The following is a 72,089-nucleotide window of genomic DNA, read 5'->3' on the forward strand; positions in this document are numbered from 1 at the left end:
CCTGTCTTCTTATAGTTTTACTAATTGTAAGTAAACTTAAAAAATATATCATTTTGTTTTGCATACTTTTCAGATTTATAAAAAGTGGAATTATGTTATGTGTCTTGCTTATCTTTGGTCAACATTATGACCATTTTATTGTGTGTATATAAAATTCAACTATTTTATAATATTTCAATATATTATATATAGCAATTGTTTATGTATTCTACTGTTAACGACTATTAGCATTTTTAGTTTAGTTTAGCTCTGTTTGTTCTCTTATTACAAACAACACTGCTACAAATATCCTTGTATAAATCTCTTGCTATATATGCACAAGTCTTCTGGGGTTTTTTTTTTTTTAAATGACAAGTGTGCCCTTTGCGTGGCTGACTGCATGCCCTGGGCTGATGGTAATCTTAGCATGTCTCTCCCTTCTTACATAATTATAAGTGAAAAAATGTTGAAGCTTCTCTTTAGTATTTGTGAAAGGCACACATCTGCAGTGCAATCCACTCATGGTACTTAGTGAGTGGGCAGGGGGCTTACAGCACCACTGGGGGAGATGATGTTACTCAGTGCCATCTTGTAATTTACCATCTTGTTGGGAAGTCCTGTAAAACTGAAAAGAGCTTAATGTCTAAGCATCTAATTGTTAGAAAATAATTTAATAAAATAATTAAAACCTATGAGCTTGAAACGATTAAATATCAAAATGCTGACACTGTGTGCATGTACAAAATAAGCTGAGGTAGAATGAAATATTATTTTCATAGTCTTACTTTCTTTTTGGTTTAACTTTAAAAGTAAATCTCACTGATTAACAGATGACTTTTGCATTTAATCTAGAAAATTTTTACTGAATGGAAAAGCAATTTACAAGAAACTTTACAAAGAAATGTCATATTGATAATAATGTTTTCAAAATTGGATTTTTTTCTTTAATTGATCTTTTCAATGCTAACTCAGACTTATTTCCACCTAGATTGCTTGATTATCCACTTTGCCCTCAAGTCTTTAATTAAAAGGTTAGAAATTGGGATTCCTCTTTTCTTGGGTTGATTATAAGAAAACTACTTGGTTTTCTTCTGCCATAATGCCAATGCCAAATGAATTTCCCAAATGCTTTGCTGTGTTTCAGAATATATTTGGTTTATGGTTTCCAGATTTAGCAAAAACAAAAATAAAAGCAAAAAATAAGACACCCAGTTAAATTTGAATATCATATAAACAATAAATAATTTTTCAGTATAAGTGTGTCCCAAATTACTTGTTCTTAATCTGAAATTCAAATTTCAGATACAGGGAGCTCTGTATTTTATCTGGTAACTCTAATTTGGTGAAACATAAAGTTGAATTGAGAAGAAAAATTATAGCTTTGGGGAACAGGAAGCATCCACATGAGGGCAAGTTGAAAGATGGGATTGATTTGGGGTGGAGAGATAAGGGTTGTTGGGTTCTGGTTTAGATTTGACAGGCAGAAAACAGACAAATACCTGATAGGGATAAGATGCTCATGCTGACAACCTGCTCATTATTATTGGAAACTGGGGCAATGCGTGTTACAAATATAAAAATATACCCCTCTAGCTCTAGTCCTAGACAATCTAATCAGCATAGCCCAGAGCTCCAGCTTGTCTGGAAAAATTTTAGAACAGAAAAGCCTCTATTTATTTGAGGTTAGATAAAATGAATAAAAAATCCCAGAACACTAAAATAAGAGAGAACTACCTCTATAAATAGATAGTAAGAGGACCACTTGTTTTGCCTGAGTTCAGAGGCCTCTAAGAGGCTCTACTATTGTCAAAATTGTGTTTTTCTTTTCCTTCTGTTCACTTTCTTTCTCTCAGGGCCATAATTGATGCCTGAAATCCCATTACCTTGGCTTAAATTTTTGATCAATTTTAAAATGCCAATACCCCAAGTGCTCTATTTTGTTCAAGGCAATGGTGAGCCAAGTTGGTGGGTTATCATCACTCAACCCTTACTGCACATCAGAATTCCCCAGGGAGTTTAAAAAAAAAAACAAAACACACCAATGTCCTTGCTTCATCTTCAGAGATTGATTCAGCTTTTTGGGGTAGGGCCCAGTGTCAGGTATTTTTTAAGAAGTTCACCAGGTGAATTTTATATGCAGCCAGGGTTGAGCATCAGTTTGTTGCAGCATGGGTTGGAGTACCTGTGGGCAGCAGGTAGAAGGCAGTTGTTCAGTGGTGTCAAAGGACCTAGTAGGATTGAGCTGAGGGATGCTCCAGGTGAACACACCCACAAAACAGGTTTGGTTGCTGTATCACCAACCATAAGGAGATACTTGGGTGTTTTCTGCTCAAGAAATGTTTTATTTTAGTTGAAGTTGTCCTTATACCTCGGTCAGGTCTGGACTGAAAGGGTAGCCCATTTCTGAGATGGTGAGGCCCTGTGCCCCCTTCAAACGTGCTTAGAAAGACCCATTTTTAATGAAAGAGCCTACTGAGCACCCAGGTATTTTTGTGTATGTCTTTCAGGTGGATGTAAGACTCAAAGGCAGTGTTGAAGGTTTCACTGTAAGTTTGGTTCCTCAGGGAACATGTGTTCTATTTCATTAGATGAATTCTTTGTGGACTAGGGCAAAGATTTTGAGAAGACTTTGACCCTTGTGAATAAAGGAGTGGGGGCTTTTACTTAAACATTACTAATAATTTGTCATAGTATGAGGGACTTTCCTTGTTAGATCCTTTTTTATGGCTAATCACATCATTTTATTATTAATTTTAAAAAATGTTAAATCAACCTGCATCTCTGCAATAAACACAGCTTGATCATGATATATGATGTTTGATTTATCATGTATGATCGCACTCATGAAAAACAGATGCAAAATCCATAAGCAACATAGCAACAAACGTATATAAATATATATAGCATCTATTTTTCATGAGTGTGATTGCCTTGTAATTTCCTGAAAAGAAAAGAGATTGAGGTTATCAAATGTGGCTTTATTAGTTTCACAATTGTCAATATTCAATCCTCTTGAAGCTTGAAATAGATTTTTTTCTTTTGCTTTTTCAACAAATCTAAGAAGGTATTACTCTGCACATGCACAGTGAGTATAATTACATGAAATTCATCATAAGTTGTGAAAAAAATACACATCCATAGAGACAATGGAAATTTTGATAAAGGTAGGGAATTTCGGGTTAAACTAATGGAGGTTAAATCTTGTAGATGTCCCTTGAAACAAATATCAGAATGAAATGTATGATCTGACACAATATAGAATTTTGCTGAATGTGTTTTAACCTTATTATACAAATAAAACATATTAACTAGATAAAATGGAAAATACAGAAAACTATAAAGAATCTAAGGTTGCTCATAATCACAAAAGCTGTCATAATCATAGTTAACATATTGATCACTTTCTTTCAGTCTGTTTCCATCCATTTGAATGTAATTGGGATATTTCTGTATAGTTTGTATATAATTTTATATTTTAATCTTTTCATTGTATATTTTATTGATTTTTCTATGCAATTAAAAACTCTTTGAAAATATAGAGATTGAATATTATCCCTTCATATTGGCTCTATTATTAGGCATTTATGTTATTTCTAAATTTTCACTATTATAAGTAACTTTGTATTACACCCTCTTTATCAGTATTACATTTAAATAGGTTTTGAAAGAAACTTGATCAAATTTTATTATGGGACCAGATTTATCCTAAATACTTGCTACTCAAAGTGTGATCTGTGGAACAACAGCTATAGCTTCCCTTGGAAGCAGGTTAGAAATGCAGATTTCCGGGCCCCATGCAGCTCTACTAAATCAGAATCTGCATTTTAACAAAGTGGCCAAGTGATTCCTGTGCCATTCAAGTTGTGGGAGCACCGTCTTAGAGTCTGTTTCATGCAGACCCTGGGGATTGGTTCACCGAGAGGCTCGGATTACCCTGATTGGTTCACTGAGAGGAGGCTCAGAGCACCCTGATTGGTGGTAAGGAGGCCACTCTCAGCCTGGTGTCCCGTGTCGTCCCCCCGCCCCCCCGCAGCCGCTTCAGCTTTCCATCCTTACTCTCTGTAAACAGGAACTTCTCAATTCTGTTTACAAATTCGAATTACCTAGAAAGTTTCTTAAAAATATTCATATTTGGACCCCACCTGAGACTTATTAAATAAAAATCTCTTGGGAGAGGGGAGAGGTTTTAAAAGGCCCTATAGGTGTCTAATGATCAGTCAGGGTTGCAGTGGTTGTAGATGAACAAAGTGAAGAGAGGAAAATAGATGCCCAGTGGTAGAAGACAATTGTTTCTCATCAACCGTCCCTGCTGTCAGAAGCTATAATCTTCTGTGCCGTCAGGACCAAATCTGCAGAGTGGTGGAGAAAGACAGTGAAGGCAGGAAACGAGGTTTGTCTGGCTAGTGTGTGGAGATTGAAGGAGTAACTTTAACTGAATTTCCAGTAAAGGTATCATATTCCAAAGGACTCAGAGCCAAATTTAAAAGCCCAAACGACCAAATGACCGGCTGTGTACTTTGTTTTGTAAGTGAAAGGCAGACAGGTTGAAGGGACTGTTGCCATTTAAGGCAGGCCTTCCAAGAAGGGCTGGGTGTAGGTAAAACAATCAAATGAATTTTTTTTTTGTCTGGAAATAATCTCCACATAACTAATTTTATTTGCAATGAATAACATTTCAGGGTCTTTTAATATTTATCGGATTATTTGGAAAGCCAAAATATATCTTGATAATTCCAATTTAATTACAAATTATGAAATAAAACAACTGGATGCATAGTTGTATCTCAAGCCATGGAATTTTCAACACCATTGCATTCTTTTGAAGAGGGTTTGAAATTTTGGTGTTGGCTGTTCCTCAGTTTGTGTTTGCTTTGGCCTCTGTTCACACTAAGGCTTTGTGAAATGCCTAAAGTGTTGTTGTGTTTTTTCTAATGGCAAAATCTGTTTGATTTTAGCTATAGCAAGATTAAGAAGAATTTACATTGTTAATCTTCATAACTATCAATATGATATCCTTTAATTCTATTCAAGCCAATTATTTGTTTTTATTTTTAAGATATATCTCATACTCCTCAAAAAGATAAGGGATCGTTTTCAATAAAACCAAACACATACACACAAATGCACACGCAATTATCAATACTTTATTTTTTAATTACCCACTACAGTCTGCAACTCACAAACTTATTTCAGCTTTGCCTATCCTTTCGTTTGGCATTGTTTTGAAGAATAAAAACAATGAAACAAGAAAAAGATATTCAAGAAAAAAATATACGTTCAACTTATAACCTTTCTCTTTTCCATAATTTCATAAATTTAGGATATCCTTGTTAGCAAATTGTGTCTAAATTATACGTGTTCTTTTCTTGGATTATCATGGAAGTTAGTTCTTTACTTACCCACCTCCTTCCTTCCCCTCAGTTCTTTTAGGCTGCTGTAACAAAATACCATAGGCTGGGTGGCTTACAAACAAATTTATTTCTCACAATTCTGGAGGCTGGGTTGTCTGAGATCAAGGTTCTGGCAGATTCAGTTTCCTGAGAGAGAATTTCCTGGTTCATAGACAGTGATCACATAGAATGTGATGACACATTTTCTGTGTCATCACACAGTGGAAGGGGCAAGGAATCTCCTTGGGGCCTCTTTTATAAGGGCACCAGTGACCCAACCACTGCTTTCATGGCCTAATTGCCTCACAAAGGCCCAACTTTCTCATACTATCACACTGGGGATTAGGTTCCAACATGTGAATTTTGGGGAGACACAAACACTCAGTTTATGGCATCCTCTTATTTTAAGTTCTGTATCCATGAAATGTTGCATTTAGTCTGTATACAACTAACAAATCTAACCTTCTAAAAACTTGCAAGGAAATTCAGAAATTGTTATTAATGATAGGGCGCCTGATGCAGACTGGATGTGTGCATTTGCTTCACTGGGAATTAGCCTAGAAATCACTAGTGAGATTTTAATGTGGAATGTACTCCTTTTCAGCCAAAAAAATTCTTCAAGTCTATGGTCAATGATTAAAAAAAAACACAGTATTTTCCATTCATTTAAAGAAAACTGCCCATATTTCCAAATTTACTGGTTATGGCCAATAGTAGGCCAATAGTTTTGGCCAATAGTTGTACAGGTTACACTTGAAATTAACCAGGAGTAACTCAAATGAAGAGTTTTACTTTCACTTTCTGAGGGACTTGCATGAACCATCCTGCTTCTCTATTAAAATCAGCAGAGTGAAATTAGCTACCTTGACACTGTATTTTTCTTACCCTGGTCTGAGACTTTGTGTACCCTAGGTTCACAGGGTGGTGTTTTTTTCCTCTAAAACTGTTGAGAAGAAGGTATTCTTCTTTATTATTAATAAAATTCTTTTTTCTTATAAGTGTGCAGAGAAATGTTATTTCTAGCTCTTCCAGAACGCCTCTCTTCAAAGTTGTATCAGATTCTCTAAATAACCTCATGAAATCCAATTGAATAGTGTGTTGTTCACATTTTATTATTTTGAATGTGTCATTTGCCCTTCTATATGTCAAAATAAATGCCAACCTGTGATCCTTGTTTATCATAATCCAGGAAGATAAGAAAAGGCCAAAAGGATCTTCTTGAATTACCAGAAATTTTCTGTAGATTTGCCAGGTTTAGAACCCATAGCTCTTTCCACGACTAAAAAATCTTTGGATTAAGCAATTGTAAAAATGATCCTGACCTTTATTTTTATAAACAATATTATGGGCATTAAAAAGTCATCTAGATTATGAGAAAATGACAAAATAAATACCGAGATGGCAAAAATGATTAGATAATCCAACTGAACCAAAGTTATCCAAGACAAACTAACGTGATCAGAATAATTTGAGCCTCAACCAAGAAAATGGGGCCATTTTAGAAAAATTGCATGGATCTCTAAGATGATTTTGGTTTATAACTCTATTTTCAATGAACAGTTCTATGCTTTAAAAACAAACAGCTGTACAAACTAAAGTTGAAGATCTGTATATTTCCATGCCTAAATACATGATTCTTTTCTGTATTTCTTTATTTTAATGCTATTTTCTAATCTACCACATCCTTTTGTTTGTTACAAAGTTAGCCTCATGAGGCCAGTGAAATAAACATCAAAATGTGTTTTTCATTTCCCCCAACTACAATCTTCATTGTTTTCCTCCTTACATTTTAATTTTACATTTAGTTCTCAAAAAAGGAACAATAATACCAGATGGCACAAGTCTGATGCCATTCTCTGCCTCTTTACGTAAAGTCAAGTGTTTGGCAACATAAGTTATTCATGCCAAAGATGAATTGGAGTCCCATAGATGGGGCAGCCCTAGACAAGTTCATAGAGTAGGTGAAGTGATCTGTGATCCCCTTCTACTTTTTATAATAGTAACTCTTTCTTCCTTAGCCTCTTCTAGGCCCAATCCTGTAAACAAATTTTTGTAGGAGTTCTAAAGTACTCGTTGAAGATGCTAACTGATAATGAAGATGCTAGCTACTGTTAAGGGTTGGTTATTAATAGTATCCATTTAGTCTCCACTGTCTGTAGACTCCTGGATTGAAGCCTAAATCACTGGGGAGTAGTCCAGGCCACACCCCCTCTGTGGATCCTCAGAGAGGTAACCTATATGGGGGGAGTCAACTTGCACCCCTTCAGTTGTGAAACACAGTGTCACTTCCCTCATGGAGCCCATGCCGCAGTAAAGCAAACTATGAATGAAAACTTCCCACCACCAATGAAAAAGGCACTAGGAATTTTGAGCTTCCTGAGCTTTATGGGCTTTTCCATGGTGATTTAAATAACTATTAAACCTTTTAATTTGCTGCCTAGATAGTGGGATGAGGAAGTTTTGATGATGAAAGCTGGATGGACTTACAGATCAGGAAAACTATAAAACTATAATAGTTTTAATTTAGGTAACTAATATGACATATAAATAAATTATCTTGTTGCTTACTGTACCTATAGTAATCAATTTTACTCTCATTACAACTTGCATTACTACGGGCTAAAGCATAGTCATATCTATGAACCTAGTCTTGTCATTGTCTTAATTTTTTGTATTAAAATGTTAATTTGAACTCTTTAATACCGAAAGATTATTAAGGATAAAGTAGCATTAGCGTAAGATAAAAACTCTTGGTCAGTTCCACTATGATATCAAAATCTAATCACATAAACTTAGATTATTTTCTTTTCTGCTCTTACAGATGTGTAGAAATGAAATCAAACTTATAGATAAATGAGCTATAGACCTGATATGTAGGTGTTACTCAGAGCTGTCACTGTTGGATTGACTGCTCTAAGGAAATTTTTAGACCTAGTGTAAAACACGAGGACAAAGCAGAATCCCAGACTTCAGTCCTGGAATAAAGCCAGCAGCAGGTCTGACCCGAGCTGGGAATATCACCTTAAAATCCAGCCATGGCTGGTCCAGAGTGCACACTGGGCTACATCTGTAAGAAGGCATCAAATCCAAGAATGGAGGAGATACATGTGTATCCTGCATTTCTTGGACTGGAGGGGATTTGGTTGCCAAAGAACCAATAGGGCCTAATGAGGCAGACTCATCTATTCTTTGACTGCAGAGCGTGATCGCCACAGAATGGGTGAGAGGGAAGCCCTGTAGCTGGGTGGAGACTTCACATGATTCTGAGTGACTTCATGATTAATTCTGTTCTGGTATCAGTCTCCTTTCTTGTCTGTGGCCACATTGTTTGCTGGGCAGTAGGTGTCCATATGAGAAGCAGAGGGGCTTGTATGTGCTGAATGGAGGGAGACAGCATAATGTGCTGCTTGAAAAGCTTGGAGACAAACTTCCCAGGTTCGAATACTGACACTATGCCTTGGCTAGTTTTTTATTTCAGGCAAATTACTTTATCTATTGAAAGCTTCAATTTTCTTATCTGTGTAATGGGGATACTAACAGCACCGATCTTAAAAGGTTGGTTGTTTCGAGAACTAAATAAGCATATCCATGTGTGAGCATTTAACTTGCTGCCAGGCAGCTCTATGTATTTTAAACACTCAGCATTATTAGACAAAGCCTTCTGGAATTCTCTCAGGTGAAAGAAATCACTGCCAGTAAATAGATCAGGAATCTTATAATCTAGCACTTCTTTTCTCCCCATATAGTGACATATCTTCTACAGCAAAAGGAAATGGCAAAGAGGTAAGCAGGAAGAGTTAGATTACTAAAGGACCCAATTATTCTCAAGCATAAAGTTAGTATGTCTGAATAAATGGCTCTGAAGAGAAGAGACTGTTTAAAATGCTATTCTAAGGTAGGACTAACAATTGGCAATTTGGTGTTGACACATAAGCGGCTCATAATTCGATGACTAATCTGAAAGAGACAAGATGGAAAATATGGGCAGAGTAAGACTATGTAACTGGGTAGGAGGGGCACTTTCTCAAGGAATGAGACTATTTGGGTCTGTTTCAGCTCTGAAGCTGAAAAGTCCCTGCAGTTTAGGTAAATCTACTTTCTTACTCTCTTGAACTCCTTATTTCTATATTATAGATAAATTGGTAAGGCCAAAGCAATGGCTATAAGAAGCAATCATGTTGAGCCTAGATGCTGCTATCAGTTGGTGGGGGGAACCTGGAGCACTTCTTACAATGCTTCTGGGGCTGCATTCAACCATGGGGGTGATACTGTCATGATTTATTAGTAATGTTTGCCAGGCAGAGAAGAGCAAGTGCCTAGAAACATACTGGGAAAGTGGTGTCCTTTGTATCATATACCTGAATTCAAATGGTAGCTTTTCCACTTATTTATGAAGTACTTATTACTTTGAGTGATATATTTAAGATATCTAGTCTTATGATAACTCTTCTAGAAAACTGGAATAATTGCTGTACATTTCTTCTTTGATTGTGAGTATGAGTGAAATAACAAGGGCACCAAGCCCTTGGTGCATATTAGTTACTCAGCCCATGTTAGGTCCATGAAATCCCCCAAAAGAGCCTCCAGATTCACAAAGAGCCTTCAAATATGAGCAGCTGTAGGCCGGCTCTGACAATGGTCCACCCAAGACTCAGTTCTGCACCCAAGAGTGGCTCAGGACGTATGTGGTAACAGCACTGGGGATGTGCTGTGGCAATATTCTCTCCCTTTCCAAACATTCTACTTAGATAGCAAGAGAATCTATTAGCAGCATCTGGCCAAGGTGTCCCATCCCTTAAATTGGCATGCATTTTTCTTCCCAGAATGACCAGAAGAGTCCTTTAGTGACAATGATGAATTATGATGGATTATGCAACATGACAATAGGAGAACTTATTTACCAGAATGCCTCTCAGGGTGAGTATTACTAGGAGGGTTTAATGAACAGTAAGACCACTGCCCCATCCCCTTGACATGCTCCAGTGGGAGAAGAAATTTGTCATGAACTGTCTTCTGGAGGTAGGGTGGTGATTGAGTTCTCTGGACACTGCAGTGAGGGGAATCCTAGAAGAATGAGGCAGGTGGAATTGTTAGCCCATTGAACAAACATGTTGTGGGGAAAAGACACAGAAGGAGAGCAGCAGGTGTATTGCAAAAGAGGGAGAACTAACATGCCTGAGGATATTTGAGAACAGAGATAAAACTACATTTTAATATTTAATATTTCTCTACCCCAAGTCATTCCAAACACTCTACCATTCCCCAAGATGCCTTGTCCTCTGTCTGGAATGCTTTTCCTCCCTTTCCATCCCTGGCACATTTCTACTCATCTTTTTTGAGTCACCAGCCTTTTGTAACCTCCACAAACCACACTGCTCTCCGGTATGTTTGGCTGCTCCCTCTTCTATACTGCATGCGCCTTGGTCAGGCATTGATGAAATATTCATCTGAATGTCTCCCCAAATGAACTGTGAGGGTCTTGGGGCAGAGACCGAACCTTATTCACTTTTATACCACCTCCCTTCACCAGCACAGTACCTGGCGTCAGTGATTAAAGCAGTGATCTGCATAGAATTATTGAAATGATGAGAAATTATAAAAAATAGTTCATGCTGTTTAATGGCTGCCAAACTTATCTAATTCATTCGGTCTTCTTCAATTTGAGTTATAACAGCTGATGTGGGTTTGCTCTCTCTCTCCCTTCCTTCTCAGCCTTTTGGAAGAACTTTTTTTGGAGGGAGGAAAAGCTGTCCCTTCCTTCTTTCCTTCCTTCCTTCCTTCCTTCCTTCCTTCCTTCCTTCCTTCCTTCCTTCCTTCCTTCCTTCCTTCCTTCCTTCCTTCCTTTCTTCCCTCCTCCCTACCTCCCACCCTCTTCCTTTCTCCCTCCCTTCCTTCCCTTCCCTCCTTCCTTCCATTCTTCAAACAGTATATCAGTTTCTATAATGTGCCAGGCACTGTGCTAGGCATAGAAAATAGAGGTATGAGAGATGCCATCCTTGCCTTAAGGAAGATAATATGTCAGTGAGAATTCAAAAAAAAGGTAAGCACACAAATTAGTCTTCTCTGCTGAAGGCAAGCTACAATCAGTTGTTTGAGCACATGGGGGAGGCACAGAGGGAATCAAGGGAAGACATCCTAGAGGGGGTAATGATTGAAGTTTTAGAAAAAGAATAAAAGTTATCAGGCAACAAAAGGATGATAAAGATAACTTAGCCATAGGTAACACCACTTACAAAGATAGAGAGGGAAGAGAGAGCACATCTCCTTTGGAGAAATAACAAGATTACTAGTGTGACTGTAGTGAGAAGTGCAAGCTGCCCACAGAGAGGGAGGAAGAAGAAGAGGGGGCAGGGGACACAAACACATCCTAAAGAACTTTTGTGCTAGCAAATCTATCTGCCCTTCAGCCTGAAGGTTTTAGGGGGTCATTAAAGATGGTAAGCAGGGGAGAGGTATGATTATAGCTGAATTATGCAAGAGCACTTTGACTCCTGGATGAGTATGAAATGGTGAGGTGGGAGATTAGAGGCAGAGAGACAAGTAGGGAGGCTGTTTTCAATAATCCAGGTAAGAAAATCAGGATAGTCTGGATGAAGCAACACCATACAGCGGCAAGGAGTGTTTTAGGGAGTCATTCAAATGTATTTTCAGCAAGCTGGAGATATTCAATAGAGCTATTAAAAGAATTAAAAATAGTAAAGCTAGAGGCATTCTACTGGGGAGAGAGAAAATAGTCATAGTAAATGTAATAATAAATAAGAAGGGGAGGATTTCAGCAATTACCAAAAATATGATGATCAAAGGGAGTTGTCAAGAGCATCAAATGCAACTGGACATTCTAGAATGGTAGGGACTCTAGAAAATGTCCTTTGGGATTCCTTGCTATCTCCTCCAGCACTCTGATAGCCGTGGGTGTTTCTTCAAGTTTCAGAGATCATGATCATGTGGCAACTAAGGTTTTCTTATTCTCAGGCCCTTTTTCAGGTCTTATAATGCTCACCGAATGAAGGATAAGCTTCCTTAAATGTCACACTATGACTCCATGCTAAAAAGGGAGTCCATTATTTCCTCCTGCTCTCAGACCTCCCTGCCTTCGTATTTCTCCTTCCCATTTTGCAGCGTGCAGCCTTTTGGGTCTACAAATTAGTATCTTCATTGATTCTTTTCCCTCTTCCTCTATGAACGTTAATCCATATTTTACTGCTTCTTTCTTAGGACCCCTTCCGTTCCTTTAGTCTACAGCTGTTATCACATTTCAACCCAGGTGCGTCAAACTTTTTGTGGCACTGGGTAGGACATAGCCAAATAAAACAGAGCACCCGTTTTGATTCCTAATTGCACTGCAGTTTGATTGCCACAGCCTCCTAGCTGGTTTCACGTATCTTTGGTCCTGTCCTTTCATTCAGTCCTACACAAAGAACGTGAGTCATCCCCTGCAAGCTCTGTTTTGATCATCTCTCTCCTTCTCTGAACCCTGCAGGATCTCTGAGTTTCTGCTTACGTCAAATCAAAACTGATCATGAGTCACTCTTTATCTAACTGTCCTCCACTTTCATCATAGCCTGATTGTTCTCTGCTTAATTCAAGCTGCCTGGCTCCTTTTTCAGAGCGCATACACGCTCTCTCTCTCTTCTCCAGGGCATTCACAGAGCCTTCCACCCACCTGGCTTGTTTCCGCTCCTCTGTGCTATACCAGTTCCCTGCTGCTTGCTTCAGAGCCCAGCACAATCCTCACCTCCCTCTGTAAGGCTGTCTGGCTTTGCACATGTGCATCTCAGTCACTCCAGCAAACGTCTCCCCACTACCTTGCTCCATCTTTACATGCTGCTACTTAGTACTTTCAGCCATTCACGTATTCACTTATTTATGATGCATTGCTGTGGTAAAATACTGGAGATAAAGCTGTGAACATGTAAGCCATGCCCTACTCCACAGGGGCTGACCATCTAGTGTAGGAGACAGACACTAAACATTCTCCTAAGAGATGGATAACCAGAAACAGTAATGATTCTTATGGAGTAAAGGAAAGGATACAAAGAGATTTTAACAGGGCATCTGATTAGTTGGGGAGCTGGGAAGGCTTTTCTGAGAATGTGGCAAAGGATGAATGGGAATCCATTTGCTGAAGAGTTGGAGGAAGAACTTTCCGAACTGTTCTTCATATCATTTCAGAATTATCCAAAGAGATGCATCAGATGCAAAGTCCCTGATATGGGAACAGGATTGGAATAGTCAAGGAACTGTGAGAAGTCTGGGTGATTGCTGTACAGGCAGTGGGAGAGTTTCACACTTGTGTATGCCTCTCATAATGTACTTGTCATGTGCTCACAGGCCCCACGTCACAAACAATTTCAAAGTCCACCTAACATCTGTGTCCAGATCAGTGTTTTCCAAACTTCCTTGATGTTAAGAATCACTTAGGATACTTGCTAAAATTCAGCTTCCCAGGCTCTTTCCTTGGAAATTCTGATTCAGTGGTACTGTGGTAGGGCCCTGGAATTTGTATATTTAAAGAGAACTCCAGGTGTTTTTCATCCTCAGTGTTGTTTGGGATTCATTGATTTTTACAATGTTTGGATAATTCTGAAATGATATGAAGAACAGGAAGTGGAGAAATGGCAAACTGTAACATAATAGAATTTCTTAAATACTCGCATGGTTTATCTTTGTTCAAAGCAAACATCACTGCTGCTTTGCATGTTAACCTGTCTTTGGATGTTGATTACATGAATCTTTGCCTACTCCCCAATTTGACCACAGAGTAGGGAATTCCAACCCTGGCTTCTCATCAGAATGCCCTCTCTACCTCAAGACTCTGGAATATAGCCTGGGCATCTGTTGCTTTTAAAAGCTTCCCTGCTGATCCTGATCCCAGCCAGGGCTGATAACCACTGCCTTTGGATGTTGGTGGAGGCAGGCAGTGTGTTTCCTTCCATTGCTGTTCCCTCAGTGCCTCCTATCAGTTCTTCAGAGAGTGTAGGTTCAGGAATTTGGTTGAGCAACTCATCCACCCTCGCTCCCTGTTGTGTGTTCACACACTTGTAAAACACATGTGATCAGTCATTGTCCACCTCTGCACTCTAAGACTCACCCCAGAAGCACAAATGCGGGCACTGTTCTGTCACTAATAGAAGCAATGTGCCACCCAATGGCAGTGATCTGAAACCAAAACTTCTGATTCTTTACTGAGGAATCGTATACACGTGCTTGCATGTCTCAACCACTTTTTTTTTTAAAGGTAAGAGTTACTTTAGTGCCTATACCACAAATGGCAAGAGGTTAGTAGTTCACGATGAAGGTCGATGTGTTGGCTATATTTTATTAATACACAAAGTTAGAAAGGGGGAGGAAGAAATGTATCATCTGTCAGTTCATGGCTGGGAATGACCCTATTAATTGTAGCAGGTTAGGGCAGTAGGACCTAGTACTGGAGTCGGTTAACTGTGATCACCAAGAAAAAGGCCAGATCAACAGGAAGGACGTGGTACTCTCAGCAGCAGGCAATAGTCGCAATGACCAAGCAAGTGATGGCAATTGGGGTTCAACAAGTGGACAGAGAAAAGCTATGGGAAACCAAGGGGGTGGTGATATTCAGAGACCTTTTTGTACTTGGTTACAAAATGGCAAGAATAACTTGGAGCACATGGAAGAATCTTAACTACTGGGCTCGACAAAGGGGAAAACATGACTCCATTCCAAAATGGTTTGGGACACTAATCAGGTTATAACAGGCAGGTAATCCAAAAAATGGCTGGCAAGGAAACAGGACAGGTCCATGTAACCATAATTGAGACCCACTCAGCAGGGACCAGATGAGAATCCCAAGATTAAGATTTACATTTTGCCTATTTTACAAATGGCAAGTGTTTATGCATTAACAGCAACTATAACTTGATGTTGGTCCCAGTGATTTGGACTTGAGTCCCCTAAATTTCTCTTGCTCAAATTAAGAATTGTATCTCAAGACTGGGAGTAGAGTTCAGGACATAAATGTGATGGTCAGAAGTCTTTAGTTGTGGAACATAAAACATGTGTAGGCAAAATTGGAAAGAATGGTTGCAAAGAGATAGGTTGAGTATTTGAAATCTGGTTTGCCATTTTGCAACTATTTCCCGACTATGATTTTCCATTGCCTTCCAGAAGACATCACTTTCTCTAGTCAGGAACAGTGATCGCTCATTCCTCATATATGCCCTGCATTTTCCTACCTCAAGGCTTTTACTCAAGGTATACTCTATATCTAGAATGTCCTTCTCATCTTCATACGTACAAATTCTAGTTCTCTTTTGAGACTCAGCTCTTATCCCACCATCTAGAAATTTCTTTCTCTTTTCAATTCCCACAGCACTTTTCTATCAGTTTTCTCCTGCTTTCACACATAATGCATTCCTGAAAACTTGTTGGAAAATCAAAGGTACTAGAGGTCAAATAATAGGCTCAAATGTTTTATTCTCATTGTGCTAAAAATACTGTAAGTGGTAAAAGCTAAATATTTACCTTTAGTACGAGGTCGTCTTGGATCATATTCTCTAAGCATTCTGCTCTTTTACTTAACAATTAAACATATGGTCTGTTTTCTTAATTTCACATGCCATTTGATTTCATAAGTGTCTAAGCTATAATTTTAAAATTTTGGCTTGTCTGATAATGTCTTCAGTTTAATTAAATGTGAAATTCATAATTCTTAATTTCAAGTTCTCTATTGTTTTTATCTTTACCATTTATTATGAAACAATAAGTCAAAATCCAATTAAATATCATGGTAATTGCACAAACAGGCATTGCTTTACAAAGATGTGACACTGCTGAATTGGACCATTGACCAGCATGTGATAGCTGCAAATCATAATTCTTTACCCTTCGTCAGAAAGTCTGAATTCAGCCATTATAATATAGGAGTGACAATGTATAATATATAACAGAGCAGGTCACACAGAAAATCAAGACCTTCATCCATTTATAATACATTGTTTTGATTTTACATTTAGCACTGATATTTTGGTGGTGTACCCTGACACTGGCTTGTTCTCATGTAGTGCTAATTGTTATGTGTCACCGCTGAATACATGCATTATCTCCCTTACTAGGTTGTGAATTCCTTGTATCCATCATAGCATTTAGCACAGTGATTTGTGTGAAGCAATCCCATATACATTGGTATAGCACCTAATTAGTTTCCAAATACTTTCAGGAACATGATCTTCTCTTAAGCTAATAAAAGCCCAGAGGTCCATACAGGGATCTCAGGCAGAACATACGCCTTTGCAATTGCAAAATAGAGAAAATGGAAGTATTGAAGAGGTGACTTGCTCATATTTATAAATTAATAAGTGGTAAAACCGGGGCCTAAATCCAAATTTTCAAGTTCTTTTGCATCAGAGGACTTCAATAATTGATTGAATGTATGTGTGACTATATAAGTGGTTCTTGTGGCTTGTCTGTATTGTTGTTGATTAACAACTTTTTCTAAGATATTTGGTACCATGTCAGAACTAGGCCTCCCATAATGCTCAGGGCTCTCAGAGTAAATCCAGGAACATGGGGGCACTGGCCCAGGGGCCTGTTGCCAGAGCCTTTTCACTCACACTAGAGGGAAGAGGAAGGAATTATGACAGAAGAAGAGAAGTAGTTTGTGGAGGAGTAAAGGAAAATCACAGTTTAGGTGTCAGTACATACATATATATAAATTCCTAATGGGAGCCAGCTCAAGTTTGGAACTAGAGAAAAAGAGTTGCAACTACAGCGTTTTGTATTGAACAGTGGGAATTTAACATTAAACAAAGCGAATTGAGCAGGTAAGAAACCTAACACTTTTTCTGGAGGGGGAGTATCATTAAAGCTCTAAGAGTGTGTAACATTGGTCATACATAGAGATTTTCTGTCATTCCAGTTCTTTATCTATTAAAGAGTTTAATCTCCTCTGGTTTTCACGGAGTCTTTGAGTAGAGAACAATACACTCTCGCCTCATTGGGTAACTACTAAGTGATAGAGTGGTCCCAGAATTATTTGCCTTTCTGTGTATATTGAGGAGGGCCCATGAGAACTGATACCAAAATATATAAGTCTTGATACGGGACAAAAGCTCTTAGACTTTCTCAAATTTCTCTGTATGAAAATCTGTACCTAAGTAAACACATACTCTCTGATAAGTTAATTTCCTCCAAAACCTGGACCTATTCCAAGATAGATTTTTTTAGCCAATATTCTACTCAAAGAGTATTTATTCTGGTTTTCCCCAGTAAAGTAAATATTTATCAATCTTCTGATCAACTCTGTCTTGATATATTTTGCTTGTAATGATATGTAAGTGAAAGATAAGTGCATTTATCTAAAGCTACAAAGGTTGGTCTTTGATAATTTGGTGACGTCAGATGCAAATACACATTTATTGACATTTCTTCAGTCAGAGACTTTAGAGAAATAATGTTTTTATTTTGAACTAGTAGGTAATAATAACTTTATTTTGAACTAGTAGGTAATAATAACTTAGGAATTCCTGAGTTTGTTTTTCTCTTGGTAGGGAATACATGCCTCATACTCTGGCATAAAGGACAGCTCCATTTCCAGGCCTGGAAGAATGCTTGTTTTTGTTTAGTTTTATTTTCTTGATAGTCTTTAGTATGAGTTTCTCTCAGCTGATGCTGAGTAGAACTCATCATGTGAGAATAGATGGTTTACAGAACTTTGATGGCTTTTTGTGTGTTGTCTTTTCTCTCCTCTCTCTTTGGAGACAAGTTGTTAATAGTACTGCTCAGTGCTGCTTTCATCATGAAAGACTGAAGAATTTCGATTTGCTCATTTCGTAGGAAAGCAAGACCTCCATGGAACAGTAGGCCTATGATTACTTTGGAAATATGCAGCATTGTGTAAGAGCTAGATTAGAATGTGAAGAAACTTGGCAATCAAAACCACAATGACCTAATGAGAAAACTCGGTCTTTACCGTAAAGTATATCAAATACATAGACATTTCACAGATGGGTTTGGGTTTTTTGGTTTTCAGTACCTATAATTTCTTGATGCAAGTCTTGTGGGCAAACACCTGTCCTAAAATGTTTAAACATTTCTAGCTTGACTTAAGATGTGATTTGGTTTGAAATATGATATATGGTATATAATCAATAACTGAAAGAGATCTGAACAGCAATATTGATGATTCAAACATATCAGAATTACAACATACTTATTGATCTCATTGACTTGAAAATAATTTGCTCAATGCAATGTATATTTTCTTAACATGAAATTTATGGCCTTTTGCTGAGTGAGTGAAATTCAGCCCAAAATAAATCATCAGTGTTTGCCCTGACAGCAATAGTAAGTAAAACAAGGACCACCAACTGGGTAATATTTCTTGCCTAAATCTCTGGGCTCTGTATCACTGTAGATTTAAAAAAGTCAAACATCTTGTTCTGTGTCTGGCTCAACTAAAGCAAGTGTGGCACTGAACTGTATCACCCAACAATCTGCGATTAATTTTTGGAATGATTCTATCTACTTTACTTGGTATGTGGTTTGCCAAATCAATATTAAAACCACATTTACTTGATCTTTTACATGTATGAGCATTCAAATAATCAGAATTTCACTGGGAGAGTCAGACAAATGATTTGAAGAAAGACGACAAGTGGTCCTAGGGCAGGGTGTATGGGAGGTGGGTGGAGGAAAGTAGTTGGGTGGGGATTTAGTTGCAGTTTGTTTTAGATTCTTCTAAGGCCTTAGCCTTATCCCGTATTGGCAGGATATAATAGAATATCAGAGCTGGAAGTATTCACTGTGTTGATTTTCTTGACACAAGGTCAAGAAGAATATTAACTTTTGTGTTTTAGTAATAAACTTTCAAATTTTCAATGATTTCCAAGGACTATAGCACCATGACTTTGCTAGCATCTCCTTTCAGTGTTGAGTCATCCTACATTGGGAAATTCTTCCAAAAAAAAACTGAAAAATAAATGTCAAGAATGGCAAATAAAAGGAAAAAGTTGTTTTCTTTATATCTGACCCAATTCTCTGCAACTCATACTCATTGCTTCTTATCTAAGTTTTGATAAAGTAAAAGATCAGTCGATCAATATTATCCTCAAAATAATCCTTCTTCTTCCAAACAATGGCCATGAAACTATCAGTGATAACCAATAGATTTCTGTTCCTCAAATATTCAGAACTTTTGTTTTTGTTTTTTTGTCCATATACCTACTTTTATTCCTTTAATAAGCTTTATTTATTCATCCTTCTGAACTCTTTCTAATCAATATCTATATTCTTAAATGTTGAAAACAAAATTGAACCCATTTGCATCCAGTTTTTAGTGTCAGTTGATTTTTACTGCTTGTGATACAACTTAATTACCTATAATTTTTCCTAAGTATAAAATGTCAATGTAATGAAAGTCTGACTTATAATCACTTCATTTCTAATGCATCCCAAAACTGTCCTCCTGCCAAGGATAGAAAGTTGAAAATGTGAAGCCAAGTTCATCTTTTCTTTGTCCCTGCTAAAATAGCTGTCATTTTTCTTGAGACAATTGTCCTTTTCTATAAGTATGGAACATTGGGGAACAATTCTCTTGTGTCTTGGAGCCAAAAAGGGCAATACAGAAAATGTGCAGAAAGGGCTCACTCCAGAATGACATTTAGTTGAGCTTAATAATGGACTTAATCATTTAGTCAGCAAATATATGCTTTATGCTCACTGCTATGTAAAAATTGCTTTCAAAATACTGTAATTAGATTAAATTCTGCTTCTCTTTTGGGAGATAAATTTTATTTTATGGAAGTATTTTTTTTTTCTATTACTTTCTGAAGTCTTTGAAAATGTTGTTATAATAAATACAACATATCCTCATAGAGAAAATCTGAAAAAATACAGAAATTTATAAAGATAAAAATAAAAATCAATTAAGATTCCACAACAACTAGAGATCATCTATCCTTTTCATTTTTTTGAAGAACGTACACATTTATTATTTGTTTAATCACTCATCAAACGTTCACTGTATGCCTCTTATGAGCCAGATGCTACCGGGCTGGACATCTACTCTGTTGAATTAAAGTGTTTCTCCCTTAACAGAGTTTGCAGTCTAGTTGGGAACACAGATGAGCAAAAAGTAAACATGGATGCACTTAGTAATACTAATCATGACATTGATATAAAACAAACTAACAAACAGAAAAAGGTGTCGTGATTGAGAATAACAGAGTTGGGGTAAGACCTACTTAGCTGGGGTGGTTAAGGGACGTATTACAGGGGAGGTAACAGTTAAGACGAGGACTAGAAGGTGAAAAGAAAATACCCATGAGATCAGCAGGAGAAACAGCATTCCAGGCAATGGAAACAACCTACAACCTTGTTATATAAAGAAATCTGAACGTTTGCCTTTGATTCTGTTAATTCTGTTATGCCTAGTAATAGCGATTTGATTTCCTAGACCTGATATTCCAAACATGTCGCTGATAACTGCTAGCTGCTGGCAGATGGCTGACAGTGTTGATGATGTTTTGATCACTTGATCCAGCTTCAGTCCACTCGTGAAATATGCCTCTTGTCTCAAAGGTGAACATCAACAGAATTCATAAAATGTTGTGGAGATGGTGGAAGATCAAGTCATAGAGCTTAAAGTTGAGAGAAGAGATGTTCTGAAGTCACCACAGCTCTTTAGTTAAGCTATGTACTATGAATGCTGACTGTATAAAAGCTACATTTTTCAATAAATTAAAACTAGTGTGTAGATTCAACTAATTCTAATGTATAAATGGAAACATCTTTTTATTCTTTAACTTGTAGAGGAGAATATGAAGACTGGAGAAAAATAGGCTTTCTCAAAAAGTAAGAAGCATAATTTTGGGAACTAAGTTGAGGTAGAGAGAATAGTCTAGTTTTTTACCTTGCCTTTTGTATCTGAAGAGACATGGCATATTTGGTTAGGTGCTAGCATTCTACATTCCCTTTTATGATTAGATCAGGGAAGAGCAAACACTCATGTTTCATCCTACGGAAATACAAGTGACACTGTTTGTCTCATAAGGAACTGCACCTCAAAATGTAAGGCCTACGTTCCTTAAGACCCTGGGAAGTTTTCTAAAGTGATATGACAATTAAATCAATTGAAAACCAATTCCAGATGCTTCACAAGGGGAATGCTGTGTGAAGACATCTACACTAAATGTTTAAATTTCAGCTTATGAGGTGGTTTATGCAGCATAAAATATTTTCTGTGGGTCAGAGCAATTGCTGTTTTAGTGCTTCAAATCAAACACACTCTGAGGTTTAGAGATGAAAAAATAAATATTTGCAAACAGTGGTTGAATCGAGCAGACTGTTCACTCTAGTTCTCTTTGAGGATTTTCACATCTTTTATTTTATTACTATTTCTGAATTTACCAATGAAAACAGTCACCTTGGCAACCAAGAAGGGACTTTAGAAGGAGCCATTATGCAGTTCCGTGAATGTTAACAGAAGAGACTTAAAGCCTAAGAGGGTCCTTCAGCGGCCCCCCATCTTAACACACACAGTCCCTTTGCAGTTGACTGTCAGTCCTTGGAAAGACTTGCTCCTAATGCCCTGGAGAAAGGGCATATTGAATAATAGAGAAATTGCTTACAATTCTTAGTAAAATTCATACTTGCTTTAAATATTATAAAGGGATGGACTACCTAGGACTTTTGGAAAATGTAAAATATATGTTTAATTTAAAGTTATGTAACTTTTTATGTATGATAATGTACTTTTAGAATAGATTAGACCAATATAAAGGCTTCCTTATTTATTTTACATGTTTTGAACTAAATATACATATGCCTTATAACTCATGTTTATTCTTTGGGTGGACTACTTCATGATGTATTTTGCTATGACTCCCACTTCTTTTCTGGAGCCTATTACAGGATCAGGTCACCCATAAAGGGAAAAAGGGAACAATATACACAATTATTTGAGACTGGGAATTTTACCTCACAGAGTCTGTGTGGAGTAGGCAGATAGGGCTGGGGTTACAGGAAACAGAGAATATCAGCCAGTTTATCACGGAGTATTGTGGAGCCTAAAATTGTGACTCTGAAATTCTTTTTTATGGTACTGTGATTAGGGCAAATCTGCCCAGTCCAAAATACTTACATTCCTGAATAAAAATTATCCCAATTATATGGCTTATTCCCAAGGAATAGAATTGGGCTAACAAGCAAATGAATGAAGGTCACTCTTTCTTTTGGTTTTACGCTCCAAATTCCTTTCTGTTCATATTATTCAAGGTTCTATTTTCTCAGTGTTTGTACCAAAGAATATTGAATGCAAAATATGAAAAATTCTTGTGGATGGAGGCTCAAAGCATTTTAGTCTAGCTACCAATTTTCATTTGTGTAATGTGTGATATCCTAAGAGGCTTTCCAGGCCTCTTAGGGGGGCTGGTCATATGCCTTTGCTCCATGTATTAGTCAGCATTCCCCAGAGACACAGAAACCATTTTATATGTATAAATATATATATACACACATATACATATATATCAAAAAGATGTACATATGTATAAAGATAGAAAGATAACATATATGTATATTATATACATACATATGTTTATAAAGAGATTTATTTTCAGGAATTGGCTCATGCAGTTACGGAGACTGAGAAGTCCAAGATCTGCAGTCGGCAAGCTGGAGATCTGGGAGAGCTGATGGTGTAGTTCCAGTTCAAGTCCAAATCCAAAGGCAGGAGAAGACCAGGGTCCCCACTCAAAGACTGTCAGGCAGAGAGAGAGGGAATTCTCCCTTACTCAGCTTTCTGTTCTGTTCAGGACATTGATAATGGACTGGATGATGCCACCCACATCAGGAGGGCAATCTGCTTTATTCAGTCTATGGATTCATATGTTAATCTCACTCCCTCCAGAAACACACTCACAGACATACCCAGAATGATGTTTAACCAAATATCTGGCACCTCGTGGTATAGTCAAGTTGACATACAAAATTAACCATCACACTCTTGATTTTTAAACAGTTTAAAAGGACTTGGGCTTCGCTTAGGCACCAACGTTATATATTCCCCACTGGTAAAGCTGGGCTGGGGAGATTAGCTTTAGTCTGAGGTCAAAATCAGGATTCCTGTACTTAACCCTAAGTCTATGTCTCCCTCACCTGAGGGGAGAGGCTAAAGAACACACTCACCTGGCCAGCAGCAGACAAAATTGTAACCTGACTTTTGTCAACCAAACCCCAAGCAGGATGACAGGCAGAGGAGGGTTTATGAACATGGCTCTGAAGGTCATGCTCTGAGCCCTGAATCCCAGCTCGTGAGATTGTATAAAGTATTTGTTGGGAGGTTTGAGGAGGTTCTGTTCATCCAATTTTAGGAAGATATGTTCTATATGTTCAGAATCACTCTAAGTTTAATGTTTCCCACCTCTCTTCCATTGAGAGAGAAACTCCATTGAGGTATAACTTATATACGATAAACTGCACCCATTCTAAGTGTATAGTTCAATGAGTTTTGACAAAGGTAACCATGTAACTACCACCACAGTCAAGATGCAAATTTCTATCACCCCAAAAACTCTCTTGTGAACCTTGGTAGTCAACTCCCCTCCACCCTGCCCCAGAACTCCATGCTTCCAGTGATCTACTCTGTTTCTATAGATTAGTTTGCATTTTCTAGAACTTCATATAAATGGAATCACACAACAGGTACTCTTTTGTGTGTGGCTTCTTTTACTCAGCATGATTTTGAAATTCATTGATATTGCATTTATCAGTAATTTTTTCCTTTCTATTGCTGACGAGTATCCAATTATTTAGATTGCAGCAATGTGTTTATCCATTGACCTGTGGATGGATTTCTTTTTCCTAGTTCTTGAACATTGTGAAGAAAGCTACTGTGAATATTCAATATACATTATACATATACATTTCTCTTGGGTAAATACCCAGGAGTGGAATTATTGGGTCATATGGTAAATTTATATTTAACTTTATCAGAAACTCTCAAATTGTTTTCCAGAGTAGCTGCACCATTTTGTATTCCCAACAAAAGCATATGAGAGTTCCAGTTGCTCCAAATCCTTGGCAACATTTGGTATCACAAATCTTTTTCATTTTAGTCATTCTAGTGTGTGTGTGGTGGTATCTCAACTGTGTTTTAACTTGTATTTTCCTGATGAATAATAAGGTGCATCTTTTCATGTGCTAATGAAGTCCAGTTTATCAAATATTTCTGTTAGAGTTCATGCTTTCTTTGTCTTATCAATGAAGTCTTTGCCTGAACTTTGTCTCCTGCCGCCTTGAGGTAGTAAGGCTGCAATTTTCCGTGGGGAGCACCTTCGGGAAAAAAGCCCACAAACTCACAGTTCTTACCTGTTGCAGTAGCAGTTTCTTAAGAGTAAGCTCTTATCCTGGTTCTGCCTGCTTTTGGATGCTTTTCATTGCCTTTAAATAGGTGTTTTAAATTTTGTCCAGCTTTTGTAAAGGTAAACAATGTGGTCCTCTGACTGGATTAGTACAAAGATAAATAAGCCAGTCAGTGAAGAATTATTTTTTATTAGTGTGTGAGCAAGAGAAGAAACAGGATTCATTCTTTACAGTAAGTAGCAATTTGGACCAGATACTTTAGAAAAGAAACTTGTTTTGTTCCTTCAATTAATAGCTTGTTTATTGGCCCAATATCCAAAGGAGAAAACTAGAGTTGTCACTAAATTCATAGTTTTAGGGGAACTGGAAGTATTTTACTCCCTTCCTCCTTCATTATAATGCCCCCCACACACACACACACAAACATACACACACCACACTTTGTCGTGGTCCTTTTGTAACATCACATTATGATGTTTTAGGAAGTATGCAGTAATTCACACAACCCAACAAATATGATAGTACATAAAAATATCTGTATAATCAGTATAATTTTTTGGCTCAGTTTGTTTGGTGGTGACTGAGTAAAAATAGCATTTTTCTTCCCAAGGGAGAAACTTCTAAAAAATAGAAAGAAAAGCTGTGAGTGTCATCTCACAGCTGTGGGCTGCCCTCTACTTTAAATTGACTATCCTCCACTCCCACCACCATTTTTGTTATACTGTCCTTCTGGTTCTCAGAATCACAAGAGCCAGGGATCTCTATAGAATGTCTGAGTAGAACTTACACCATACAAATGTAGTATAGAAGTACCCTTCCAGAAATTAAATTAGTGATTTTCTTTTCTTCAGTAAGAGAAATTAGCAGCTGCCTCAAGGATAGAAAAAGCAGATTTGTTTTGAGCTGGGAGGGTTCACAGAAGTGGTATTCCTTAATTATACAAGAACAGGGCAACTGGACACCATTTCAGCTGTTCCAAGAATAGGGATATTTTTAAAAGAACGTTACGAGTAATTATCTGAACACCTGAAATCACCCAGGACTTAATGACCTGGGAGAGTGTGTAGAGGGGCCGAGCAGGCCAGGGTGGAGCACAAGGAACGCCAGCATTTACATTCTGGGTGTAGGAGTCACTCTTGTGGCCTAGGCTGGGGAACTCTCAATATGGACTCGAATGTGCCTCCTCAAGAATGACCCTCAGGCCTTACTTTCAGTTCAGTTTTCTTTGCTGTGAAATGTGACTCTCCCATAGTTTAACATCATCTTTTGTGTCTGACTTTTCTCGTTGCTACTTACAATACATATTTGATGTTCCCCTATGAACTGCTAGCTTTACTTCACCCTAGTGTTCATGATATTACCTGCACCAGTTTTGAATAAACAGTGACATAATGAGACATGAGTGTTTTAATGACGTTTAAATAGAACAAATAAACAGGACTTTTGGAAGACACAGCTCTTTCTCCTATATTAAAAGAAATATCATAAAGGCTAACGTAATTTGGCATTTAAAATCTCACATGTTGCATGAACACCTCTAAATGTTGTCAGACAGAGAGCAAATGACTATTTTATTGACATGAGTTAAAAAAAAAGAGGCTTAAACCTTAAGTCTTTTCCGTATTTGTAGAGCAGAGAATTGTTTTTTAAACTGCTAATAATGTTAATAAAATATTCAACATATTTGATCACTTATGATATGCTACTTCTAAGCAATTATTGAGAAGTAGTAATACACACAAATATCAGTTAACTAAACCCTTACAATAACCCTAAGAGGTAACTATTACTTGTCCAGAAACAAGGTTCATCTCACATTTCTTTGTGAATTGGATTGTTCTTTTTCAACCTGATTTCATGATCATTTTCTTTTTCTAACATTAAAAAAACCTATGTGTGTGTGGATGTATATTTTAAAGGTACTTCAATGTACATCTACATAGTCATAAATCCCAGCTGGATTTACTGTTACACATATAAAACAAGTAAAAAAAAATAAAATTTTCTGTTCCTTTCCTTGAAAAATTCTAAAACGCTCATATTGCCAAATATAGAAAGTTGTCAAAACAGTTGCAAGTAAAGTTTTCATTAAATGATAGGTTAAATGCTTTGAAAAATCATTGTTATTGTCCATAAGCAGCTTAACAGAACTAAGCAAATATATTTTCTGTAAAGCTTTGTCGAAGACCAGGAAAAATAGGTGAATATTTGGTTTGATTGGGTTAAGGAGGGCCCAAACTGTCACATGTTCTAAATATTTTCACCATGGCCTGCAAATTTGACATCATGTCAATTTGGGGGGCTTGTCTTTTGAAAGCTTCTGTTATCTGTGAACTTCTTAAAGAGCATTTCTTGGCATTATTTCATATCTTGATATACATACATATACACTTGTCAGATTTCATAGCTGTTTTCAGACAGAGGGCTGATCCTTGATATCATCAGCCACATAATTTGTTCACTTTACAAACTTTTATTGAACACCTAGTATATTCTGGACATATTCCTCAATGAGTTCATAACCATATAAATCAAAACTGGCAGTATGAGAGAACGAAACTATAAGATCAGTAAAGAAAAGTCAAATTTTATGTGGGGTTAGGATATAAAGTTGACACTTAAGGCAAAAAATTTTATGTAGTCAAAATTATCCTCAATAATTCCTTTTTTTTTTTTTTGTGAGGAGGATCAGCCCTGAGCTAACATCTGTGCTAATCCTCCTCTTTTTGCTGAGGAAGACCGGCTCTGAGCTAACATCTATTGCCAATTGTCCTCCTTTTTTTTTCCCCAAAGCCCTAGTAGATGGTTGTATGTCATAGTTGCACATCCTTCTAGTTGCTGTATGTGGGATGCTGCCTCAGCATGGCCAGAGAAGCCGTGCGTCGGTGCGCGCCCGGATTGGTGCGTGCCCGGGATCCGAACCGGGGCTGCCAGTAGCAGAGCGTGCGCACTTAACCGCTAAGCCATGGGGCCGGCCCTCAATAATTCCTAAGGAAGGCATCAGGTTGGAGAGTTACATACTATTTCTCAATGGATCTAAACCAGCCTGCTTTTTTTCAAGCATTCAGAAGACTGTCATTTTTTCAGTTGGATATCAGATGAAGTAGTTGGCTTGCATCAGCCACCAGGTTTTATGAAATATGTCTGTTTTAAAAGGTGCACAAGCAATGCAAGATGCTCACCCTCTGAGGGACACATAGGAGTGAAGACCTACCAAAGGAGAACAGATTCAAGTCTTCCATGTCATTGTCACTGTGGGGCTTAACTTGTAGACTGGAATGGCTGGTCGTTCACATACTTGTGCTGTTTAAATTCTCTCTCTCTCTCTCTCGATTGCCTGCATATAACTGAATGTAGGCAAGTTAAATACGTATATGATGCAACCCCCGGTGAAAACTCAGTGGAGGAAGGTTCCAAATCAGAGGTGACGCTTGACCTGCATTTTGAAAGAGAGGTAGGAATTTAATAGATTGCTAATGTGGAAATTCCAGGGAGCAAATAGCATGAGCAAAATCCTGCAAGAGTGAGAGTTTCTGGTACATTAATGAAACTAGAAGTAGTTCTCTATGGCAAGAGAATGAAGCTAGAAAGATACAAAGAAGCCAGACCCTGAGAAAGTTTCTTCTTTAGAGAAATCAAAGAGATTCTTTTAATAGCAATATGAAGGATGGTTGGTGGGAAGACAAGAACAAAGCAAGGACAACCAACCAAGGGGACACTAGGCAGGGGCTGGAAGAACCAACTGGGGTCCAGAGCTTCTCTCCAGGAAACTTCCTAGTCCTGGAACAAGGGGCCAGACTCCCACCTCAAATGTCTTTTCCAATTCACCACACTGCCTCTGTCATTGTTTTTCCCTTCACGTCAGCACCAGTTACAAAAGTTTCTTCAGGTTTATTTCTTTTACATACTAAATATTATTTGTTATTATGTTAACTTTTTATCATTATTTTTTATTCAAAAATATGTTAGTCAATGATATGTCATTAGCTCTCAATCAGAAAACTATTAGCATGACTATATTCGCAAACACATTTTGTTATGAACAAAAATTAGAGTTTTAGTTTGGGCATATTATCACCAAAAACACAATTTTTAAATGATATATGCAAGTTTTCATTTTTGCCATCTTTGCCGACTCTGGGTATTACTATCCCGATCTGGTGGGGAAAAGATGTCTTCTTAGTCTAATTTGCATTCTTTTATTATAATAATATTTATCATATTTCCATGCTTATCATCTTTGCCCTTCTACTTTCTCAAGAACATATTCGTGTTCTTAGCCATTTTTACTGGAGTATTTGTCATTTTTTCACTGAGTTATAACAACCTCTTATACAAAATAAATGACCATTATCTTTAATCTTTGTTTTAATTATTTTGTGCAAACTTATCATTTACCTTTAAATTTTTATATTGTTTTAAAATATAAACGGTTATGGTTTTTATGTAATTAGTTTATTATTTTTTCCTTTTTACTTCTGTTTTTATGTTATACTTTTTCCCAGCTGAAGATTATACAACTCTTGAAAACAGTTATTGTTTCTTTTCTTGTTTTGTATTTTACATTTAATGCTTTAATCCATTTGGAGTTGATTTTAGCCTATAGATTGAGATAGAAATGTAACTTTTTCATTTCACTGGTTGCCACAGACACAGAGACACACCATTAGTGTCCCCCTGGAAAAGGAGACTTGCTGCTCAGCTGTGAGGGGTGTGGTTAACTGCCAGCCTCCAGCTGTTAGCTCCTCCGGGGTCCACCTCAGCTTTTAAGCCAAGGTCATACTCTCCTTGGGCTGGCCTCTGGCCAATGACCTGGCAAGGCAGTTGTAGAAAGGCCTGGCCTTTTCCCCTCAATGAGGGACTCCTCCAATGAGCAGTCTGTGCTCCATTGCTCCCCTCTGGACTGTCAGAGACTTCCCTTAGGTCAGATCTGCTTCTTGGTCTGATAGCTCCCCTGCCCAATCCTGCTCCCTCCCTTTTTCCTTCCCAAGTGTAATTCCCCAAGAAACTTTTGCACTTCTAAACCCCTCTCAGTCTCTGCTTCCCAGAGAATCCAAACAATACTCTGGTTTACCAATTAACTATTTCCACATCTCTAGTTAGAAATAACTCCTAACAAGTCAGGAGTCAGGTAGCCTCCTCGGGTTTTTATTCCATGGCACTGATCTGTTGATGTGTTCTTTTGCTAGTTTTACAGTTTAAATCACTAATTAACTGATTACTAAATTAACGTAATATATAAGTATATATACTATATATGTACACGTGTGTGTATAGAGAGAGAGAGAGAGAAAGGAAGAGAGCACGCAACTCAGTCCTTGGCAAGTCCTTTGTTGCCCGTTTTTCTTCTGAGTAAAATTTAGACTTAACCAAATTCAAAAAGACTTTTGAGCTTTTGCTTTCTCTATCTAGGAAAGTGTATGTCATCTTTATTCATGCCAATCTTCTATTTCATGTCAGTAAAATGTTGAAGACTATATATACATATATCCTGCATATTTATCATTGAATTTATTCTTGTCTTTCATAGTGTTTATGGCTATGGAACTTTTTCAAGCAGTTTGTTACTAGCATAAGAAAACCTATTGATTATGAATATTGAGTTCTTAAATCATCCATATTGCTGAACTTTCCAAAGAATTCTAATAGTTTTTGCTTGATTTTCTTAGGTTTTCCATGTTGCAAAAGTATTATCTACAAATGTTAAAAGTTAAGGAAGTTAATGAGGGGAGGACACCAACCTTTATGCAGCCTCTCAGGAGCAGGACTACTGCAGGTGACAGCAAAGCAATGCTGTGCAGAGGTGAGTGGTGATGGCGATGGGACTCTAAGCAATGAGAGTCAGCACAGCCGTGTTCAGATTGGGCAGTCTGGCATTGAGAGTTGGGAAGGCAGCACAGGTGCCTTTAAAGCAGTGGAAAAGGGACATTAGGCACAGTTTGGGAGAGATGAGTGAGAGACATGTCTGGAGCAGAAAGACGGCAGAAGCATGGGCAAAAGCATTAACTTTTTTTTTTTTAAAGATAAACTTTTTGGAGTTCAAGAGACCTAAGAGAGGAGCAGGGCTGACATGCTGCTGTTTGGAACGTGGAGCAATTGATCAGCCAATGCTCAGTGCCGTGTAGCAGACCACACGTGATCTGACACCAGGCTGCCTCTCAAATTCTCTTCACTACCACAGTCCACCTCATTCATTGCAAAAGAGCCCGTGCTGTTCCTTTGCCTGAAATGTTCATATGGCAGGTAATCAGATGGCACATTCCCTCCTCAGATGTCACTGCTTCAGCAAATCAGACCCTCACCAATTCATCTAAAATAGAAATCTCATATCCTCTCTCTCACTCTGTTTTATTTATTTTATATTTAGCACAGCCAGAAATTATATTACTTTTTATTTATTTGCCACCTCCCTCACTAGAAGGTAAGTTCCACAAGTTCAAGGACTCAGTCTGTTTTATTTTCTTCTAAAACACCACCACAGGATGGTACTACACTCAATTGTGTTTTTTGAATAAACAAATGTAGGGGCACACAGTTGACCTGAGCTGGGGAGTTTAGAGTTGCTCTATTATCCTAGGAGGTCTTTTTGTTTAATAAAAAGCCTATCTAATAGTATCAAATGCCAGTTTGTAATCTTGCATGGTGATTTGCTCTTCTATTTCTTCATATGATAAAGTATATTAATATATTCTCAAATATCAAATTAGCCATGCATTTCAAGAAGAACCATGGTCACACTACATTAATTTTTAAAATACTATTTTTGGTCCAGTTTAGCAGTACTGCATTTTATTTAGGATTTCCTCATCTATATTCATAAGTGTATTGGTTGGTAATTTAAATATTATTCTGTCTTTATCAATATCAGGGTTATTCTAGCTTCAAAAGTGTATTGCAAATCTTCCTACTTTGTTTAACGCTTTTTAAATAGGTTTTTAAAAATTGCATTTTTATCAAAGTATTGCAAGTACACAGACACAAATTTAAATTGTAAGGAAGGGTTTTTTTTTTTTTTTTTTTTTTTTTTTTTTAAAGATTTTATTTATTTATTTTTCCCCCCAAAGCCCCAGTAGATAGTTGTGTGTCATAGCTGCACATCCTTCTAGTTGCTGTACGTGGGACGCGGCCCCAGCATGGCCGGAGAAGCAGCGCGTCGGTGCGAGCCCGGGATCCGAACCCGGGTCGCCAGCAGTGGAGCGCGCTCACTTAACCACTAAGCCACGGGGCCGGCCCAAGGAAGGGTTTTTAATAAAATTCACCTGTCTCTTTTTCTATCCCTCTTCTCCCTGAGTCTTGTTTCCTAGAGGCATTCCCTTTTATCCATTTCTGTTTCAGAGTTTCCTCAAAGTTTCTTTCATATTCCTGAATAACATTCCTTCATTTATTAACTTAGACATTATCTGTTGACTTTTTGAGGACTTTGCACATGTATGACCTTCCATCGCCCAGCGCCCCCTTCCCCCTCCTTTGTTTTGTTCCAGAGAACATATGCAGTTTTAAGGCCTCTGGTTCTTGTTCCGTCATCCATGGACAGCATCTCAAGGCCTCTACTCTTATACCGAGGATGTTGGCACTCGTCCTGCATTTCCTCTCCCCATTCACTCTACATCCCAGTCTCTGTCTTGTCTTTAATTTTATTTTTCTTCAAGGTATATATACAGAAGTTTAGAGTCAATTAGTTTTACAATGTTCTTTATGCAAACGAACAGTTCACTATTACCTCCTTCCTAATTTCCCCTTTTAGAAGCTACTGCATTTGACTCTCTTGGCTAATTCTTTGTTATTTCCATCAAAAACCTCCAAATAGCTTCCTTGCCTTGATGCTTCATGGTTTTTCCATTTTGACTTTCCGCAAAGGATAAAGGGGATTGAGCTCCTTTCTATCCTCCTGCTCTCACTTCCTATAATGTGCCATCTATCTTCCCAGTATGGCGAGATTAGTATTCATTTACTCCATTTTGTCACAGCAGAGCAATGTAGGGAATTATGATTGCTTATCCTTTCCCAAACACTTTTTACTTCTCTGTAGTTATGAATGAGGCTGAGTTTTTTGTTTACTTAGTTTTCTATATACTTAACTAATTAAAAGCCAGATTAGCCACATGTTTTCTAAATTGCCTTTCAACAGATTCAGTTGTATAAAACATTCCATGGGTTTTAACTTCTTGAAGGAAATCTGTTCCTGAAGCTTCTGACCTCCTGCAATCTCTGCTCTTCTCCCTCTACGTCTGGGCATTTGCTCTGCCTCTTGCCTGTAACGTGGCTCCAGTTTCCTGTACCCCGTCCCTTCATTTCCCTCTTTAGTTTACTTTCTTATTTGGGGGGAGCACATATTCCACTACCTTCCTGAGAAACTTTCATGGAAAGCAATTTTTTAGTAACTTTTAACTTTCTATTTGTAACAAATTAAAAATCCAAAGTTACAGAAAAGTTGCAAGAACAAAAGTATAGAGGACATTCATATAACCTTTACCCAGATTCATTTCTTTTGCTTTATTATTTATTTTCTCTCTCTGTGAGATATAGATATATATGTTAACATTCGAGGGTAGGTTACAAACATCATAACCATTTACCCCTAAACAATTCAGTATGTATGTCCTAAGAGTGGGAATATTCTTTTACATAACAGAGTATAGTTATCAACTTTAGTAAATTTATCATTGATACAATATTTTTTATCTAGTCTTCCATCCATATTCTAATTTTGCCAGTTGAGCTAATAATGTCCTTTATAGCATTTTTCCCGTTTAGCACAGGGAATGTGGGAGAACTTGACTTTGAGATTTTTTTTTCTCTCCTATTCTCCAAACTACTGCTCTTTCCTCTGCTATAATTTTTCAGCTGTGTCTCTTGGTCTTTCCCTTTCATGTTACTCTTTCTTCAAATATCTGGTGATTGTGGATTATCCATTCATATTTTAGGAATAAAGCAACAGAGAGGCTGACTTAGGTCTAGCGTATCTGGGTAAGTTGTCCACTGACAGTAATTGTCTGAGCATGGGCAGGCAGGGCTTGCTCTGCTAAACTGGAAGATCCCCAAGTGCTAGAACAAAGAGGGCTTTAGGACAAGAGTGTCTTTCCTACTTGCCCTGTTTCTCCCCAAAAGTTGCACTAGCATGCTTTCTCTCTTCCTCCTTCTCCCTCTCAATTTCTCTCTCTCCCTCTCTCTCTTCCCCCACCTCTCTCTTTTTCTCTTTCTCTCTTCTCATTCTTTCTTTCTTTTAGTTACTGTAATTCCTGGCTCCCAACTCTTCTGTGTGTACAAGCGATGGAGATGAAGAAGGATGAGTGGGTAGAGGAATCAATTTGTACATATTTTCTATTTCAATTAGTCTGGCTATAAACAGCCTGTCTTGTGCCTGCTGCTCTCTGTTGCCCCTGCCAACTCTGATGTTGTACCTTCTCTGCTTTCCCAGGCAGGGTGATCTCTTCCCTTGTGCCAGCTCAGGCCAGTTTCACTGAGCTTTGCCCCATTGGTAATGGGCTTTGCCCACATAATTCATCTTCATTCTTCTGGAAATGTGTTGAAAACTCTCATCTTCTTTTAGTTTCCTTACTACTTGATGTGTAGTTTTAGATACATACCTTCCGCATTCCTTTATTACCATTTAATGTACCACCTGGATAAAGAGTAAGCTAACATATTTATATTCAGGCTTATGTTTTGGAAGTAGAACAATTATAGCCTAGAAAATATTTGTTCTTTAAAATTTAAAGGAAATGTGGGAAGGGCAAGAGAGGGTAGCAGTGAGAAGGGAGGCTATTTTTAGGGGGGGCTAATTGAAATTTGCAATATGTAAGAATTGATTCTTCACTCATACATTCTTCACCCACCATTCACAAACTCATCCAGGACTGTCCCATTATTTTGAGAAATTTATTGACAATGTTTTCAATTCTTTAATCTTTAGATTTTTCACCTTTTCTTGAGCCAAAGTTGGTGATTTACATTTTACTAGAAAGTTCATCAATTTCTTTGATATTTTCAAGATTGACTGCTAAACATAATATCTTTTTAAACTTTATGAATAGCTATATATCTGCAATCATATCATCTTTCATATTCCTAATAATGGGTATCTGTAATTTCTATTTCTGTGTTTAATTTGTTTTTTCTAATAACTGAGTATTTTTATTTATCAATTATTATACTTTTGCATTTTGAAAATTCAACTCCCCGCATTTCAGTTTCCTCATTTTTAAAATAATGTTATTAGTAATATCTATTTCATTAAGTGTTAGGAAAGATTAAATGACATCTTATGTACAAAGAAACTAGAAGAGTAAACTCAGATATTAGCTGCTGTTTATTTCTCCTGCTTATCCTGGGTTTATTTTCTTCTTTTAGTCCTAAGTTTTTGAGTCCTAATATTTTTATGCCTTTCTGTTTAACCATGAAAGTAGTGAAAGTTAGTATTTCTTTTCTGAGAGTAATTTTGGTTGCATCTCAACATTTTTATGTGAAACATTTTTCATTATTGTTATTTTCTAAATATTCTCTGAGTATAGGTTTTAGCTCTTTCTGTTTTAGGAAATGGCTTCATCCAACCGTAAAATCCATAGACCAAGACAGCAAGGAGCCGGCTTTCCTTTAGACGTGGCTGGGCTTGCTTGGGCATTTCCTCACTCGGCTGATTCTGATTTACAGCAATGACAGGAATTCCTCCCTCTCTCAGGGCAATTTGACCTTTGCTTCTCAAAAATAGGAATATTAATTGGGCTTCTTCCAGCTTGTCTGCTGTTTGTTTGTGAAGCTATTTTGCTTTCTTAGGACTAAAGTGAGTTGTGAGTTGCTTCTAAATATCTTCATCCTATCTGGTTCCACTTTCACTGTATAAAGCAGAAATTTCTTGAATTTTGTGGCCTATGAGTGGCACCTTCCCCTAGTTTTCAATCCCATTGAGTGTTTTTTTAAATTGTAATTATTACTACTATGTTTTTACCATTTTGGTTGTTTCGGTTAGCTGTAGCCAAAGGAGGTTGAACATTTGTTCTCCTCTGCTGTGTTTATCAAAAGTCTAAATTGAGATTTAAAAACCAATTAACTACCAACTGTTTATTTTGTATGCATTTTCAAACTCATTTGGGAAGTTATGACCACAAGTTAGTGCTGTTTGTTTTTATGTAATTCTTTACGGAAACGGGAGATATTTTGCTGTGGGAATTCTACAAAAGGAAAGAGTCATTTGATAAAGAACATATCAGATTGCATTTACATACTTTTAAAAGTAAATTTGGTCTGTATTACCTATTTTATACTTTTGAGTATGCTATAAAGAATCCACAATCTCTTTAAAACGGTGCTTTGGTTGATTTTTGAAATTTGTTTAAAAATTAACACATTTTAAAAATTTGTTTGGCCAAGTGAATTATATGCTAACTTTATATACTTTTAGATTGTGTTCACAGTGGGCAAAGTCAATAGTTGTGCTAGAAAAATATATGCTGTCGTATAGATGTCTCAGATTTCTACCAATGGTGTTCACTGTAAATTAGTTATACCCTGGGTTTCATGTTGGTAAAAACCATTTGCAAAGGCAAACTAGAAACTATCTAGTAATCAAACTCTTGCAACTAGTTTACAACCCAAACAAAACCTTTTGCATGAAAAAGCTTTAAAGAAAAAAAAGAAACTACAAATAATTTGGGATCCTGTGCTTAAGTACCTAGAAACTAGAAGTCTGAAGTTTTATCCCTTTCTGCAAAAGTCTTGCTGGATTTCTTTGCAGAATTCCTTGGTTTATCTATGCATGTATTTTTCTTAACGTGGCCTTAATGATAAGTAACACACTTCTGTGTGTTTTACACATTTCAACAGTAGAAGTTCTTTTTGTGTGTTTATTCCTTCCTTCTAGTCATCTGTTACTTCATCATCTTACCTTTCTGAAAAAAAAAAGACTGTGTATGTATATGTGAATATCTCAAATCACTCTAATTGTTTAATTAGAAAAAAATAAATATACAAATCCCCTAACTACTAAAAGGCCAATCAAAACCGCTTAGAATAGTTTCAAACTCGGGGGGAGCATGATAACCATGAGGCTTGGATGAATAAAGTGCACATCCCTATGTCGCTTTCAAGAACTACTGTGTCAGTCTCCGGGGTGTGGCTCAGGGACCTGTATTTTTCAAAGGCTTTCTAGGTGACTCTGAAAAGTAATCTACAGATCTCGAGTGTGAGTAACACTGACTGGAAAGGGAGAGCGAGAGAGAGCCAGTCCATTATAACAGGCACTTAAAATGGCCTGCTTACTGTAGCTGCACAGTGAATTTAGAGGAGCAGATCGACTTATTCAATTTCTCTCAGTGCAATAAAAGTAGTATTAAAATCCATCTGAAGTAAAAACTTTTCCTGACTGAATCCTAGGAGGAATTTATCTCTGGGATTCTTACAAAAGGGACAATGAATAGGCAGTTAATTGTCTAAGGTTTTAATTTCGCCTCTACAAAAGCCAAGGGCTTAACGTTAAATCTCCACCTTTAGAAGACATTTCTGCAAGAAGCTAAAATAATCTAGGAACATTACTCTCTCAAGACATAACTTAAAACAGAGGTAAAGCTGGAGAAATGGATATTTAACTATCTTTTAAACCAACTCTTTCAAATATCAAATGTTTCAACCAAGTTTTAGGCAAAGACCCAATAGCATACTATGTTTGAACTCTTTTCTTAGAGCCAAGGGCGCCCAAATGCTTTGTTGTGGATAAAAAAAGTACCATGGATCTTAGATCCCAGAAAAACAGATGGCACAGTGGACATCATGAGCGTTTGAAGATACACTTCAGGTCTGCATAGGAAGAGGACCTGCAGATGGGCCCAGCCCCCTTTTGCCACTCTCTAGTTTGTAGCTCTATCTACCTTTATCGTCATTTTCCTATGTTCAGTTATTTTTGAAAAGAAATGTGCCCCAGGGGCTCTGATGTTCTGCCAGGCTGTGGAGGTAAGGCTAAATGCAGTTCGTTCCCTCCCAGTGACTTGCATCTTGTTCAGAACTGAGGGTTGCTCCAGGAGTCCTGAGGAACTGGAAGCACAGGTGTTCCTCGTCGCAGGTTTCTCAGATACCTGAGAGCCAGAGGCAAATGCCCAACTCATTTGAAGTAAAGCTGAACTTGAGCTTAACCATCAATTTTATTTCTCTTTATTTTCTATGTGGCCTCCTATCTCAAGTTTCATATAACCAGAAAGCCACAGAACTTTTATACTGAGAAGGTAATAAAACATGATATTGAATTTGATAAAGAAAATAAGCAGTTTACCTGGGCTCTCCAATAATTTGTGCAATGAATTAATTCTCTCCATGTGAATAATAATAGGCAGGGATGATTGAATGTCCAGTTGCGAATGAAACATCAAAATGCAAAAGGAGAATAGTTTTACACCTGAAGAGTGAATGCACCAACAGGCTATCTCCTATTCATTATAAATTTAAAATTATGAATTCTTTAAGACCTTCTAAAATGTTTGAGTAGCGTGTAGATAGTTTATATATTTGGCTAAAGGCTCTGCTTGTCACTCACAAACTGGGAAGGGGAAAAAAAACATTGCTCCATTATAAGGAAGAAGGCATTGCCAGCTCAAATTGCTCCTTAAATTGAAATAAAGTTTTAGTTTGTTTTATTTTCCACTTATAATGACCATTAAAACCTAGAATATATACGGAAGCATTTCCTTATATTTTTTCTAATACGTAGATCATCTTTTTGGAGACTAGGTTTAAAGTCTTCATGTAAATTTGATTTTTTTCCCCAATTTTTCTATTATTGCCATCTCAAATACTTGTTAAAGTGCAGATTCCTACACATAATCACCAAGGGATTATCTTTCTTTCATATAAAAATCATTTACCTGTTTTTAAAGTCACCCAGGAGAAATATGTTTCGTTTACTCTTTCTTTGCAGTTCCCTAAAGCTAGACAAAAGTCCCAGGAAGGTAATTTTAGAAACACTGGAGATAACACCCTGTGTCTGGCCATGTATATCCTATAAAAGGATAGGTGAGTCATGCAAATACATTCCATTAGTGACCTTGTTATAAATTCCATTTTTACCACATTCATTAGAAAGCCTTAATTTTCAAATGCCTTAAGATGGATGCTACCCTCAAAAATATTCCCAGAAGTCACACAAGAGACTAATAATCTGATATATACAGGTTTTTTTTTGTTCAAGCACGAGTTTCCTATGTCTATTTTCAAAGTGTATCAAGTGCAAAAGGAAAAATGAAATCCGTCAGCAGCCAAAACTCCTTTTCAGCAATGCTCACTTTCTCAACAAAGTTATCTGCCAAGTTCAAGTTGCTGGGGTTTGACTGTAAGCAACATTGACGCTCATCGCCTACTTCAAAAGCTGTGTCCAGGCACTTATTTTTCTAGCCTTTAGAAGAAGTTGCCATTATTAAATCCTAAAAGCTCCTCCAGAAGGGGTGACATCTGCTTTTTACATTGTCAGTTTGAGTTCAGATGTAAATCTGTCAAATCAGCTGGTAGTGATGACTTGGTCCTTAGCCTAGTTCTGAAATCTGCTGATAGGGGCATGTGGCCTCTGCTTCGAGGTGTGTAGGCTCCAGCTGAATGCAATCCCAAACCCTTTGTTTTGGCTCTTCTGTAACAGAAGTGAGGCAGAGCACCTAGTCCCAGTACTGACCAGTCCTGGATATGTAACCCAGTCCCAGATGCAGGTTCATGCGCCCTGTCAGATTGATCTGAGCGCTTTCACCCACTCGCTTGTTTCTGGCCGCCTTGATAATATTTGAAATCAGTGCAACAAGTATTGCATTTACACTACCCTTGTGTTCACCAGTTTGAATCTTAATTGGTATGAAGGTGAGCAAGTATCAAGAGAAGCAGAATCAAAGTAAATATGAACAGTTCAGGTTTTAACTCATTTCCGGGCAGATAACCCAATTAGGGAATTTGGCCACTATGTATAGACAAATAGAGGTATGAAGCAAAAGAAATTCTTATCACATTCTAAGGCATTTTTGGTATATTGGTAGAAGTTGCTCTTTGATCATGAACAGATGCATTTTTTTCTGATTTGTCACCAAGGCTTCTGGTTTGGATAGCTACTGGTAGTTTTTGCTTTTCCCCTATGCTAAGGTCACAAAAGCCAAAGTAAATAAATTCAGTTCAAATAAATCCTTAACTCAACTGACCTATTGCTTGAGGGGTAGCAGTCTCTCACGGCTGCAAAAATAGATGCCAGGCACAGACACCAGGGAAGGGTTGGAGTGGCATTTTGTAATTTCAGAAGATAGGAGGCCTAGCACTTCTCATTTTCTTAAGAAGAATAGTAATTGAAGCATTGTTTGCCATTAGCAACATTTGAAATAGTCGATAATTTCTATGACATTACACATTTTAAAAAAGTAAATAGATGCCTGAAGTGCAGTTCTGCTTCGTGTAAGCCTTTTCTGTAGTTACTGGTGTCTGTGTGTTCTAAGTGTGTGTGTTCATGCTAAATCCAATTATATGACTAGAAAAAGGGGCAAAAATGGGTTTGTCCTACTGTAATGGATATAGGTAAGTCCAGGTCCTCTAGCTGTCTAAGACACATGCATCAGAAAAGAAATATATTTCAAAAATATTAATAAAACCAAAGGAAAAATAAAGAAATAGGTAGATAAATAAATTAAAAAAATCAACACCAAGCATTAGTGTTCTCAAAGGGTTTTGCTGGATATATGCTATGTTTTATTACATCTTTTCTTTTTTTTTTTTTTTTTGTGAGGAGATCAGCCCTGTGCTAACATCCGCCAATCCTCCTCTTTTTTTGCTGAGGAAGACGGCCCTGGGCTAACATCTGTGCCCATCTTCCTCCACTTTATATGGGACGCCGCCACAGCATGGCTTGCCAAGCAGTGCGTCGGTGCGCGCCCGGGATCCGAACCGGCAAACCCCGGGCCGCCGCAGCGGAGCGCGCGCACTTAACCGCTTGCGCCACCGGGCCGGCCCCTACATCTTTTCTTAAAACATGAACTACTTTCAGAAGTCTTTTTCTCTTCTTGTTTTTACTAGGCACCAGCTTCTTAGGGTTTAGATGAAAAAGTGGCATACATCGATGGCAATGATTTGGGGACATTTTACTGATTAACTCTATCATCAGGGAAGTGTCAAATGAGAATACATATTAATCTGAGATAAAGGAAAGCAGAGACTCATGTCTGCCCATGTAAAATTTTCTAAGTTTATTTGCTTTCTCTTCAGTGTGATCAAACTTAATCCCAAATTCAAACTCATATTATGGTTGTGTGTCTCTTTAAAAGAATTTTTAAAAAAGGAAAAAAAATCTGAATTTATGAAGCTGCTCATTTAAATTAGATTGCTACATGAAAAAGCAATCTGCATCAGAGAGTGATTAACTACATGAGTCCTATAAGTATAGTAAATGTCAGTAATTTGGACCAATTTGAACAGTCTGAATTCAGGACAAATTTTAATTACAGAGTTCTTTGAAAAACAGCCAATCTTAATGCTTTCAAGTAACTATACATATAGGAAGCAAACATACACATCTCTCTGTACAGGAAGATCTTGGGAAATCCAGGACATGTGTGGGATTTGTAAGTAGACTGTCTACTGTTTATAGATGTTAAATGACTGAGAATTTTCACAAAATACTTTTAAGTTTCTCTCTAATTTCCTCTTTATAGTTTTGTTTGCTCAGAAAACATGTTCTTGCGGATAGGGAATATATAAATAACGCTAAGTGCCTGACAAATTATTACAATATCAAAATTAGTGCTGAAGCCCAAGATTCTGTCTAGTGAAGAGACTCTTAGGAAAGGCTGCTCTCCAGAAAGTCTCTATTAATTCAAAGGGATAACCCAAGAGATGAAACAATCACTTATTTGGTACCAGTGCTTAAGAACATCTGCATTACGGTATGAATGACTGCTAAAGAGTCAAAATTGTCACTTTGATGTAAAGTATCATGTAAAAAGAATGCTGTCTGTGAAAGAATTATCTAGACACAATTACCTGAAGTAGAAATAAATATCAATTAATTCTAAAGCAATATATAAATATGTTTCTTTCATTGACTCTTTTAGCAAGTAATTACTGTATGTAGTGTTGTGCTGATTAAGTAATGCTTATGTCCTTTTGCTGCGATATTATTTGTTTTATTTATTTATTCACTAATTTAACAAATACTTTTTGAGCACTGACTATGTGTCCAGGCTTTGAAGCCATACTTAAAAGAAACAAATAACCCCCAAAACATATTCTTCCTCTCAAATAGGATAAAAGAAGATAAGCACATAATCATAACATAATGTGATAAATCTATAGCAGATGTTCATTTATTCATTCATGTAACAGATATTTATTGAGCTCCTACTATATGGCAGACACTCCTCTAGGTACTGGGCATACAGTGGTTACCAGGACCCTGCCTTCTTGGGCCTCCCATGACACATCAAAAAATTTGAGCTTTACATTAAGACTTGAAGCACTGGGATATGTTTAAATAGGATATTGCAATAACCCAGGCAGAAGAAACATCAAATGCAAAGAACAGTGATGTTAATGATCAGGACACAGATAGGAGAATGTGGGTGAGATGTTCTGTGCAGCTGAAGTGTGAGGAATGAGGTTAGAGCTGTGGAGTGCACCATCATGATAAACGTAAGCAGAGTAGCTGGCAGGGAACCAATGATAGTTGTGAAGCCTAGAAGGAACGTGATTGAGCTTATTTTTGTGCAGATGACTTGCTCAGGTACGTGAACGACGTGTTTGAGGAACTGAGGAGACCAGTTAGAAAACTGTTGCAATAGTCAGGAGAGGGATGATGAGTGCCTGAACTGTGGCAGCAATAACAGCCATGACCCAGCCCTATAGCCTGTCCCTAAGTGCTGTGTATTTATAATTTGTATGCTTTGATAATGCCTAAAATACTCACTTTCTATGTATTGCATCTTTGGTCACGTTGTTTTAACATATTTGAATAATTTAGACAAACTTTAATAAATAATATAATTGGTATTAACAAAACATAACTATAAGATATGTGAATTATTACTAAATATCAAAATCAGAGCAGCCATAAAAGGCAATATGACTATCCAGTATCTTTTAATATCTATAGGGAAGTTCGCACTAGTTATTCATCTTTTTAAAATGTTTTAGAACATCTCATCCATTATCCCAGCATGTGAACCTCAGAATTATTTCATCAAGTTCCAAAAATAATCTCATTGGAATTTTTATTAGACTCATACATATATATATTTTTTAAATTTTTTGTTTATTGCAGTAACATTGGTTTATGACATTGTAAAAACTTCAGGTGTACATCATTGTACTTCTATTTCTGCATAGATTACATCATGTTCACCACCAAAATACTAATTACAACCCATCACCACACACATGTGCCAAATTATCCCTTTCACCCTCCTCCCTCCCCCCTTCCCCTCTGGTAACCACCAATCCAATCTCTGTCCCTATGTGTTTGTTTATTGTTGTTATTCTCTACTACTTAATGAAGGAAATCATACGGTATTTGACCTTCTCCCTCTGACTTATTTCACTTGGCATTATACCCTCAATGTCCATCCATGTTGTCACAAATGGCTGGATTTCATCGTTTCTTATGGCTGAGTAGTATTCCATTGTGTATATATACCACATCTTCTTCATCCATTCGTCCCTTGATGGACACTTAGGTTGCTTCCAAGTCTTGGCTATTGTGAATAACACTGCAATGAACACAGGGGTGCATGTACATTTACAAATTGGTGTTTTCAAGTTCTTTGGTTAAATACCCAACAGTGGAATAGCTGGGTCATAGGGTAGTTCTATCCTTGATTTTTTGAGGAATCTCCATACTGTTTTCCACAGTGGCTGCACCAGTTTGCACTCCCACCAGCAGTGTATGAGAGTTCCCTTCTCTCCACATCCTCTCCAACACATGTTGTTTCCTGTCTTGTTAATTACAGCCATTCTGACGGGCGTGAGGTGATATCTCATTGTAGTTTTGATTTGCATTTCCCTGATAGTGATTTTGAACATCTTTTCATGTGTCTGTTGGCCATCTGTATATCTTCTTTGGAGAAATGTCTGTTCAGGTCTTTGGCCCATTTTTTAATTGGGTTGTTAGTTTTTTTGTTGTTGAGATGCATGAGTTCTTTATATATTTTGGAGATTAAGCCCTTATCAGAAGTATGGTTTGCAAATATCTTCTCCCAATTGTTAGGTTGTCTTTTCGTTTTGTTGATGGTTTCCTTTGCTGTGCAGAAGCTTTTTAATTTGATGTAGTCCCATTTGTTTATTTTTTCTATTGTTTCTCTTGCCCAATCAGACGTGGTGTTTGAAAAGATGTTGCTAAGACCGATGTCGAAGAGCGTACTGCCTATGTTTTCTTCTAGAATTTTCAGAGTTTCAGGTCTTACATTCAAGTCTTTAATCCATTTGGAGTTAATTTTCGTGTATGGTGTAAGGTAAGGGTCTACTTTCATTTTTTTGCATATGGCTATCCAGTTTTCCCAACACCATTTGTTGAAGAGACTTTCTTTTCCCCATTGTATGTTCTTGGCTCCTTTGTCAAAGATTAGCTGTCCATAGATGTGTGGGTTTATTTCTGGGCTTTCGATTCTATTTCATTGATCTGTGTGTCTGTTTTTGTGCCAGTACCATGCTGTTTTGGTTACTCTAGATTTGTAGTATATCTTGAAATCAGGGAGTGTGATACCTCCAGCTTTGTTCTTTTTTCTCAGGATTCCTTTAGCTATTCGGGGTCTTTTGTTGTTCCATATAAATTTTAGGATTCTTTGTTCTATTTCTGTGAAAAATGTTGTTGGAACTTTGATAGGGATTGCATTGACTCTATAGATGGCTTTAGGAAGTATGGACATCTTAACTATGTTAATTCTTCCAATCCAAGAGCACGGAATATCTTTCCATTTATTTGTGTCTTCTTCAATTTCTTTCAGCAATGTTTTATAGTTTTCGGTGTACGGATATTTCACCTCTTTGGTTAAGTTCATTCCTAGGTATTTTATTCTTTTTGTTGCAATTGTAAATGGGATGGTATTCTTCATTTCTCTTTCTGCTACTTCCTTGTTAGTGTACAGAAATGCAACTGATTTTTGTATGTTGATTTTGTATCCTGCAACTTTATCATATTCGTTTATTACTTCTAAAAGTTTTCTGGTGGATTCTTTAGGGTTTTCTATATATAAAATCATGTCATCTGCAGATAGTGACAGTTTCACTTCTTCCTTTCCAATTTGGATCCTTTTTATTTCTTTCTCTTGCCTGATTGCTCTGGCTAGGACTTCCAGTACTATGTTAAATAGGAGCGGTGACAGTGGGCATCCTTGTCTGGTTCCTGTTCTTAGAGGGATGCCTTTCAGTTTTTCACCATTGAGGATGATATTAGCTGTGGGTTTCTCATTTATGGTCTTTATTATGTTGAGATACTTTCCTTCTATCCCCATTTTATTCAGAGTTTTTATCATAAATGGATGCTGTATCTTGTCAAATGCTTTCTCTGCATCTATTGAGATGATCATGTGATTTTTATTCTTCATTTTATTAATGTGGTGTATCATGTTGATTGATTTGCGAATGTTAAACCATCCCTGCATCCCTGGAATAAATCCCACTTGATCATGGTGTATAATCTTTTTAACATATTGTTGTATGCGATTTGCTAGTATTTTGTTGAGGATTTTTGCATCGATGTTCATTAGTGATATTGGCCTGTAGTTTTCTTTTTTTCTGTTGTCCTTGTCTGGTTTTGGTATCAGGGTAATGTCAGCTTCGTAGAATGAGTTAGGGAGCTTGCCCCCCTCCTCAATTTTGTGGAAGAGTTTGAGAAGGATAGGTATTAAGTCTTCTTTGAATGTTTGGTAGAATTCACCAGGAAAGCCATCTGGTCCTGGACTTTTATTTTTGGGGAGGGTTGTGATTACTGTTTCGATCTCCTTACTGGTGATTGGTCTATTCAAATTCTCTACTTCTTCTTGATCCAGTTTTGGAAGGTTGTATGATTCTAAGAATTTCTCCATTTCTTCCAGATTGTCGAATTGGTTGGCATATAGCTTTTCATAGTATTCTCTTATAATCTTTTGTATTTCCGAGGTGTCTGTTGTAACCTCTCCTCTTTCATTTCTTATTTTACTTATTTGTGCCTTCTCTCTTTTTTTCTTGGTGCATCTAACTAAAGATTTGTCAATTTTGTTGATTTTTTCAAAGAACTAGCTCTTGGTTTTATTAATTTTTTCTATTGTTTTTTTGGTCTCGATTTCATTTATTTCTGCTCTGATTTTTATTATTTCCCTTCTTCTACTGATTTTGGGCTTGGTTTGTTCTTCTTTTTCCAGTTCCTTTAGGTGCATTGTTAGATTGTTTATTTGAAATTTTTCTTATTTGTTGAGATAGGCCTGTATTGCTATAAACTTCCCTCTTAGAACCGCTTTTGCTGTATCCCATAAATTCTGGCATGTCGTATTTTCATTTTCATTTGTATCCAGGTATTTTTTGATTTCTTCTTTGATTTCTTCATTAACCCAGTCGTTGTTCAGTAGCATTTTGTTTAATCTCCACGTATTTGTGGCTTTTCTGATTTTCTTCCTATAGTTGATTTCTAGTTTCATACCGTTGTGGTCAGAAAAGATGCTTGGTATTATTTCACTCTTCTTAAATTTATGGAGACTTGTTTTGTGGCCTAATATGTGATCAATCCTGGAGAATCTTCCATGTGCATTTGAAAATAACCTGTATTCTTCAGTTTTTAGATGGAATGCTCTGTATATATCCACTAGGTCCATCTGTTCTAGTGTGTCGTTTAAGGCCAATGTTTCCTTATTGATCTTCTGTTTGGATGATCTATCCGTTGGTGTAAGTGGAGTGTTAAAGTCCCCTACTATTATTGTGTTACTGTCTATTTTTGTTTTTATGTCTGTTAATAATTGCTTTATATATTTAGGTGCACCTACATTGGGTGCGTAGATATTTACAAGTGTTATATCCTCTTGTTGGATTGTTCCCTTGATCATTATGTAATGCCCTTCTTTGTCTCTTTTTACAGTTTTTGTTTTAAAGTCTATTTTATCTGATATGAGTACTGCTACCCCAGCTTTCTTTTCATTGCCATTTGCGTGGAGTATCTTTTTCCATCCCTTCACTTTCAGTTTGTGAGTGTCTTTAGGTCTGAAGTGTGTCTCTTGTATGCAGCATATATATGAGTCTTGTTTTTTTATCCAGTCAGCCACCCTATGCCTTTTAATTGCAGCATTTAGTACACTGACGGTTAAAATAGCTATTGATAAGTATGTACTTACTGCCATTTTTTAAATTTTTTTTTCTCAGTGTTTTAGTAGTCTTTCTCTGTTCCTTTCTTCTATACAGAATTGATGGTCACTGTAGTTTGACCTCTGTCTGAAAGCTGTACTCTTAACTCCCCTCCTCCCTTCTTTTATGTTTTTGATATCATATCTAACCTCTTTTTTTTTGTGTATTTGTATCCATTATGTTCTAATCATGGAAATAGATAATTTTTCCTATTTGTGGTCTTCTCTTTTCCCCTTCAATCAGTCCCTTTAACATTTCTTGTAGCACTGGTTTCTTGGTGACAAACTCCTTTAATTTTTGCTTATCTGGGAAAATTTTGATCTCTCCTTCCATTTTGAATGATAACCTTGCTGGGTAGAGTATTCTTGGCTGTAAGTTTTTCCTTTTAGCACTTTAAATATATCATGCCATTCTCTTCTAGCCTGTAAGGTTTCTGCTGAGAAGTCAGCTGACAGCCTTATGGGGTTTCATTTGTATGTAACTTGACATTCTCTTGCGGCTTTTAGGATTCTCTCTTTATCTTTAATTCTGGACATTTTGATTATGATGTGTCTTGGTTGGGCCTCTTTGGGTTTATCTTGTTTGGGGCTCTCTGTGATTCCTGTACCTGGATGTCTGTTTCCTTCCTTAGATTAGGGAAGTTTTCATCTATTATTTCTTGAAATAGATTCTCTGCCCCTTGTCTCGCTCTTCTCCTTCCGGGACACCTATAACACGGATGTTAGTGTGCTTGATGTTGTCCCAGAGGTCCCTTAGACTGTCCTCACTCCTTTTAAATCTTTTCTCTTTTACCTGTTCACCTTGGGTACTTTCTTCTAGTCTTTCGTCCAGCTCACAGATCCGTTCTTCTGTATCCTCTACTCTGCTTTTGAGTCCCTCTAATGAATTCTTCATTTCCAGTATTGTATTCTTCATTTCTGATTGGTTCTTTTTTATATCTTCCATTTCTTTGTTGACATTCTCACTGAGCTCATCTATTCTTCTCCCCAGATCAGTGAGCATCCTCAACACTCTTAGTTTGAACTCTCTGTCTGGTAGCTTGCTCATTTCTGTTTCACTTAGTTCCTTTTCTGGGGTTTTGTCCTGTTCGCTTACTTGGAATGTATTCTTTTGCCCCCTCATTTTGCCTCTTTCCCTGTGCTTGTGTCTATGTATTAGGTAGGTCAGCTACGTCTCCTGTTCTTGGAGAGGTGACCTTATGTAAGTGATGCCTTAGGAGGCTTCCAGTGTGCTTCCCTCAGTTCTCAATGTTGCAGGGGTGACCCCTATGTGGGCTACGTGTGTCCTTCTGTTGTGACCTGTTTGCTCTCCCTGTAGGTGCCCAGGGAGGCCGAGTTATGCTCCTGGCCAGCTGTTGTAATGCTCAGCTGCTTGTAGTTGTTGTGGGCCCTTCAGTCTCTTTATCAGGTGTGGGGAGCCCCAGCACAGTTGGCTGCAAGTTCTAATACCACGTTTGTGTTGCAGTATTTCTTTTAAGTGAGTAGGCCCCCAGTGTGGCAGGTTGTTAGGCTCAGGGCCTTACAATTGCTGTAAGCCTCTAGCCTATTAGGTCTCTTGTAGCTCTCTGAGGATTGCAGCTGGGTGGGGCTGGCCTCAGGCACAGGAACACCCAATCATTTCAGGCTTTGGAAGGTGGGGCAAACCTCCTATGTGGGTCTTTGAGAAGCACAAGTCTTCTGCAGCTGACAAACCCTGCCGCCCACAGGTCCACACACACAGTCAACACAGTCCTGCCCCGTGTGAGCGCCCCGACCTCCCCAAGCAGACCCAGTCTCTCCACAGCGGGAGCCCCACACACTCAGCCACTGCCCCACACTCTCCACCCGCTCCTTGTGCACACCCTGCCCTGCTAAAGTCGGCTCAGTTGCCAGGCTGCAGAGAATCCAGTCACCAATCTATGCAGGGCCACAAGTTGCCTGAGGGCTTGTTGTTGGGTGGGGCCAGTCTCTAGGGTGGGCTGCCTGCCCTGGCTGAGCTGGATTAAATCGGTGCTCTAGAGGGTGGGACAGACCCTGGGCTAGCAGTCCTCAGGGAGAACTCCAATGGCGTCTGTGTCAGCACGTCCACACCAGGCCACAACAATGGCTGCCACCAATGTCCCAGTCCCTGGAGAGGTCTCACCCCTCACCAAGTTGCACTCAGGGCCTATTAGGTGAGTCTCTTTTCACCAAAGCACTGTGCACCTTTCTTTCTGGTGATTTTAGGATGCTTTCTGAAACGGGCGAGTTTGCGCGCAGGCCCTTTAAGAGCTAGTTTTAGTTTCTTTGTGAACCGGGTTTTCTGGGGTTACTCCCCAATGTTTTAGCAGCAGGCAAAGTCAGATATTATGCCGCTGGTCTCAATTGTGCTGGGTCCACAAAATGCCCACAGCGGGGGCGCTCCCCGGCTCAGGGCCCCGCTCCTCTCAGGGAGGCTGCGCACCTGTGAGCTGCTCCCGGCGGCCGTGAAGCTGGCGGCTTGTGAAGGCGGCGTTTTCCTCTCCAGAAGGGAGTCTCTGCCTCTTCCACCTCAGTTAGGATTGTCCGTTGTTGCAGGAGTTCCTCTTATCCAGTTTTCAGTTCTGTCTCAGGGGTAATTTTTCCACGAGTTGTTGTAAATTGGCTGTGTCCACGGGAGGTGGTGAGTTCCGAGTCTGCTTATGCCGCCATCTTGACTCTGCCTCTTAGACTCATATTAAATGTAAAATTAATTTGGTTAGATAATATCTTCAAAATATTCGATCTTACTTTCTAGGAACTTGGCATATTCTTCCAATTATTAAAGTGTTCTCTCTCTTTGAGTTTTATAGTTTTTCCCTACAGACCTAAAGAAAGCTAATCTTAGATGTTTTAAGATTATGGTTGCTATTGTGAGATTGGTCTTATTGGCTGTTGCTGAAATAGAAGATAGCTATTGATATTTGTATGTTTTATAACCAAGAAATTTACGAAATTATTTTATTAATTCTAAAAGCTTTTACTTGATTTGGTGGGGCATGGTGGGGTTCTAGTACTTTGTAGTCTATTGTTCTCAAAAGTTATATGACTAGTTTCTGTTTCATATCATCGTGGGCATCTTTATTTAGTTCCTGATTTTAATACAATATCAAGCATTTAATCACACTCCTGGTATTTTCATTGTTAAGAATGAGGATGATTATTGGTTTTAAATAGGTTATTAACAAAACAATATATTTCCATTCCTAATTTTTAAAGAGCTGTGTTCTTAATTATGAATACTGAACCTTATCAAATAACTTATGGTATCTATTATGACTATCATAATATATATATGTGTATGTCTATATATGAGTATATATATATATATATATATGTACTTTGAGCTATTGATATGTTCTATCACAATAAAAGATTTCTAAGTTTTAATCGGACTCCCATACCTGAGATAAATTCTACTTAGTAGTGGTTGAGTGTTATTTTTTTCCTGAAGTCTTTACTCTTTTTCTTCAAGGTTGAACCTTGAATTGAATCATGCAAATATCCTGTTTCCATTTATTCAACTTTCTCTGAGTTTTTAGTTTATTTGAATATTTTCATTCTCGAAGGCTAAAATATTCTGTACTATTTCTTTAAATAAGAGTAGAGGTTTATAACAATACAGGCCTATCTCAAGAAACAAGAAAAATCTCAAATAAGCAATCTAACTTTACACCTAAAGGAACTAGAAAAAGAAGAGCAAACAAACCCCAAACTTAGTAGAAGGAAGGAAATAATAAATATGAGAATGAAAATAAATGAAATAGAAACTAAAAAAGCAATAGAAAAGATCAATGAAATTTAAGAGCTTGTTTTTTGAAAAGATGAATGAAATTGATAAACCATTAGCCAGACTCATCAAGAAAAAAAGAGAGAGGTCTCAAATAAATAAAATCAGAAATGAAAGAGGAGAAGTTACAAGTGACACCACAGAAATGTGAAGAATCATAAGAGAGAATTACAAACAACTATATGTCAACAAATTGGCCAACCTAGAAGAAATGGATAAATTCCTAGAAACATACAGTCTTCAAAGACTGAATCAAAAAGAAATAGAAAATCTGAATAGACTGATTACTAGTAACGAAATTGACTCAGTAATCAAAAACCTCCCAACAAATAAAAGTCCAGGACTAAATGGCTTCACAGATAAATTCTGCCAAACATTTAAAGAAGAGTTAATGCCTATGCTTCTCAAACTATTTCAAGAAATTGAAGAGGAAGGATTGCTCCCAGACTCATTCTATGAGGCCAGTATTACCCTGATACCAAAACCAGACAAAGATATCACAAAAAAAGAAAATTACGGGGCAATATCCTTGATGAACGTAGATACAAAAATCCTCAACAAAATATGAGCAAACCAAATTCAACAACACATCAAAAGGATAATACTCCATGATTAAGTGGGATTTATTCCAGTGTTGCAAGGATAGTTCAATATCCACAAATCAATCAATGTGATACACCACATTAACAAAACAAAGAATGAAAATCATATGATCATCTCAATAGATGCATAAAAAGCATTTGACAAAATTCAACATCTATTTATGATAAAAATCCTCAAAAAAGTGGGTATAGAAGGAATATACTTCAACATAATAAAGGCGTAAATGACAAACCCACAGCTAACATCATGTTCAATGGTGAAAAGCTGAAAGCTTTTGCTCTAAAATCAGGAAGAAGACAAAGTTGCCCACTCTTGCCACTCTTATTCAGCATAGTGTTGGAAGTCCTAGTTACAACAATCACACAAGAAAAAGAAATAAAAGACATCAAAATTGGAAAGGAAGAAGTAAAATTGTTACTATTTGCAGACGACGTGATACTGTATATAGAAAACCCTAAAGACTCTACCAAAAAACTATTAGAACAATAAATGAATTCAGTAAAGTTGCAGGATACAAAATAAATATACAGAAATCAGTCACATTTCTATACAGTAACAATGAACTATTAGAAAGAGAAATTAAGAAAACAATCTTATTTACAATTACATCAAAAAGAATAAAATACCTGGGAATAAATTTAACCAAGGAGGTGAAATACCTTTACACTATAAGCCATTATGAATGAAATTGAAGACAACACAAATAAATGGAAAGATATACTGTGCTCATGGATTGGAAAAATTAATATTGCTAAAAATGTCCATATTGCTCAAAGCAATCTACAGATTCAATGCAATATCTATTAAAATGCCAGTGGCATTCTTCACAGGACTAGAACAAATAATTCTAAAATGTGTATGGAACTACAAAAGACCCCAATCTGTCCATCGCAAATACATGCTTTAAGCAACTAAACAGGTGACTGTATACATGGACATCACCAGATGGCCAATACAGAAATCAAATAGACTATGTTGTAGGAAGCAGGAGATGAAGAAACTGTATTCTCTCTGCCAAAACAAGACTAGAAGCATATTGTGGTACTGACCACAAACTGTCAATATCAAATATCGGAGTAATACCGAAGAGGAGCACTAAAAGAATCATAGTGCCAAAATATAACCTAAGAACTATTCCCGACAAATTTAAAATCCACATAAAAAACAGATTTGCACTGTTAACTTTAATTGACTGTGAAGCAGAAGAACCATGCACTGAAACCAGAAATATTATTAAGGAACAATGTGAAAAGACAATGCCCAAAGTGAAAAGAAAAGAAGAATTGAGATGGATGACAGAAGAAACACTAAAAATCGTTCTGGACATGCGAGAAGCAAAAGTAAAAGGTGACAAAAGCAGGGTTAGAACCCTGAGCACAGTATTGCAGTGACTATCAAGTAGAGATAAAGAGAACCACGATAATGGCCAATGCAAACAGATAGAAGAGAACAACAAAAAGGAAAAACAAGAGGTCTCGTCCAGAAGATTCAAGAAATCAAAGGGAAATTAAAACCTGGATTAGGAATGCTGAATGCCAACAGGGGAGCACACAATCTGATCAGGAGAAAATAAAGGGAAGGTGGAAACAGTATACTGAAGATCTATACAAAAGAGACAAAAGGATGACAGATTCCTTTGAAGATGATTCCTATGAGGAAGAACCTGTAATTTTAGAAAGTGAAGTGAAAGCTGCCCTGAAAGTACTGGGATGAAATAAGTCACCAAGGGTAAATGTGATATCAATAGGATTATTTCAAGCCACAAAGACTGAATCTGTCAAAATTCTAACAAGAATATGCCAACAAATATGGAAAACAAAACAATGGCTTACAGACTAGAAATGCTCAATATGTATACCAATATATATACCAAGAAAGGAGATGCCACGGAATGCAGTAACTATAGGACCATTGCTGTAACTTCCCATGCAAGTCAAGTGATGCTCAAGGTGCTGCAGCAAAGGTCTTTACCTTAAATGGAGCAAGAAATGTCTGATGTCCAAGCTGGATTTTGAAAAGAGAGAGACACACGAAATCTAGTTGCGATTAGTCGTTGGCTACTGGAGTGCTCCAAAGAATTTCAGAAGAAGGTTAGTTATGTTTTATAGACTGTAATAAAGCTTCGACTGCATGGATCATGAAAAGCTGTGGGCTTCTCTGAAAGAAAAGGGCCTGTCTCAGTACTTGGTTGTCCTAATGCTTAACCTGTATTGCAGACAAGAAACCATTGAGGACAGAATATGGAGAGATAGAATGGTTTCTTATAGGCAAAGGTGTCAGACAAGGGTGCATTTTATTTCCCTATCTTTTTAATCTGTATGCAGAACATATCATAATATGAAAAGCTCGGCTAGACTGAGATGAAGGAGGAGTGAAATGTGGTGGAAGAAATATCAACAATCTAAGATACGCAGATGACGCCATCTTACTGGCAGAAAGCAGCAATGACTTGAGGAAGGTGAAAGAAGAAAGTGCCAAAGCAGGACTGCATTTGAACATCAAGAAGACGAAAATCATGACTACAGAAGAGCTACACAACTTTATTGCAGACAATGAAGACATTGAAATTGTTAAAGATTTTGTTTACCTCGGTTCAGTCATCAATTTAAATGGAGACTGCAGGCAAGAAAAAAAGAGAAGATTGAGGCCTTGAAGATCAGCAATGAAAGAATTAGGAAAGATCACTAAGTGTAAGGAAGTGTCTTTAGAGACCAAGGCCAAGATTATCCACACCCTCATATTCCCAATTACTATGTGTGGGTGTGAAAGCTGGACAGTGACGGAGGCTTATGGGAAAAAAATTGATTCATTTGAAATATGGTGTTGGAGAGCTCTATGGATACCCTGGACTCCCCAAAAGATGAACAAGTGGGTCCTAGAGCAAATTAAGCCTAAGCTGGAGGCAAAAATGATAAAATTGAAGCTGTTCTACTTTGGGCACATCATGAAGGCAGGATTCTTTGGAAAAGACAATAGGGCTGGGAAAAGTAGAGGGTAGCAGGAAAAGAGGAAGACTAAATATGAGATGAATTGATTCCATAAACGAAGCCATGTGCATGAGTCAATAGAAGCTGAGTAGGACTGTTGAAGACAGGGCATTTTGGACGTCACTCATTCATAGGGTCTCCGGAAGTCGGAGCCAACTTGATAGTGTGTAACAACAACCAAAAAACCCCGAATAGCCAAAGCAATCTTGAGAAAGAAGAGCAAATCTGGAGGCATCACTCTTCCTGATTTCAAATTATACTACAAAGCTATAGTAATCAGAACAGTATGGTACTGGCACAAAAATAGACATGTAAATCAATAGAACAGAATAGAGAGCCCAGAAATAAACCCACAATTATATGGTCAATTAATCTACGGCAAAGGAATCAAGAATACACAATGGGGAAAAGACACTCTCTTCAATAAATGGTGTTGGGAAAACTGGACAGATACATGCAAAAGAATGAAACCAGATCACTTTCTTATACCATATCAAAAATAAACTCAAAATAGGTTAAAGACTTAAATGTAAGACCTGAAACTGTAAAACTCCTAGAAGAAAACATAGGTAGTAAACTCTTTGACATTGATCTTAGCGATACTTTTTGGACACGTCTCCCCAGGCAAGGGCAATAAAAGCAAAAATAAACAAATGGGACTACATCAAATTAAAAAGATTTTGCACAGCAAAAGAAACCATCAACAAAACAGAAAGACAACCTACTGAATGGGAGAATATATTTGCAAATAATATATCCAATAAGAGGTTAATATCCAAAATATATAAAGAACTGATACAATTCAATATCAAAAATAGAATCAATTAGGGCTGGCCCAGTGGTGTAGTGGTTAAGTTCTCGCATTCTGCTTCAGTGGCCTGGGGTCCACAGGTTCAGATCCCAGGTGCGGACCCACGCACTGCTTGTCAAGCCATGCTCTGGCAGCATCCCATATAAAATAGAAGAAGATGGGCACAGATGTTAGCCCAGGGCCAATCTTCCTCAGCAAAAAGAGAAGGATTGGCGATGGATGTTAGCTCAGGGCTAATCTTCCTCACATACACAAAAAATAGAATCAATTAAAATATGGGCAGAGGACCTGAACAGACATTTTTCCAAAGAAGACATACAGACGGCCAACAGGTACATGAAAAGGTGCTCAACATCACTAATCAGGGAAATGCAAATCAAAACCACAATGAGATATCACCTCACACCTGTCAGAATGGCTATTATCAAAAAGACAACAAATAACTGTTGATGAGGATATGGAGAAAAGGGGACCCTCATGCACTGTTGGTGGGAATGTAAATTGGTAAAACCACTATGGAAAACAGTATGGAGATTCCTCAAAAAATTGAGAATATAACTACCATACAATCCAGTAATTCCACTTCTGGGTATTTATCTGAAGAAAACAAAAACACTAATTTGAAAAGATGTATGCACCCCCATGTTCATTGCAACATTATTTACAATAGCCAAGATATGGAAGCAGTCTGAGTATCCATCAGTAGGTGAATGGATAAAGAATGTGTGTTCTATATATACAATGCCATAAAAAAGAATGAAATCTTGCCATTTATAACAGCATAGATGGACCTAGAGGATATTACACTAAGTGAAATAAGCCAGAAAAAGAAAGAATACCATATGATTTCACTTATATGTGGAATCTAAAAAAACAAAACAAACAAACAAAACAAAACAGAAAACAGACTCACAGATACAGAGAACAAATTGGTGGTTGCCAGAGAGGAGGGAGGCTGGGGGAAGGGTGAAATAGGTGAAGGAGATTAAGAGGTACAAACTTCCAGTCATAAAATAAATAAGTCATGGGGATGTAATTTACAGCATAGGGAATATAGTCGGCAGTATTGTAATAACTTTGTATGATGACAGATGGTTACTAGTCCTATCAGAATGATCACTTTGTAATACATATAAATATTGAATCACTATGTTGTACACATGAAACTAATACCATATTGTATGTCAATTATACTTCAAAAAAAAACAAAAGAGAAGAGGGGTCCCTAATTATTATTTTCACAAGTACTGTTTTTTAATCTCAGGAACTTCCAATAAAGTACAGTAATGATTCTTAGTTATTTCTCTTCTTATGTGGGCAAATATAATCATGTGGGTCATGTTCTCATTCTCATACAGGACTGTTAAAAATCTTGAAGACATTTACTTTAATGTGTTTATTTTATTCTTGGGGTTTGCTTCATAGTGTTAAGCTTCTAATTCAGTTATTTTTCAAAGTAGAATAGTAAGAGGTAGAATTAAGAGTGTTGGGCTCACTAGATATCTGATTTTGAGGTCTTTGCTCTGCCTCTTACTAGCTGTGTGACTTTAAAAAAAGTTGCTTAAATGTTCTGGGCTCAGCTTCCTTATATGTAATGGGAATAAGGTACCACACATAAGGTTATTGTGAGAATGAAATAAATTATTACATTTAGGCTGGTAGAACAGTACCTTCACCTTGTAAATGCCAGTAAGTGAGGCTAATTTTATAACTTTCCCTTCAAAACCTACACATGTCAAATCTTATAAAACATTTAAATTATTTAGTTAGCCTGCAACAACTACATTATCCTCTTTTTGTCCCTTTTTTTCACCTAGAATTATTCTCTTAATTCTGCTATTTCCTAAGAGTACCTAATATTGAAATTCTTTTCTCTTTCACTTATTCATTCAGCCTCTTTCTTTCCCTTGTTCATTCTTTCTGCAATACTTGAAACACTTTTAGTTTCAAAACTAACGGTCAAGAAATACAGTCAAATATGAGGTTTGCAATATATAGAAGACTGGAAAAGAGATAACCTCAGAGGCCCTATTTGCCTCTCCTCCAGGGTTATTTAAATGGGAGAAATTAAGGATTGGAACCAGTAAGAGAGAACACTGGAGCAATACAAGGAGAAAATCAAAATAGAACAAGTGTCAGCTTCTATTTCTCAGTATCTTTTTACTCCCCATTTCACCATTCTTGGCCGGAGGTAAGAGCAAACAAGGAATCCATTCTACATTGCTATTTTTTAATTCCCCTTCTTTCTCATGCTTCCAGTTAACTTGCAGTGGACACCGTGGCACCCAGTCTTCCACAGGCTCTCGAGGGTGTCTCAAGAGTGCTGTGATCAAGAGAGACATTTGCTATCTGCAAAACATTGGCCTAACGATGTGGAATGGCTCTGTCAAAATTCTAGGGCCCAGGGCCTTCACAGAATCTTTTTCACAAAATGGTGCTTTATTTTTTCTAGTTAAATTAGATGGTAAAGGTTATTTTGGTTTTGGTATCTTCATTGTTTAATGAATTACGTTTGGAAAAACTTCTCCATTTGCTTTATTTTTTAAACTAATAGCTGTGGAAATGGAAAAAGGTTTGGTAGTGACCTTAGAATACAAATAATAACTAACGCTTGTAGAATGTTTACTATGCCAGGCACTGTTCTATGTGTTTTACACATAGCAACTCATTCAATCTTTGCAGCAACTCAGTGAAATAGGTGCTATTATTTTCATCCTCATTTCATATATTAACACACTGAGACACAGATAGATTAAATAATTTTTCCAAGGAAGAGTAAAAGCTACTAATTGGCAGCACCAGGTTCAAACCCAAGCTTGATGCCATTGGGAGGCAAGATTAAAGAAAGAGAGAGATGAAGGAGAGATGCAGAATGAAGAAGGGATCCTTAGGACCAGCCAGAAATTGTCCTTGGATTCTAGGAGACACTTGAATACTACTGTGATAAATTTGTCTGCCCCACCTTTTTTTTTTTTTAAGTTGGGCTTAAATATAAGTCTGACCTATGCTTTTGTTACTGGCAGCTAAAAGTCCAAACTAATACACAATTCGTAGAAAAAAAGCCGAAATGCTTTTATGAGTGTAATTTTTTGCTTCTAATAATTCCAGAATAAACTCTTTGATATTTGCTGTAAAATGCTACATATAAACACAGAGTAATTATTGTTTGGTTTATTATACTGAAGTACTGTAACTCAATCTTGGTCTTTAAAAAGAAGAGTTGGGCAATTTTTGTCAGCCCTGTTTTTGTTGACTTTCTCCCAGAAAATTATAAAGGGAAAATACAATGGTATATAAATACTAGCATAGCAGCACAATCTAAATCGTTTAGAATTAAACCAATTACATATATTTAGTAACGACTGAAATTCTTCCCTTAGAAAAAAATTATGAAGTTGAAATGAAACTTTGTTCATTGTAAAGAAATACTGCTCATGTAAAGAAATACTGTACTTGGCATCAAATATTATTCTTATTGTTCTTTCTCCTTAAAAGTGAAAGCTGAATTTAATATTCAAATTTTCTCTACTATGTCATTCACTTGGTTCCCTATACTTTTGAAGCAGCAACAAAAATAATCTTTCTGTTGAAATAAGCTAGACTGCATGAGTAAATATTGTATTTGTCAGCAATATTTTGGCAAAGGGAATGAAGAAAAGATCTACTCTGAGCCATATGAGTAGGCTTAATGAAAAAGCAGTTCTCTCACATTTCTAATTCTGGTTTGAAAATTATTAATCTCAATTAGATTTTGTGCTCTTGATGAAAGAAAGTGAGAGCATGAAAGTCACAAAGAAAAACATTTTTTAGCCTCAGAATCTAAAGGGATGAATATCTTCATGGCCAGTCCATTAAACAGTAACCTTCTTAAAGGTCAGACAGTGTCTGTTCCATTCAACACTCTATTTCTACTGCCTAGCAGAGTAGCTGGAACATAATACATGCTTAATAAATATTCATTGTATGAGAAATTCAAGTATTTACAGTGTGTCTTCCTTTTATTTTATGTACTATTACCACAAGAACCTCTTCAGCATGGTGTGCCTTAGGGGAGCTTCAGATACCTATGTTTAAACTTGCATAGACTCTTAGTCTACAAAGCATTCAGGGAACAACTTACATCTTATTTTTTTCAGAAACCAACAATAGATTAAACACTCAGAATATTTGAGATTATATTTTTGGTAAAGCAGGTACTAAAATACTCCAATGTAAAGGTATAGTCTTGGTTCTACTGTTGAATGAGATTGTGGATAATTTATTCATTAGCACCATGCATCATTTAGACAGAAATAAGCAAGAAAAAAAACTGGATACTTTTATTTTAATTTTTCATTTTGTAAAAATGTTATATTTATAGCAAAATTGCAAAGATACTGCAGAGAGTTCCCATATGCCCTTCATCCAGCTTTCCCTAATATTAACATTTTACAGAACCACAGTACATTTGTCAAAACTAAGAATTTGACATTAGTACAATACTGTTGATTAAACTACAGACTTTACTAAGATTTCACCATTTTTTTCATTGAGGTCCTTTTTTTATCTAGTATTTAATCTAAATCCAGGGTAATACACTACATTTAGTCTTTATATCTTCTTGGGCTCTCATGATCTGTGACAGTTTCTCAGTCTTTCCTCGTTTTTTTAATGATTTTGATAGTTTTGGTAATTAAGAATCAAGTATTTTGTAGAATTGCCCTCAATTTGAGTTTGATCAATTTCATGATTAGACTGGAATTATGGGTTTGGGGGAAGAATAACACAGAGATGAAGAGCCCTTCTCATTGCATCATATCAAAGGATATATGATATCAACATGATTTATCACTAGTCATGTTAACCTTGATCACTTAATTAAAGTAGTGTCTGCCACGTTTCTCCACTATAAGGTTACTATTTTTTCATTTTTATTGTTTGGAACAAGTCTCTAAGTCCAGCCTACACTCAAGAGAATGGGAAGTAAGCTCCACCTCCTAGAGGAGGAAGTATCTACATAAGCTACTTAGGATTCCTCTGCAAGGAGAATTTGTTCTTTCTCTCTCATTTATTTATGTTGATATGGACTCATGGATATTTATTTCATTTTTTGGGTTATAGTACTTCAATACCATGGTTATTTATTTTGTTGATCAAATTGTTCCAGCTTTGGCCACTGGAAGCTATTTCAGGTTGGCTCCTGTGTCTTTTGAATCCATCCCTTTTTTTTTTGAGTACTTCCTTAATTTCTGGCACTATAAGATGCTCCAGGAACATCTTGTATTTTCCTTACCTCAGTCTTAAAATCAGCCATTCTCCAAGGAGCCCTGTTTCCTTTTATTGGAGAGTAGTATTTAAAAACCAAGTTCTGGGTATGGATGTGCTCCTAGGATGTCACTGCTTCTAGGCCCTATCAGCAGACAGAACTAAGAAATATATGTGTATATATATTAACCCATATACAGACACATATTATTATTTTTATGTCTATTCATATATATGTTTAAGTAAACATAGGTTCATACTGATATCTGTGACTCTAACTCATTCTAGCCTTTCCCTCTTATTTATTTGTAACTTTTTTGTCTGTCTGTAAGAAACCTGGCTCCCCTTAAAAGCAATTTATTTACTTATTTGTTCAACCCTAGCATGCATATAAAGTAGTTTCAGAATTACTAATGTAACGTACTAATGTAACCCCTGTAAGAAAGAAATTTGCCAAGCAGAGCACAGTGTTTTTGTATAGTTCTTTCTGACTCTATCCTTTTAGTATCCAGTCAAAACAGCGTTTTCCAAAGTTACTTATGTTAGGGGACTCTGGATAATTTAAGGGAAAAGTAATTGAAAAGATAGAATATCAAATGACTTATGGATTCAATAAAGAACTGAATAACTGCCAAATTCTCAGTGTTATGAATGACAGCTGAAGTCAGTCCCCAGCCTGACCTTTTGATGACATCCCTCTTTCCTTCCTTTCCTCAGGAGGCTTACAATCAGAAATTTCTCTCTGGTACTCCTGTGTTTTTTGTTTTGTTTTTTTTAATCACTCAGGAGCCTTCTTACCACTTTTTGAGTTTCTAGATATATAAGCCATTAATGTCCTAGGAGGAGCACTGTATAAGCAACCTTGTCTCTGTGCACTTAGAGATTTGTAACTTTGGAGAAGTTATTTAAATTTATTAACCCCAGTTTTCTCATTTCTATAATGGGCATAATAATAATAACTCCTTCACCATTTCTTCTTCTCTTATCTCACAGGGTATCAAACCGGATAGATATATATATATATATATGAAATTACAAAGTACTTTAAACAAAATGGGTATTATTATGTCATCATTTCTTTATCATTGCAGAACACCCATTTCACTGCTTCTTTGCTCTACCTGTTTTAACATCTATGATGACTTACCTTATTTCCGTGTGTTTTTGGTTTTGTTTTTTTTGTGAGGAGATCAGCCCTGTGCTAACATCTGCCAATCCTCTTCGTTTTTTGCTGAGGAAGACTGGCCCTGGGCTAATATCCGTGCCCACCCACCTCTACTTTATATGGGATGCCGCCACAGCATGGCTTGTCAAGCGGTGCGTCGGTGCGCGCCCGGGATCCAAACAGGCGAACCACCGCAGCAGGGCGCGTGCACTCAACCACTTGCGCCACCGGGCCTGCCCCTTTATTTCTGTGTTTTTCATCCATCCTCTTCCAACTTTATATAACTTGAAAATCTATATTTCCAATGTTCTGAATTCCCTGAGTGACACTGAGTGATGAACACAGCAAGGGGCGTGGGAGCTAGTACCTGAAGGCGTTAAACAAATGCCACCATGGACACATTAATAGTTAATAATATCAATGTGACAGGTAGCAACAAAAGATTATTTTCCTTTTGTATTTCTCTTGATATTTTGTAGTCTCATTAGAGAAGAAAGTACAGAGAGATGTGGAAAAGGCAAGATTTTTATTGGGCCTGATGATACAGTACTCCTCCAAACTTAATTTTTTATTTTTTTATTCTTTTAAAGTTGCATGCTGTCATTGTACATATATTTGAATAAGTTTTAGCCACATCTACTGTTATCATTTCATAGGCCATAGGGGATCCCTGTTACCTGCTTAGATCTCTCACTCTGGCCCTTCTTATTACAGCAAGAACAGTGGCCAGATTTAGTATAATTTAAAAGATCATATGTGGCACGTTCTTCATGAAGGGTTGGTAAAGACATTGATTATTTTTAATAATACCATCAATATAATTTTCTCCAGAGACCAATTAAATAGTGTATTTCTCTCTTGTGGTTTTATGGCTTTATAAATGGAAAAATTGTTTCATTTTAGGTATGTCACTAAAGTACAGAGTGTTGACTAAAATACATTAAAATGTATTTTTTAAATCATGATGTGGTTTAAGATGTTTAAAATTATACTCAATTTGAAAGTAGCAGTTATATTTGAAATTTTATTTCAAAATAATATAGAAAAATCAAGTCCTATATCAAGTGTCATGAATCCAGTATTAATTATTGTGATTGCCCTTTGGAGTTGAGCAATCTTGTGGCCTTACAAGAACCTATAAGAAAAATAAGTTAATTTTTAAAATAGATTTTAAAACAGTTTTAAACCATACTTGGAAATTTCAATAGGAAGTCCCCTTTTCTCACCAAAAATATCTATCAAACTCAATTTTCTGTATCTCTAGATTAATTTTAAGTAATGTAGTCTGATAGAGACAGGCTAGGAGAAATGTTATAACATATTTTGTTGATGCACATCAAACATTATAACATATCTTGTTGACACAAATTAAACTATCCTAGTTCAAATTATTATTATTTTTTTGTGTGAGGAAGATTGACCCTGAGCTAACATCTGTTGCCAGTCTTCCTCTTTTTTGCTTGAGGAAGATTAGCCCTGAGCTAACATCTGTGCCAATCCTCCTCCATTTTGTATGCGGGACACGGCCATAGCATTACCTGACAAGCGGTGTGTAGGTCCATTCCTGGGATCCTAACCCATGAACCCCAGGCCACCGAAGTGGAGCGGGCGAACTTAACCACTATGCCACCGGGCTGGCCCCCGTAGTTCAATTTTAATGCTCTGTAAGCAGAAATTGTTTTTGTAGAACAAGGAAAGTAATTGATTAATACTTAACAGACTTCATTTGTATTAACTTAGATTAAGTTTGGATATGTTCAAATCCATAGACAAAGCAATTGATCCACAATATCTGACAAAGCTGCATCAGATTAAGAACAACAACAACAATGATAATTTGAGTTCTCTGTAATTAAATATAATCTCTTGAATCTCTTGGAAGCACACAATGGAATGGCATGTGCTTGGATTTAGAATTCTAGCAGTGAGCAGAGATGGAGGACTAGCCAGAATCTGTTCATTAGAATTACATTTGTCTGGCTGAGGTCACCAAAGGTGTCCAATATATCAGCTCTTACTGTAACATCAGCTAACAACTCTAAAGCCACAGAAAAGGCTGTGTTTTCGGGGATGGAGATGGGAAAAATGATTGATGTCAACTTGTCAATTTTCTCACTCTACAAAAACATATTAGAACAAAGGATTCAACCAACTGAGGAATACATGACTTTCCTGTCATTCAAAGAAATGCAGTAACTTTTCTAGATTCTCTGAAAAAAATCTGAGTGAATCTGGTCTTACCTTCCCAACAAGGTTTTGGTTTAGGCACGGGTAAGGGGAAGGATGTTGAAAGGAAGGGGAAGGAAATTGTTTAGCACCTGCCGTATGCCAAGTACTAGGCTAGGTCCTTTATAGATTATTAATTCAATAACTCCTCCCACCTACACTGCAATGTAGGTATTTTAACCCCCATCTGAAAGATGAAAAAACTGAGACTGAAGTTGAAAATGGAAACATACAACTCAAAAGTGCTGGAATCAGTGCCCTAATACAGTATCAGTTTATCGCCAAGACTTCACTCTTTATACACTATCATGTTGTTGGGAAATATTGTTTTTAATATTAACTGAGGAAAAATGTAAATAAGAAGGAAAGCTTCCACCAAAATATATCAAATAATTTGTGTTAAAATCAAAGAGAAATGATCTTTTCAAGTACTCTCTGGTTTGAATTCTACCAATAAGTATTAAATGCAGCCTCTGGTTCATGATTTTTATAACAAATGACATAATTAGATTCTCTCTCCATGGATAATCTATGTGTAAGTCAACTTTTTCAGTTCTTTATTGAGCTCATCACAGAGACCAGCGTGATTTAAATTCTGGAAAACAGTCAGCAAATGGGCTTGCCACTTGTGACACAACCAAATCAGTTTGATGAGGTGCAGAAGTTATGCTCCTATGTCTACCAATTACACACCTACCGGAAAATTGAAAAACCAAATAACAAACAAGATCACATCACATAAATACACTGATTTTATTTATAACAGTGTCTAAAATAAAATTCATTTATTTAATAAATATTTATTGAGTGGCTACTATTGCATTATTCCATACAGTGGAAACTAGATATGTTTCTTGATCTTACAGAACATTCTATTTTAGGGAGACAGCAAATAAACAAATATATAATGTAATGTCAGATCATGGTAAAAGAAATAAAGCAAAGTAAGAGGGTGGAGTGACTAGAGGGTGTTCTTTTACGGCGTTTGTCAGTCTCCCTCTCTGAGAAGTTGATTTTGGGCAAAGACCCTAAAAAGTGAGGAAATGAGTGTGTCCATATTTGGAGGAAGAGAATACCAGGCAGAGGGGATAGCAGGTGCAAATGCCCTGAGAGTGGAGTGTGCTTGGTGTGTTAAAGGTACAGCAAAGAGACAGTGTGGCTGGGAAAGAGTGAACAAGAAGGAATTTTGTTGGAGGTGAATTTGCAAGGGAGCTACATGTTTGTAGAAGTATGTAGGCTGTGGAAAGAACTGATATTTTAAGTGTGATGGGAAACCATGAGGGAGTTTTAAGTAGGACAGTAACAATCTAACTTAGATTTTTAAAAATTACATTCTGGCTACTATAGTATTGAAAACAGTCGGGAAAAAGACAGGTGTGGAGGCATGGACACTAGCTAGGAAGCTGTTGGAATAGCCAAGATGCTATAAGAACTTCCATCTGCCCCCAATGAAACACTAATCATATGGAAACCATTGTTTTAAATTATTCAAATCCTTTCTTAATAGTACTTAAAATTTTGAAACTACTTGATTTTTTGTTTTTAAATCTCCATAGATTTAACTCAGAATAGGGAATTTATCGGATAGTGAGGTTTCTCAATGAATTTTCAAAGTACTTGCTAACCAAGTGTTATAAAGATTGTGGCATTTATATATGCACGTTAAAAATCCTTGTCAATGTGCCGGCCCCGTGGCTTAGCGGTTAAGTGGGCGCGCTCTGCTACTAGCAGCCCGGGTTCGGATCCCAGGCGTGCACCGACGCACTGCTGATCCGGCCATGCTGAGGCCGTGTCCCACGTACAGCAACTAGAAGGATGTGCAACTATGACATACAACTATCTACTGGGGGTTTGGGGGAAAAAAAAGGAGGAGGATTGGCAATAGATGTTAGCTCAGAGCCGGTCTTCCTCAGCAAAAAGAGGAGGATTAGCATGGATGTTAGCTCAGGGCTGATCTTCCTCACACACACACACAAAAAATCCTTGTCAAGAAATAATATGACGAAGAAAAGATGTAACATTTTTGAGCCCTTGGGAGCATGGCCTTTGCCTATAGGAAGTTACAGGATCCCTTATTCTCTTCTTAGCAGCCTTCAGTTTGTTTGTATATCCCTCTCAGGGCTGTTGCTGGCAGCTGGTTCTCAACTAGGTTACTAATATCCAGATGTAAAGTGATGTGACTCCTGGTATCCCAGGGCCCTTCACTGAGTCATCAGGTTTTATGGGGTAGCTTATGAATTATAGTCACTTGTTTACATCCTAGTGAATTCAAGGGGCTAATGGCTCTGACTGCCAAAATTTCTAGTTATGCCTCTGACTGATTAACAATCTTAAGGCATATGAGGGCTTGTCTTCTGTAGAATCAGCAGAGGGACCCATGCTCAGAAAGAATTGTCCTTGAGTGCCGAAATCACCAGAGAGTGATCCAGGAAGACTCTGGAATGGACACTTCCTCTTCAGTATTGTCATCAAAGTTAAGTATAGGTGGCTGGTTGGTAGAGTAGGAAGACAAGATGAGAAGAGAGATGGTGTTGAACTACTGTCAAGCCTAGATTTGCCTTCTCTGTAGAAATTTCATCACAATTACTCAAAATGTGGGCCCTGAGCTAGCATGTCAATAAAAATCAAACATACAAATGACAGATAGATAACATCAAATAAATACAAACTACAACTTGTGGCACTGTGCATCTATGCAGGAAACAGAGAATTTTAGTGTCCCATGCATACCACAAGGGAATTGAAGAGAGCCTAGAAAACTTAATTCAGACCCTACAACTACCTGACTAGCTATGTCTCTGTGTTGACTTTAATATTCTTCCTCCTGCCTGGCGTCAAATTGATGCAGAGGTAGCTCATAAAGCCATATCCTCCCAGTGTCTCATATTTACAGCAGACCAAAAGTCCCCTATCCCTGCCACCCTCCCCCATCCTTGCCCTGTTTCTCCCAACCTAGTTCATAATCCTCACTCAGTCTGACCTAAGTGTGAGAGAAGAATAAGAAACCCAATAAGTAATGTCTCATCTCTGACTCTCTTTTTCCTTTTCGCTTCTTCTCCCATAATCTCCCTAAACCAGAGGGATGGAATTTTCTCTTACTTTTCTTGTCACCTACATTGTAGTTCTACCCTCTTGACTAGAGTCCGTTGTTAAGCCTTAATGGCAGTGAGGAGATACAGATCTTGGTTTACCAACGAGCAGACCTACTATACTTGCAATCAGCCTCTCCGGTTTCATCCAGTTTCCACAGGTTTGTGTCTATAAAGCCCATAGTAGAAGCAATGATGATTCTGCCCCGCTTTCCCAATTTTGGTTGTTGTCTATTTGATCTAATATTTGTGTTACTAGATTCTGGGTACTATCTCTGGAGTAGGGCATGCTTGAATAGAATAAGAAAGAGAAAAGAAATATCACAAGAAAGAATAAAGATTAACTTGCCTGCATATGTGTCTTGCTATTTCAGTATTAAACTATAGCTGGTAGAACTATTGAGCTCAGAAGTTCACCTAAATGTATGCTGGCTGGAATAGTGCTGCAAAATAAATGTTTACTGTTTCAATCAATAGTAATCTTTTGTACCCTATTTTTCTTTCATGAGATGCCATGGCTGACTAGAGTTCTGCTGATTTTATACCTAAAAAAGATTGGGAAATGAGTTTTATGGGGGGTGGGAGGGTGCAGTGGGTGAGAATTTGATACCAAAATGTAACATAGTCTCACTTTGAAGAATTAAATCTTTAATTGGTTATTCCCAAAACACAAATGAGATCGTTTCTGGACTCCTAGTTCTAAGCTTCTGAATAGAGGTGGGGTGGGGTGGGATTGAAGGTCAGGGAGAAATGCAGGAGGGAAAAAGTATTGAATTTGAGGAGGCTCAATATTTTCCACTGTTTTTACCCACTGAAGTTTTCCACCAATTGATAAGTGAGGCCAAAAGTTAACTTTATACCGATAAGGGTGATTTTGGAGAATATGACTTAGTTCATGATAGCATTAGGTTCTACCATCAAATGTGCACCTAACAACTTGGTCACTGGATCAGGCAGTGCTGACCAACATAAACCTCCATATGTGTGCAACTTGGCCATACAACTCGGAGGAGCAGAGCACTCTATTGACAGTTTGGCTTCCAGGAAAAAGTACAGAAAGTCTCCACATGCTCAGTTCCTCCCTCTGAAGGTACAGCTTCGGGTTCAGTTCCTCCTCCTTCTCCACTGGAATTCCTTTTACATGAAAGGAAATGTTAGAAGCCTGGAAAAATTATGCCCACTGTAAGGATGTGTTGTGAGTGATTCTATCCTTTTTGTTGAAACTTCTGCCTTAACACCAAAGTTTAAGTCATAGACTTTACTCCATGAATATGGTATAATATCAGGAGAGGAAAAAATGGCCAGATGGTAATAGGTGAAAAGATAGAGAATGGAGACAAATAAGACAAAAACTGATAAAGTGCTAAGCTTGGATTCAGATATATTTGTTTTTCTTTTGTATTTGTAATGATTAGCATGACATATGGCCATTATGAAATCATGATTCTAAAGAGGAAAATGAGTGTTGAAAAGAAAAATGAGAAGAAAATAAATTATTATGACACCTTGATTATATTTCTTAAAATTTATTCCTCTGGATAAGCTAGGGAAATATTCTGGCAATACTCACCTTCTTTGGGGTCATTGCATGAATAAATCCTGTTAAATGTAACAAAATGGGAGGACATTTCTTCTTGCCAAAATGAGTGGGATGTGATGTGTCCTGATAACCAGCTGTTGGGAATAGACTCAGTTTTCCTAAAGGGTGGTTCACAAATGCCGGGACTTCTTTTCCACATTCTTCATGTACTTTTAAAAATATACAAATCTACAGACTCCAATATTGTATTTAGAAACTAGACTGATGTAGATGTCGTATAAATTATATTAAACTCTCATTTTAACAGCCTTGATCTTTATGTAATTCAATAAAAAAAAAAGCTAAAGACATTTTGCTTGTTCCTGCTTTTTACTAAAAGGGAAGATTTTAAAAAAAGAAAAAAAATAGGCTTATACCATTATCTTGAACACATTTAGAAAGTCTGGAGAACATAATGTTAATATTGAAACCATATATAGAGCCAATGAAGCATAATAACCCATATGCTTCAGTTTCTTAATTGGAGATGGGTTAATTTTCAAGCAATTATGGTACATTTACAACTTAACATGACATTTCCTGGTTTTAGTTGTTTTTGTATAAAATTAGATTTATATGGAAATATATTATTCAATGCAAATTGTGAATAAAAAGAATTATAGTAATGCGTTGAAAAATCAATAACAGATTCCATTGGAAATTAAACTAATAATTTCTACAGGATGAATAACAGATTGAAACCAGAGTCTGATCTGGGGGATATGTTGAAAAGGAATAAAATGGGACTGACATATAGAGGTGATTTTATGGCTCATCTTTAAGGAGTGAGCACTGGTTCTTGGTGGACAGATGTGTTAACTTGGCAAAAAATGAGCAGGCTCTGATGGGTACCCTAAGTCACAGCTTGATAATTAGTGAACTACACAGGAATAATTTAAGCTATGACTGATAATGGCTGAATCATTGAACTTTCTAAGAAAAAGTCCATATTTACTAGGAGCTACTACTTCTTAACCCAAAGGAAAAAACAGAATAGATTTTATTTTTTGCTAATAAAGAATTCCCTGTGTGTTTCACTCAGATTGTGTTACTCTTCTCTCCATGCTCATGACCCTACACATGATAGTGCTACATACTTAGTTTTTCTTCTAAGTTGAATTTACTCTGGCAAATATGGCTGTCCTCTCATTTAACTTGTGAGGAAAATGAACAAAAAATATCTATTTCACAAAGTGGGACAATAAGACTAGATTATATAGTAGTCTCTTTCCTTCACCAAGTATCTTTGTGTGTTTTTGAAATCCTTTCAATAGAATGAAAGCTAATGTCATTGGAGGGAAAAAACAAACTGATCTAGTCCATTGTTTTCTGTTCTTTGGATAAAAGTAATTGACTTGCCCTTTTACTTTCCAGCAGTTATTTGGGAGCAGTCTTTGTGGAGACACACTTCACACTGAACAGTTTTCCTAAACCAATGCAATAAGGATTTGAATCTGGAATGTATGGAATTTGATTATTTATAAAGTTGCTTTTTGTCTAGAGGAATCCATGTGCACAAAGAGTTTTCTAAATTCTTTTCCTGGTTGTGTGGACATGGATATTGAAGAATTTGTGAAGAAGCCTTGATTTTGTTACTATCAGCTTGTTTTTATATTGTTGGATGTTAGGGTGATCTGTTTCCAATTTCTGCCTCCTCCTTTAACATTTGGATTGATCCGGCTGATCTGGCTGCTGCCCATTCCTCCCTCACCTCCCCATGTACATACATCATTGAAAAAAAATATCCCCGTAGATTGGAACTTGGTTCTTCAGCCCAAAGTATGAAAGTAATTGTACTTCGTTGTCATAATCCCTGTGATTTGTTGATATGCCTGGTTCCAGTAAGATAACAATTAAAATCTCTGCTTCACCTGTATTTTGGAGATGCTACTTCCCACTGCCACCAAGTTATGAAGTTGCACATACCCAGAATATTAGGAAAGTCCGGTAAATGATGCAGTTGGTAGTTTTGCATAAATGTCAGTTTCCTGAAAATCCAGCCACGTCACACCTCATTGCTTATCCTCACTGTCAGCCTTTGCTACCAGCCAGCCAGTTCCAGAGGGTACCATTAGGTAAATGAGCCGATTGAGGCTACTTGCTCCTCTCCATAAGCCAATGATGTCATATATCAGTAAATCAAAAGCTCTTCCAGCACCAGTGCATTGGCTGTGGTATAGTGTGCCTGCTATAAACTCAAGACCCCCTGAGCCATCAGTTCTTGATCTCCCTCAACTCCACAGAAGGCTTTGGTTTTAGTTTTGTCTGCACTGTGCCCAAGTCTCCACAAATTTTCCCAGTGGGGAAGCCTATTTTGAATACTACTGTGGATGGCCAGGCCACTCTGGACCCCGACTGAATACCAGAGTTTCTCCTTCCTGCCTTAAACAGTGCCCTATCTCCATCGGCAGACTAAACTGCATCCCATTTAATTCCTTCCCAGTATTTAATCACCAGGAACTGGGGTCCAATCAACCATGACATTTCTGTTTCCCACCTAGAAAGAAGTCCTGAGGAGGGGGGGCTTGAAATTTAGTCCTTAATTCATTTCCTCTTGAACTTCTAGAATTATCTATTCTTTAACTCAGATCATATCTCTTCTCCCACTCTGCCCACTATCTCACTATCCTTCTTCCACTTGTCCCCAAAGCTAGTTCCTGGACTGATTCTGCTATACCTTTGTTCAAACTTGGTCAGATTTTTGGTCCTTTTCCCAACCTTCACTGTTTAACCCACTTTCCTAAAACCCAGGAATTCTTCCCACTATTTCTGCCATGAATGCCACTTTCCATGGGCTTGAACATGCTCTGCAGCTGTGTAGTCCATATCAACACTTCACTGGAGACTTTAATAGGATAAGAACTACTAACTCCCACCCTGCCCCGACCTCTGCACAGGGTCAGGCAGCTTACCTGGCTAACTTCTGCTGAATGGGTCGCTTCCTTGCCAGAAGTTTATCTGCCTATGCACAGGCTCAGAAAGTTATTGAGGAAGTGGGGAGACTAGTCCTAAATTCTACTGACTATCTTGAGCCTATTTTATTGCCAGGCCCATTTTCTGTGAGTTAGGCCTGATTCACTTCTCAATATCCCTATTTTTGAGGACTCTTGGAATGGCTGAGAATGAACTTGCTTTATATCTGATAACCCCCATGTCTTTGTATTCATTTCTAAACTCTTACTGCCATTCATTATTCCTGGAGTTAGACAAATTCTTCATACCCATTCTGGTCTGAATCTGCTATGCCATTGTTCAGACAAGCTCTTTCTGACATGGCATCGTTGTTTGAGTCCTGAGCTTTGGCTATTTGCCTACTTCCCTGGACTCTGATTAGCTTCTCTTCTACCAACTCACCAGTTCCTGGGTATAATTTAACCCATTGCACTTCCCAAACTCTGCTATTGATCAGGTGATTAAAATTAAACTCAGAGTAAGTGCTTCTTCCCACAATAGTAGACAAAACAGACCCAGTGTATCTATTTGCATTAATCAAAATAGATGAAGTTAGCTAATACTATTTCTTTCATCTTATTTTATTGGGAACAAGCTCTGCATGAGGCAACCAAATGATGGCTTTAAGAAATTCCAAAAAACTGCTACTGCTCACAGCCTGAAAA

Source organism: Diceros bicornis, chromosome 23 (assembly GCF_020826845.1).
Source record: "Diceros bicornis minor isolate mBicDic1 chromosome 23, mDicBic1.mat.cur, whole genome shotgun sequence".
NCBI lineage: Eukaryota > Metazoa > Chordata > Mammalia > Perissodactyla > Rhinocerotidae > Diceros > Diceros bicornis.